A 72,089-nucleotide genomic window follows, 5' to 3' on the forward strand; every position below is an offset into this window, starting at 1 on the left:
ATTTTTCAAAAAAAAAACGAAAAAAATTTTTTTTTCCACGAACACATAATTTCATTCGGATTTCACATTAAATTCTGAAATTTCGTAAGAAATTATTCACTGTTCCAAAATCCACTCCAAAAAAATTCACAAACAATTTTTACATTTTGCATTTACGTTTTTTCCTTATGGCATCCAAATCAGAAAGAAATATTGACACATTGTAACTCACACTGTCAATTTGACAGTTCAGTTCCGCCCCCAGCGTTAAAAAAGTAAGCGACATTATGGCTGGTTCAAAAGAACGCTGTACCCGTTGCCAGTGCTCCGAATTGCAACCAAACTTTACGAAACCCATTTTCAATACTTACTTAACAATGTTCGTAAGTTTGATTTAATTCGGTGCAAAGACACGGCGGGTCCACGTTTTGACCTATATCTCGAGACCCGAGTCACAGAGCGGTATCAACAGTACTCTGAACTAAAGCATTCACCAACAGCTTCCATTTGATACCCATATTGTATATTACATACACGTCCGAAGGTTGCCCGGGTCCACGTTTTGACCTATATCTCGAGCCCTATTTCCAAAATAAAATATAATCCATGTTACTCGTGAATAATGTAGCTTTCGAATGGTGAAAGAATTTTTAAAATCGGTCCAGTAGTTTTTGAGCCTGTTCATTACAACCAAACAAACAAACAAAGTTTTCCTCTTTATAATATTAGTATAGATAAACTGAAAATCAGGAAAAAAGGAGATTGTTTTTAAATTTCAAACCAACGCATATGAATAACTAAGAAACAATCGTCTTTTTTCCTGATCATCCATGAATTTTTCGTTTCAATTTATATGTTTTATTAAGCATTGGAGCTTTTTTAACCAGTATCCATTAATATTTTTCAAAAAAAAAAACGAAAAAAAATTTTTTTTCCCACGAACACATAATTTCATTCGGATTTCACATTAAATTCTCAAATTTCGTAAGAAATTATTCACTGTTCCAAAATCCACTCCAAAAAAATTCACAAACAATTTTTACATGTTGCACTTACGTTTTTTCCTTATGGCATCCAAATCAGAAAGAAATATTGACACATTGTAATTCACACTGTCAATTTGACAGTTCAGTTCCGCCCCAAGCGTTAAAAAAGTAAGCGACATTATGGCTGGTTCAAAAGAACGCTGTACCCGTTGCCAGTGCTCCGAATTGCAACCAAACTTTACGAAACCCATTTTCAATACTTACTTAACAATGTGCGTAAGTTTGGTTTAATTCGGTGCAAAGACACGGCGGGTCCACGTTTTGATATATATTTCGAGACCCTAGTCATCAATAGGTATGAAAATTACCCAGTATTAAAGCACTTATCAACAGCTTTCATTTGATATCCACATTGTAAAAACACATTCTAGGGTCCACATATTGGTCTCCATCTCGAGACCCTAGTCACGGAGCGAATGGAAATACTCTGAACTAAAGCATTCACCAACAGCTTCCATTTGATACCCATATTGTACATACACATCCGAAGGTTACCCGGGTCCACGTTTTGACCTATATCTCGAGACCCTATCTACCAATAGGTATCCAAACTATACGGAAACCATCTTCAATACCTACTTAACAATGTGTGTAAGTTTGGTTTAATTCGACGCAAAGACACGGCGGGTCCACGTTTTGGCATATATTTCGATACCCTAGTTATCAATAGATATGAAAATTACCCCGTATTAAAGCACTTATCAACAGCTTCCATTTGATACCCATATTGTACATACACATCCGAAGGTTACCCGGGTCCACGTTTTGACCTATATCTCGAGACCCTATATACCAATAGGTATCCAAACTATACGGAAACCATCTTCAATACCTACTTAACAATGTGTGTAAGTTTGGTTTAATTCGGTTCAAAGACACGGCGGGTCCACGTTTTGGTATATATTTCGAGACCCTAGTCATCAATAGGTATGAAAATTACCCCGTATTAAAGCAATTATCAAAAGCTTTCATTTGATATCCATATTGTACAAACACATTCTAGGGTCCACGTTTTGGTCTCCATCTCGAGACCCTAGTCACGGAGCGGATGGAAATACTCTGAACTAAAGCATTCACCAACAGCTTCCATTTGATACCCATATTGTACATACACATCCGAAGGTTACCCGGGTACACATTTTGACCTATATTTCGAGACCCTATCTACCAATAGGTATTCAAACTATACGGAAATCATCTTCAACACCTACTTAACAATGTGTGTAAGTTTGGTTTAATTCGGTGCAAAGACACGGCGGGTCCACGTTTTGGCATATATTTCGAGACCCTAGTCATCAATAGGTATGAAAATTACCCCGTATTAAAGCAATTATCAAAAGCTTTCATTTGATATCCACATTGTAAAAACACATTCTAGGGTCCACATATTGGTCTCCATCTCGAGACCCTAGTCACGGAGCGAATGGAAATACTCTGAACTAAAGCATTCACCAACAGCTTCCATTTGATACCCATATTGTACATACACATCCGAAGGTTACCCGGGTCCACGTTTTGACCTATATCTCGAGACCCTATCTACCAATAGGTATCCAAACTATACGGAAACCATCTTCAATACCTACTTAACAATGTGTGTAAGTTTGGTTTAATTCGGTTCAAAGACACGGCGGGTCCACGTTTTGGTATATATTTCCAGACCCTAGTCATCAATAGGTATGAAAATTACCCCGTATTAAAGCACTTACCAACAGCTTTCATTTGATACCCATATTGTACATACTCAACCAAAGGTTACCCGGGTCCACGTGTTGGTCTCCATCTCGAGACCCCAGTAACGGAGCGGCTTGAAAAATACTCTATACTAAAGCATTCACCAACAGCTTCCATTTGATACCCATATTGTACATACACGTCCGAAGGTTACCCGGGTCCACGTTTTGACCTATATCTCGAGACCCTATCTACCAATAGGTATCCAAACTATACGGAAACCATCTTCAATACCTCCTTAACAATGTGTGTAAGTTGGGTTTAATTCGGTTTAAAGACACGGCGGGTCCACGTTTTGGCATATATTTCGAGACCCTAGTCATCAATAGATATGAGAATTACCCCGTATTAAAGCACTTATCAACAGCTTTCATTTGATATCCATATTGTACAAACACATTCTAGGGTCCACGTTTTGGTCTCCATCTCGAGACCCTAGTCACGGAGCGGATGGAAATACTCTGAACTAAAGCATTCACCAACAGCTTCCATTTGATACCCATATTGTACATACACATCCGAAGGTTACCCGGGTCCACGTTTTGAACTATATCTCGAGACCCTATCTACCAATAGGTATCCAAACTATACGGAAACCATCTTCAATACCTACTTAACAATGTGTGTAAGTTTGGTTTAATTCGGTGCAAAGACACGGCGGGTCCACGTTTTGGCATATATTTCCAGACCCTAGTCATCTATAGGTATGAAAATTACCCCGTATTAAAGCACTTATCAACAGCTTTCATTTGATACCCATATTGTACATACACAACCAAAGGTTACCCGCGTCCACGTTTTGACCTATATCTCGAGACCCCAGTCACGGAGCGGCATGAAAAATACTCTGTACTAAAGCATTCACCAACAGCTTCAATTTGATATCCATATTGTACAAGCTCATTCTAGGGTCCACGTTTTGGTCTCTACCTCGAGACCCTAGTCACAGAGCGGCATGAAAAACACTCTGAACTAAAGCATTCACCAACAGCTTCCATTTGATATCCATATTGTACATACTCAACCAAAGGTTACCCGCGTCCACGTTTTGACCTATATCTCGAGCCCTATTTCCAAAATAAAATATAATCCATGTTACTCGTGGATAATGTAGCTTTCGAATGGTGAAAGAATTTTTAGAATCGGTCCAGTAGTTTTTGAGCCTGTTCATTACAACCAAACAAACAAACAAAGTTTTCCTCTTTATAATATTAGTATAGATAAACTGAAAATCAGGAAAAAAGGAGATTGTTTTTAAATTTCAAACCAACGCATATGAATAACTAAGAAACAATCGTCTTTTTTCCTGATCATCCATGAATTTTTCGTTTCAATTTATATGTTTTATTAAGCATTGGAGCTTTTTTAACCAGTATCCATTAATATTTTTCAAAAAAAAAACGAAAAAAATTTTTTTTTCCACGAACACATAATTTCATTCGGATTTCACATTAAATTCTGAAATTTCGTAAGAAATTATTCACTGTTCCAAAATCCACTCCAAAAAAATTCACAAACAATTTTTACATTTTGCATTTACGTTTTTTCCTTATGGCATCCAAATCAGAAAGAAATATTGACACATTGTAACTCACACTGTCAATTTGACAGTTCAGTTCCGCCCCCAGCGTTAAAAAAGTAAGCGACATTATGGCTGGTTCAAAAGAACGCTGTACCCGTTGCCAGTGCTCCGAATTGCAACCAAACTTTACGAAACCCATTTTCAATACTTACTTAACAATGTTCGTAAGTTTGATTTAATTCGGTGCAAAGACACGGCGGGTCCACGTTTTGACCTATATCTCGAGACCCGAGTCACAGAGCGGTATCAACAGTACTCTGAACTAAAGCATTCACCAACAGCTTCCATTTGATACCCATATTGTATATTACATACACGTCCGAAGGTTGCCCGGGTCCACGTTTTGACCTATATCTCGAGCCCTATTTCCAAAATAAAATATAATCCATGTTACTCGTGAATAATGTAGCTTTCGAATGGTGAAAGAATTTTTAAAATCGGTCCAGTAGTTTTTGAGCCTGTTCATTACAACCAAACAAACAAACAAAGTTTTCCTCTTTATAATATTAGTATAGATAAACTGAAAATCAGGAAAAAAGGAGATTGTTTTTAAATTTCAAACCAACGCATATGAATAACTAAGAAACAATCGTCTTTTTTCCTGATCATCCATGAATTTTTCGTTTCAATTTATATGTTTTATTAAGCATTGGAGCTTTTTTAACCAGTATCCATTAATATTTTTCAAAAAAAAAAACGAAAAAAAATTTTTTTTCCCACGAACACATAATTTCATTCGGATTTCACATTAAATTCTCAAATTTCGTAAGAAATTATTCACTGTTCCAAAATCCACTCCAAAAAAATTCACAAACAATTTTTACATGTTGCACTTACGTTTTTTCCTTATGGCATCCAAATCAGAAAGAAATATTGACACATTGTAATTCACACTGTCAATTTGACAGTTCAGTTCCGCCCCAAGCGTTAAAAAAGTAAGCGACATTATGGCTGGTTCAAAAGAACGCTGTACCCGTTGCCAGTGCTCCGAATTGCAACCAAACTTTACGAAACCCATTTTCAATACTTACTTAACAATGTGCGTAAGTTTGGTTTAATTCGGTGCAAAGACACGGCGGGTCCACGTTTTGATATATATTTCGAGACCCTAGTCATCAATAGGTATGAAAATTACCCAGTATTAAAGCACTTATCAACAGCTTTCATTTGATATCCACATTGTAAAAACACATTCTAGGGTCCACATATTGGTCTCCATCTCGAGACCCTAGTCACGGAGCGAATGGAAATACTCTGAACTAAAGCATTCACCAACAGCTTCCATTTGATACCCATATTGTACATACACATCCGAAGGTTACCCGGGTCCACGTTTTGACCTATATCTCGAGACCCTATCTACCAATAGGTATCCAAACTATACGGAAACCATCTTCAATACCTACTTAACAATGTGTGTAAGTTTGGTTTAATTCGACGCAAAGACACGGCGGGTCCACGTTTTGGCATATATTTCGATACCCTAGTTATCAATAGATATGAAAATTACCCCGTATTAAAGCACTTATCAACAGCTTCCATTTGATACCCATATTGTACATACACATCCGAAGGTTACCCGGGTCCACGTTTTGACCTATATCTCGAGACCCTATATACCAATAGGTATCCAAACTATACGGAAACCATCTTCAATACCTACTTAACAATGTGTGTAAGTTTGGTTTAATTCGGTTCAAAGACACGGCGGGTCCACGTTTTGGTATATATTTCGAGACCCTAGTCATCAATAGGTATGAAAATTACCCCGTATTAAAGCAATTATCAAAAGCTTTCGTTTGATATCCATATTGTACAAACACATTCTAGGGTCCACGTTTTGGTCTCCATCTCGAGACCCTAGTCACGGAGCGGATGGAAATACTCTGAACTAAAGCATTCACCAACAGCTTCCATTTGATACCCATATTGTACATACACATCCGAAGGTTACCCGGGTCCACATTTTGACCTATATTTCGAGACCCTATCTACCAATAGGTATTCAAACTATACGGAAATCATCTTCAACACCTACTTAACAATGTGTGTAAGTTTGGTTTAATTTGGTGCAAAGACACGGCGGGTCCACGTTTTGGCATATATTTCGAGACCCTAGTCATCAATAGGTATGAAAATTACCCCGTATTAAAGCAATTATCAAAAGCTTTCATTTGATATCCACATTGTAAAAACACATTCTAGGGTCCACATATTGGTCTCCATCTCGAGACCCTAGTCACGGAGCGAATGGAAATACTCTGAACTAAAGCATTCACCAACAGCTTCCATTTGATACCCATATTGTACATACACATCCGAAGGTTACCCGGGTCCACGTTTTGACCTATATCTCGAGACCCTATCTACCAATAGGTATCCAAACTATACGGAAACCATCTTCAATACCTACTTAACAATGTGTGTAAGTTTGGTTTAATTCGGTGCAAAGACACGGCGGGTCCACGTTTTGGCATATATTTCCAGACCCTAGTCATCTATAGGTATGAAAATTACCCCGTATTAAAGCACTTACCAACAGCTTTCATTTGATACCCATATTGTACATACTCAACCAAAGGTTACCCGGGTCCACGTGTTGGTCTCTATCTCGAGACCCCAGTAACGGAGCGGCTTGAAAAATACTCTATACTAAAGCATTCACCAACAGCTTCCATTTGATACCCATATTGTACATACACGTCCGAAGGTTACCCGGGTCCACGTTTTGACCTATATCTCGAGACCCTATCTACCAATAGGTATCCAAACTATACGGAAACCATCTTCAATACCTCCTTAACAATGTGTGTAAGTTTGGTTTAATTCGGTTTAAAGACACGGCGGGTCCACGTTTTGGCATATATTTCGAGACCCTAGTCATCAATAGATATGAGAATTACCCCGTATTAAAGCACTTATCAACAGCTTTCATTTGATATCCATATTGTACAAACACATTCTAGGGTCCACGTTTTGGTCTCCATCTCGAGACCCTAGTCACGGAGCGGATGGAAATACTCTGAACTAAAGCATTCACCAACAGCTTCCATTTGATACCCATATTGTACATACACATCCGAAGGTTACCCGGGTCCACGTTTTGAACTATATCTCGAGACCCTATCTACCAATAGGTATCCAAACTATACGGAAACCATCTTCAATACCTACTTAACAATGTGTGTAAGTTTGGTTTAATTCGGTGCAAAGACACGGCGGGTCCACGTTTTGGCATATATTTCCAGACCCTAGTCATCTATAGGTATGAAAATTACCCCGTATTAAAGCACTTATCAACAGCTTTCATTTGATACCCATATTGTACATACACAACCAAAGGTTACCCGCGTCCACGTTTTGACCTATATCTCGAGACCCCAGTCACGGAGCGGCATGAAAAATACTCTGTACGAAAGCATTCACCAACAGCTTCAATTTGATATCCATATTGTACAAGCTCATTCTAGGGTCCACGTTTTGGTCTCTACCTCGAGACCCTAGTCACAGAGCGGCATGAAAAATACTCTGAACTAAAGCATTCACCAACAGCTTCCATTTGATATCCATATTGTACATACACGTCCGAAGGTTACCCGGGTCCACGTTTTGAAGGATCTCAAATGCCTTCAAGCCGGTCAAGGTGTGAAGGCATCTAGTTGCATTGCGTCGCTCTCACCATTCATCGATAGTTGTGGATTGCTTCGTGTGGGTGGACGACTGAAAAATTCAGCGCTCGACTTCGAGGTGCAGCATCCAGTCATACTGCCGAGGCGTCATCCTGTCACTCAGGCAATCATTATGCATTTTCATAGGCGCAATTTGCACGCGGGTCCTCGTTCCCTACTAGCATACATTCGGCTGCAGTATTGGCCTATTGGCGGACGAAAAACTGTTTCGAACGTTGTAAGCAAATGCACTCTATGCTTCCGAGCTAAACCGCACTTAGCGGAACATATTATGGCTGATCTTCCGGAAGATAGGGTAAACTCATCTTATGCATTTATGGTCACAGGCGTCGATTATTGTGGACCATTCCATTATAAAAACGAAATACGCAACAAGCAACCCATAAAATGTTACATTTGCATATTCATATGCTTTGCCACGAAAGCTGTGCACCTGGAGCTCGTAGCAGACTTATCAACGAAGGCATTCTTAAATGCACTAAAGCGGTTCATCCTAACGCGTTGTCGCCCCACTCGTATATGGTCGGACAACGCAACCAACTTTGTCGGCGCTAAGAATGAGATGGCAGAATTAAAACGTTTATTCCTGAGCGATAATCATGTGCAAGCAGTTCATGAATTTTGTCTAGCTAATACCATAGAATGGCATTTCATTCCACCTCGCTCTCCACACTTTGGTGGGCTTTGGGAAGCGGCCGTTAAAACTGCGAAATATCATTTTCATCGCTCGGTGGGCTCGTCATTATTAAACTTCGATGAACTGCGCACACTTATTTGCCACATAGCGGCAATTATTAACTCAAGACCTTTGTTTCCACTTTCAGACAATCCGGCTGATTTAGACGTTCTAACTCCAGCTCACTTCATTGGCACTGCTCCTATCTCTACTTACGTTGAACCAGATGTCACGAAGATTAACTTTAATCGTTTGGATCAATGGCAGCGCGTATCATACTACCAGCAGATATTTTGGGCACGTTGGCATGAGGAGTACTTAACTACCTTGCAGCAGCGCTCAAAGTGGCGCACACAGAATTTCGAACTCTGCGTCAACGACATAGTTTTAGTAAAGGACGAAAATCTGCCTCCTCTCAAGTGGCCCCTAGCAAGAGTCACCGAACTAATATATGGATCAGATCGTGTGGCACGTGTCGCTGTACTAAAAACTGCAAATGGAGTCATCCGAAGAGCCATCCGAAAGCTATGCCCATTGCCAAGACAGGGAGGTTGAAAGCCCGGGTCTTCCAACGGGGGGAGGATGTTTGGTTATGCAGAAAGCAGCGCAGTCAGCGCAACCAACATAAACGATGCACTTGCCCTCTCTCATGCACTCTAACACCTGTATGTACATATATACAAACTTTTGTAAATTGCTCTGCGCAGCAATCAAAGCAAGTATATATCTACGCCCAACTGCAGGGCAAAGTCAGTCGCAATTGGATCGTATACCACGTCGCGCAGATTAATTCGAGGCGCCGTGCCGTAATTTTCTATTTACCTTAACTTCGAATATATGTATATACATGTGTATATAAAATAAATTGTATTTTTTCGGAATAGCGTGTTTTTCTTTTCGTTGAAAGAACAGTTAACGAAAATGCTCGTTGACTACACAAAACGATAGGGCCGATGAGACCGAGTGATTGAATCAACAGTCAGTCCAGAAAGCCGCAAGCGATTTTGGAACTTATATATGTAACCAAAAACATGCTGTAATTTTTCAAATGAATTTATGAATTTACACCTGAGTGTTATGTCAACGTACTTAGATGTCGCAAATAACACCCTTTTGCGCATTTCTGGGAGTTGACTGACTTGACTGCAAGGGTTTGGCCAATTGTTTTTATCTTGAGCTAAAAAATCCGGTCCATGCAACCATAGAGATGAGTTAATGAGGTCGTTAGAGGTTGCACCTCTGGATAAAATATCAGCTGGGTTAAACTTCGTAGGCACGTAGCGCCATTCCATACCCGCAGTCAACTCCTGTATAGTGGCTATGCGATTAGCTGTAAAGATTTGAAATCTTGAAGGTTCGTCGCGGATCCAGGATAACACCACCGCCGAATCAGACCAACAATAATATCGACACGAGAAAAGTTTCATTTGAGCTATTTCATGCATGAGTTGCGCCAACAGGGAGGCACCGCACAACTCCAGCCTTGAAACCGTAAGAGTTTTTAAGGGCGCTACACGAGATTTTGAACATAGCAGTTGCGCCTGGTTTCTTCCTTGACTGACTGACACGACGTAAAGACAAGCTCCGTATGCTTCGATGCTGGCGTCACTAAAATCATGAATTTCATAGGCGCCATTCTGCTGTATTGACAACCGGGGAAACTTTATTTGCGGTATGCGGCCAAAATCTGTACACAAACTAAGCCACGATGAATGTAGTGATGAAGGCAAACTTTCATCCCAGTCAAGCCTTTCTTTCCAGATTTGTTGAAGAAAGATTTTAGCCTTCGAAATAATAGGGCCGATGAGACCGAGTGGGTCATAAAAACGAGCAATAGTTGACAAAATGGACCGCTTGCAATGTTTTGATGAAGGCTGCATTGGTGAGAACGCGAACAATAGGCAATCTGATGCAGGATCCCAAGTTAAACCGAGTGTTTTAGTTATATCGCTTCCATCGTCGAACTTAAGTAGTGTTTCTCGATCATCAGGTGGTATCGTCTGCAACAATTCAGGATTACTGGAGCACCACTTTCTCAACTGGAATCCTCCTTTTTCCAGCAGCTTTGTAGTTTGACTCATAATTTCCTTGACTTCTTGAATGGACTCACCGCCTGTAATAAGATCATCGACATAAAAATCGCACTTTAATATTTTTGAGCCTATGGGGTAGACAATTTGTTCATCAATGGCTACCTGATGCATCGAACGAATTGAGAGGAATGAAGCTGGTCTTGTACCATAAGTGACTGTGTCAAGTTTAAAGACGTTGACCGGCTGTTGTGGGGAGTCACGCCACAAGATGCACTGCAGATAACTATCGGGCTCTGAGACTCGTACACAACGATACATCTTACATATGTCACCCGTCAAAGCGATTGGAAAGGTTCTAAACCGAAGCAATGTGTTGAACAGCTTAGGTTGTATGGTGGGTCCTGTCATAAGCAAGTCGTTCAACGAGTATCCAGAAGATGAAACCGCAGAGCCATCGAATACAACGCGGAGTTTTGTAGTTGTGCTCTCTTCCTTCAAAACACAGTGATGCGGCAGAAAGTATTTGCAATACCGCAGATTGTTCTTAGTAACCAGTGACATATGTCCTAGATTCAAATACTCCCGTATGAATGCTGCATATTGGGCCTTCCGCTGTGGGTGGCGGTCCAATTTTCGCTCTAGATTAAGAAAACGACGAAACGCTTGTTGATAAGAGTCGCCCAAGAGATCAATATTAACTTTTGCTGGTAGCCGGACCGAATAGTTCCCTGTAGACAAACGCAAATAATTGGCCTTAAAATGCGCCTCGCAGTCAAGCTCTTCCTTGGAGTATGTGGCGACAGATTCACAGCAACTTTCAACCTCCCAAAATCTACGTACTAGTTGATCGATTTGAACATTGGATTCGTAACCTATGTCAAGTGATGACTGTGCGGCCAATATCGCTCCCCTTTGCCGCTGCGATTCACCACCTGTTACAACCCATCCTAACCTAGTTTTCTGTAGGCACGGTAGACCGTGAGCTAACTTTATTTGTCCAATGCATAAGAGATCATAGAAGAGGCTGGCTCCAATAAGCATGTCTATTCGTTGCGACTTGAAAAATCCTCGATCTGCTAAACAAATGTTCGACGGTATTTTCCAATGAGAAATATCCAAAGTAAAAGAGGGTTGATTGTCCGTTATGTTAGGAGCAACCAACGCTGTAATGCAGGTAGAGTACTCCGAGTTTTGAGACTGAATAGTAATATTGACAGTCAAACCATCAGAGGCGAAGTTTGCATTACCAAGACCCGATACGTAGGTGGATGACTTGGTTTTTCGCAACTGCAGTTGATGAGCAAGACGAGACGTTATAATATGCAACTGCGACCCTGAGTCGAGCAGTGCACGACATGGCACCCATGTACCTGCGCTGTTCTTAACATTGATGACAGCAGTGGCTAGAAGCACAACATCAGGACTGAGATTCTGAGCAGATGTGACAATTGACTTTGTTTGTGAGATTGCAGCCAAGGTGTGGTGTGCGACTGAAGTTGAAACAAGCTTAGAGGTGTTTGGAGGTGCTAATTGGGAGGATGCTTGCACTGAAGATGCAGGACCTTGTGACGACATTGGTGAAGAAGAGGAGTCGATATGTAGCAGACTGTGGTGCTTGGATCCACACGTACGACATAGACCAGCATTGCACGTTCGAAGCTGATGGCCTTTTCTGAGGCAGTTTAAACACAAAGCAAGCCTTTTGACCTCCTTAAGACGGAGTTGTGGAGATAAATTTAAAAAACGGGTGCATGAATATACAGCATGGTCTGTCTCGCAAAAAACACAGCCATTGGTTGAATTGTTTGTATTGTTAGTAGCAATAAATGATTTTCTACCATGGTTAATAGTTCTACTATTTTTTCCCACCTGTGAGCCACGAGTATACGCTGCCATGGAATGTTCTACATTCTCCAGCCTTTGACAACGCTTCTCCAGGAAATTTGTAAACTGCTCCCATGAGGGTATGAGATCTAACGGCGCAGCTTCCTCCCAATTTGCCTGCGTGATACTGTCGACTTTTTGCAGAAGAGTGTGTACGATTATACACCCCGCTATTTGCTCCGAATTCCCCATGGTGCGTAGAGCGCGCAGGTTTGCATTTACCTTGTCGGATAATTCACGAAGCTTCACCGCTGAAGAAGTGTCCACCTTTTTGATGCCCATAATCTCAGTGATGTGTGCCTGAAAAATAAGACGCTTATTGTTAAATCTTTTGTTAAGCAAATCTAGAGCCACAGAGTAGTTGTTGCCACTCATCTCCAACGAACGAATTGCATCCAGAGCTGGACCCTTCAGATATGAACGTAGGTGCTGCAACTTCTCGACATCCGTGAGGTCCGGATCCTTGTCTATAACGGTTGAAAACAAGGAAAAGAAATCTGTGTATTCCGTATATCCTCCACTGAATATAGGCAGTCTGAGCTCAGGCAAACGTGGTCGACTTTGCAAAACAACTGTTTGCCCTTCCAAAACCGGATCGTGCCGCATGGTTGAGCAGGATGGCATTTGAGATTGACGTTTATGAATTTCACGCCGTATACGACACCGAAGTAAAAGGAGTAGCTCTTCAAAATTTGAACGCAGTGCTCCGCCGATTTCGTCAAAATTGAGCTCCTCTAAGCTGTCATGAGCCAAGTTAAACGTGCTGGAAATATGTTCGAGGCACTCCAACCGTACCTTTAAATCTACTTCGGTGAATGGATTAATTTTTTCACCTTCGATTGCCCGTTCAATCGATTGCGCTTGTGCATAAATTGATTGCGCCTTACGTTTGTAAAAAATCACCATATCCTCAGGTGACAACCGAGAAGCTTCGTTTGTTGCCATCATACAAAATATTAAAAATGTATTAACGAACAATAATATATATATATATATTAAAATTGTATGCACGGGTTGAAGTTAGCAGTTTATACCGTTTGAAGTTAGCGGTATGAGCAGGTTGAAGTTAGCGGGATATACCGTTGGAAGATAAAACTACCGGAATACCGTATGAAGTTAGTGTTTTTATTGTTTTTTTTAAGTTCGTACATATGCTACTTTAGTTATGTACGTGTGCTTCTGTACTTCACTTCAACTGTATTTTGTCTTATTTATTTCAACTGCTTTTTGTTTTATTTGTTTCAACTGTATTTTGTTTTATTTGTTTCAACTGTATTTTGTTTTATTTATTTCAACTATTTTTATTTTATTTATTTCAACAATTTTTTATTTTATTTATTTCAACAATTTTTTATTTTATTTATTTCAATAGATATATTCCACGAGAATTTAAATAGGATTATATTAATCGCGATCACGTCGGGGTCACCAAAATGTGTAGTCAACGAGCATTTTCGTTAACTGTTCTTTCAACGAAAAGAAAAACACGCTATTCTGAAAAAATACAATTTATTTTATATACACATGTATATACATATATTCGAAGTTAAGGTAAATAGAAAATTACGGCACGGCGCCTCGAATTAATGTGCGCGACGTGGTATACGATCCAATTGCGACTGACTTTGCCCTGCAGTTGGGCGTAGATATATACTTGCTAACATGCGCAGAGTTTTGGTGACCCCGACGTGATCGCGATTAATATAATCCTATTTAAATTCTCGTGGAATATATCTATTGAAATAAATAAAATAAAAAATTGTTGAAATAAATAAAATAAAAAATAGTTGAAATAAATAAAACAAAATACAGTTGAAGTGAAGTACAGAAGCACACGTACATAACTAAAGTAGCATATGTACGAACTTAAAAAAAAACAATAAAAACACTAACTTCAAACGGTATATCCCGCTAACTTCAACCTGCTCATACCGCTAACTTCAAACGGTATAAACTGCTAACTTTAACCCGTGCATACAATTTTAATATATATATATATATATTATTGTTCGTTAATACATTTTTAATATTTTGTATGATGGCAACAAACGAAGCTTCTCGGTTGTCACCTGAGGATATGGTGATTTTTTACAAACGTAAGGCGCAATCAATTTATGCACAAGCACAATCGATTGAACGGGCAATCGAAGGCGAAAAAATTAATCCATTCACCGAAGTAGATTTAAAGGTACGGTTGGAGTGCCTCGAACATATTTCCAGCACGTTTAACTTGGCTCATGACAGCTTAGAGGAGCTCAATTTTGACGAAATCGGCGGAGCACTGCGTTCAAATTTTGAAGAGCTACTCCTTTTACTTCGGTGTCGTATACGGCGTGAGATTCATAAACGTCAATCTCAAATGCCATCCTGCTCAACCATGCGGCACGATCCGGTTTTGGAAGGGCAAACAGTTGTTTTGCAAAGTCGACCACGTTTGCCTGAGCTCAGACTGCCTACATTCAGTGGAGGACATACGGAATACACAGATTTCCTTTCCTTGTTTTCAACCGTTATAGACAAGGATCCGGACCTCACGGATGTCGAGAAGTTGCAGCACCTACGTTCATATCTGAAGGGTCCAGCTCTGGATGCAATTCGTTCGTTGGAGATGAGTGGCAACAACTACTCTGTGGCTCTAGATTTGCTTAACAAAAGATTTAACAATAAGCGTCTTATTTTTCAGGCACACATCACTGAGATTATGGGCATCAAAAAGGTGGACACTTCTTCAGCGGTGAAGCTTCGCGAATTATCCGACAAGGTAAATGCAAACCTGCGCGCTCTACGCACCATGGGGAATTCGGAGCAAATAGCGGGGTGTATAATCGTACACACTCTTCTGCAAAAAGTCGACAGTATCACGCAGGCAAATTGGGAGGAAGCTGCGCCGTTAGATCTCATACCCTCATGGGAGCAGTTTACAAATTTCCTGGAGAAGCGTTGTCAAAGGCTGGAGAATGTAGAACATTCCATGGCAGCGTATACTCGTGGCTCACAGGTGGGAAAAAATAGTAGAACTATTAACCATGGTAGAAAATCATTTATTGCTACTAACAATACAAACAATTCAACCAATGGCTGTGTTTTTTGCGACAACACAGACCATGCTGTATATTCATGCACCCGTTTTTTAAATTTATCTCCACAACTCCGTTTTAAGGAGGTCAAAAGGCTTGCTTTGTGTTTAAACTGCCTCAGAAAAGGCCATCAGCTTCGAACGTGCAATGCTGGTCTATGTCGTACGTGTGGATCCAAGCACCACAGTCTGCTACATATCGACTCCTCTTCTTCACCAATGTCGTCACAAGGTCCTGCATCTTCAGTGCAAGCATCCTCCCAATTAGCACCTCCAAACACCTCTAAGCTTGTTTCAACTTCAGTCGCACACCACACCTTGGCTGCAATCTCACAAACAACGTCAATTGTCACATCTGCTCAGAATCTCAGTCCTGATGTTGTGCTTCTAGCCACTGCTGTCATCAATGTTAAGAACAGCGCAGGTACATGGGTGCCATGTCGTGCACTGCTCGACTCAGGGTCGCAGTTGCATATTATAACGTCTCGTCTTGCTCATCAACTGCAGTTGCGAAAAACCAAGTCATCCACCTACGTATCGGGTCTTGGTAATGCAAACTTCGCCTCTGATGGTTTGACTGTCAATATTACTATTCAGTCTCAAAACTCGGAGTACTCTACCTGCATTACAGCGTTGGTTGCTCCTAACATAACGGACAATCAACCCTCTTTTACTTTGGATATTTCTCATTGGAAAATACCGTCGAACATTTGTTTAGCAGATCGAGGTTTTTTCAAGTCGCAACGAATAGACATGCTTATTGGAGCCAGCCTCTTCTATGATCTCTTATGCATTGGACAAATAAAGTTAGCTCACGGTCTACCGTGCCTACAGAAAACTAGGTTAGGATGGGTTGTAACAGGTGGTGAATCGCAGCGGCAAAGGGGAGCGATATTGGCCGCACAGTCATCACTTGACATAGGTTACGAATCCAATGTTCAAATCGATCAACTAGTACGTAGATTTTGGGAGGTTGAAAGTTGCTGTGAATCTGTCGCCACATACTCCAAGGAAGAGCTTGACTGCGAGGCGCATTTTAAGGCCAATTATTTGCGTTTGTCTACAGGGAACTATTCGGTCCGGCTACCAGCAAAAGTTAGTATTGATCTCTTGGGCGACTCTTATCAACAAGCGTTTCGTCGTTTTCTTAATCTAGAGCGAAAATTGGACCGCCACCCACAGCGGAAGGCCCAATATGCAGCATTCATACGGGAATATTTGAATCTAGGACATATGTCACTGGTTACTAAGAACAATCTGCGGTATTGCAAATACTTTCTGCCGCATCACTGTGTTTTGAAGGAAGAGAGCACAACTACAAAACTCCGCGTTGTATTCGATGGCTCTGCGGTTTCATCTTCTGGATACTCGTTGAACGACTTGCTTATGACAGGACCCACCATACAACCTAAGCTGTTCAACACATTGCTTCGGTTTAGAACCTTTCCAATCGCTTTGACGGGTGACATATGTAAGATGTATCGTTGTGTACGAGTCTCAGAGCCCGATAGTTATCTGCAGTGCATCTTGTGGCGTGACTCCCCACAGCAGCCGGTCAACGTCTTTAAACTTGACACAGTCACTTATGGTACAAGACCAGCTTCATTCCTCTCAATTCGTTCGATGCACCAGTTAGCCATTGATGAACAAACTGTCTACCCCATAGGCTCAAAAATATTAAAGTGCGATTTTTATGTCGATGATCTTATTACAGGCGGTGAGTCCATTCAAGAAGTCAAGGAAATTATGAGTCAAACTACAAAGCTGCTGGAAAAAGGAGGATTCAAGTTGAGAAAGTGGTGCTCCAGTAATCCTGAATTGTTGCAGACGATACCACCTGATGATCGAGAAACACTACTTAAGTTCGACGATGGAAGCGATATAACTAAAACACTCGGTTTAACTTGGGATCCTGCATCAGATTGCCTATTGTTCGCGTTCTCACCAATGCAGCCTTCATCAAAACATTGCAAGCGGTCCATTTTGTCAACTATTGCTCGTTTTTATGACCCACTCGGTCTCATCGGCCCTATTATTTCGAAGGCTAAAATCTTTCTTCAACAAATCTGGAAAGAAAGGCTTGACTGGGATGAAAGTTTGCCTTCATCACTACATTCATCGTGGCTTAGTTTGTGTGCAGATTTTGGCCGCATACCGCAAATAAAGTTTCCCCGTTTGTCAATCCAGCAGAATGGCGCCTATGAAATTCATGGTTTTAGTGACGCCAGCATCGAAGCATACGGAGCTTGTCTTTACGTCGTGTCAGTCAGTCAAGGAAGAAACCAGGCGCAACTGCTATGTTCAAAATCTCGTGTAGCGCCCTTAAAAACTCTTACGGTTCCAAGGCTGGAGTTGTGCGGTGCCTCCCTGTTGGCGCAACTCATGCATGAAATAGCTCAAATGAAACTTTTCTCGTGTCGATATTATTGTTGGTCTGATTCGGCGGTGGTGTTATCCTGGATCCGCGACGAACCTTCAAGATTTCAAATCTTTACAGCTAATCGCATAGCCACTATACAGGAGTTGACTGCGGGTATGGAATGGCGCTACGTGCCTACGAAGTTTAACCCAGCTGATATTTTATCCAGAGGTGCAACCTCTAACGACCTCATTAACTCATCTCTATGGCTGCATGGACCGGATTTTTTAGCTCAAGATAAAAACAATTGGCCAAACCCTTGCAGTCAAGTCAGTCAACTCCCAGAAATGCGCAAACGGGTGTTATTTGCGACATCTGAGTACGTTGACATAACACTCAGGTGTAAATTCATAAATTCATTTGAAAAATTACAGCATGTTTTTGGTTACATTTATAAGTTCCAAAATCGCTTGCGGCTTTCTGGACTGACTGTTGATTGCATACGCCGTGGCACAAAACTACTCCTGCGCACCATCCAAAGGCTTCACTTCAAAGAGGATCTCAAATGCCTTCAAGCCGGTCAAGGTGTGAAGGCATCTAGTTGCATTGCGTCGCTCTCACCATTCATCGATAGTTGTGGATTGCTTCGTGTGGGTGGACGACTGAAAAATTCAGCGCTCGACTTCGAGGCGCAGCATCCAGTCATACTGCCGAGGCGTCATCCTGTCACTCAAGCAATCATTATGCATTTTCATAGGCGCAATTTGCACGCGGGTCCTCGTTCCCTACTAGCATACATTCGGCTGCAGTATTGGCCTATTGGCGGACGAAAAACTGTTTCGAACGTTGTAAGCAAATGCACTCTATGCTTCCGAGCTAAACCGCACTTAGCGGAACATATTATGGCTGATCTTCCGGAAGATAGGGTAAACTCATCTTATGCATTTATGGTCACAGGCGTCGATTATTGTGGACCATTCCAATATAAAAACGAAATACGCAACAAGCAACCCATAAAATGTTACATTTGCATATTCATATGTTTTGCCACGAAAGCTGTGCACCTGGAGCTCGTAGCAGACTTATCAACGAAGGCATTCTTAAATGCACTAAAGCGGTTCATCCTAACGCGTTGTCGCCCCACTCGTATATGGTCGGACAACGCAACCAACTTTGTTGGCGCTAAGAATGAGATGGCAGAACTAAAACGTTTATTCCTGAGCGAGAAACATGTGCAAGCAGTTCATGAATTTTGTCTAGCCAATACCATAGATTGGCATTTCATTCCACCTCGCTCTCCACACTTTGGTGGGCTTTGGGAAGCGGCCGTTAAAACTGCGAAATATCATTTTCATCGCTCGGTGGGCTCGTCATTATTAAACTTCGATGAACTGCGCACACTTATTTGCCACATAGCGGCAATTATTAACTCAAGACCTTTGTTTCCACTTTCAGAGAATCCGGCTGATTTAGACGTTCTAACTCCAGCTCACTTCATTGGCACTGCTCCTATCTCCACTTATGTTGAACCAGATGTCACGAAGATTAACTTTAATCGTTTGGATCAATGGCAGCGCGTATCATACTACCAGCAGATATTTTGGGCACGTTGGCGTGAGGAGTACTTAACTACCTTGCAGCAGCGCTCAAAGTGGCGCATACAGAATTTCGAACTCTGCGTCAACGACATAGTTTTAGTAAAGGACGAAAATCTGCCTCCTCTCAAGTGGCCCCTAGCAAGAGTCACCGAACTAATATATGGATCAGATCGTGTGGCACGTGTCGCTGTACTAAAAACTGCAAATGGAGTCATCCGAAGAGCCATCCGAAAGCTATGCCCATTGCCAAGACAGGATGAGGTTGAAAGCCCGAGTCTTCCAACGGGGGGAGGATGTTTGGCTATGCAGAAAGCAGCGCAGTCAGCGCAACCAACATAAACGATGCACTTGCCCTCTCTCATGCACTCTAACACCTGTATGTACATATATACAAACTTTTGTAAATTGCTCTGCGCAGCAATCAAAGCAAGTATATATCTACGCCCAACTGCAGGGCAAAGTCAGTCGCAATTGGATCGTATACCACGTCGCGCAGATTAATTCGAGGCGCCGTGCCGTAATTTTCTATTTACCTTAACTTCGAATATATATATATACATGTGTATATAAAATAAATTGTATTTTTTCGGAATAGCGTGTTTTTCTTTTCGTTGAAAGAACAGTTAACGAAAATGCTCGTTGACTACCTTGGAGTATGTGGCGACAGATTCACAGCAACTTTCAACCTCCCAAAATCTACGTACTAGTTGATCGATTTGAACATTGGATTCGTAACCTATGTCAAGTGATGACTGTGCGGCCAATATCGCTCCCCTTTGCCGCTGCGATTCACCACCTGTTACAACCCATCCTAACCTAGTTTTCTGTAGGCACGGTAGACCGTGAGCTAACTTTATTTGCAACTGCGACCCTGAGTCGAGCAGTGCACGACATGGCACCCATGTACCTGCGCTGTTCTTAACATTGATGACAGCAGTGGCTAGAAGCACAACATCAGGACTGAGATTCTGAGCAGATGTGACAATTGACGTTGTTTGTGAGATTGCAGCCAAGGTGTGGTGTGCGACTGAAGTTGAAACAAGCTTAGAGGTGTTTGGAGGTGCTAATTGGGAGGATGCTTGCACTGAAGATGCAGGACCTTGTGACGACATTGGTGAAGAAGAGGACTCGATATGTAGCAGACTGTGGTGCTTGGATCCACACGTACGACATAGACCAGCATTGCACGTTCGAAGCTGATGGCCTTTTCTAAGGCAGTTTAAACACAAAGCAAGCCTTTTGACCTCCTTAAGACGGAGTTGTGGAGATAAATTTAAAAAACGGGTGCATGAATATACAGCATGGTCTGTGTTGTCGCAAAAAACACAGCCATTGGTTGAATTGTTTGTATTGTTAGTAGCAATAAATGATTTTCTACCATGGTTAATAGTTCTACTATTTTTTCCCACCTGTGAGCCACGAGTATACGCTGCCATGGAATGTTCTACATTCTCCAGTCTTTGACAACGCTTCTCCAGGAAACTTGTAAACTGCTCCCATGAGGGTATGAGATCTAACGGCGCAGCTTCCTCCCAATTTGCCTGCGTGATACTGTCGACTTTTTGCAGAAGAGTGTGTACGATTATCGTCGATGTCGTCACAAGGTCCTGCATCTTCAAGGCAAGCATCCTCCCAATTAGCACCTCCAAACACCTCTAAGCTTGTTTCAACTTCAGTCGCACACCACACCTTGGCTGCAATCTCACAAACAACGTCAATTGTCACATCTGCTCAGAATCTCAGTCCTGATGTTGTGCTTCTAGCCACTGCTGTCATCAATGTTAAGAACAGCGCAGGTACATGGGTGCCATGTCGTGCACTGCTCGACTCAGGGTCGCAGTTGCATATTATAACGTCTCGTCTTGCTCATCAACTGCAGTTGCGAAAAACCAAGTCATCCACCTACGTATCAGGTCTTGGTAATGCAAACTTCGCCTCTGATGGTTTGACTGTCAATATTACTATTCAGTCTCAAAACTCGGAGTACTCTACCTGCATTACAGCGTTGGTTGCTCCTAACATAACGGACAATCAACCCTCTTTTACTTTGGATATTTCTCATTGGAAAATACCGTCGAACATTTGTTTAGCAGATCGAGGTTTTTTCAAGTCGCAACGAATAGACATGCTTATTGGAGCCAGCCTCTTCTATGATCTCTTATGCATTGGACAAATAAAGTTAGCTCACGGTCTACCGTGCCTACAGAAAACTAGGTTAGGATGGGTTGTAACAGGTGGTGAATCGCAGCGGCAAAGGGGAGCGATATTGGCCGCACAGTCATCACTTGACATAGGTTACGAATCCAATGTTCAAATCGATCAACTAGTACGTAGATTTTGGGAGGTTGAAAGTTGCTGTGAATCTGTCGCCACATACTCCAAAGAAGAGCTTGACTGCGAGGCGCATTTTAAGGCCAATTATTTGCGTTTGTCTACAGGGAACTATTCGGTCCGGCTACCAGCAAAAGTTAATATTGATCTCTTGGGCGGCTCTTATCAACAAGCGTTTCGTCGTTTTCTTAATCTAGAGCGAAAATTGGACCGCCACCCACAGCGGAAGGCCCAATATGCAGCATTCATACGGGAATATTTGAATCTAGGACATATGTCACTGGTTACTAAGAACAATCTGCGGTATTGCAAATACTTTCTGCCGCATCACTGTGTTTTGAAGGAAGAGAGCACAACTACAAAACTCCGCGTTGTATTCGATGGATCTGCGGTTTCATCTTCTGGATACTCGTTGAACGACTTGCTTATGACAGGACCCACCATACAACCTAAGCTGTTCAACACATTGCTTCGGTTTAGAACCTTTCCAATCGCTTTGACGGGTGACATATGTAAGATGTATCGTTGTGTACGAGTCTCAGAGCCCGATAGTTATCTGCAGTGCATCTTGTGGCGTGACTCCCCACAGCAGCCGGTCAACGTCTTTAAACTTGACACAGCCACTTATGGTACAAGACCAGCTTCATTCCTCTCAATTCGTTCGATGCACCAGTTAGCCATTGATGAACAAACTGTCTACCCCATAGGCTCAAAAATGTTAAAGCGCGATTTTTATGTCGATGATCTTATTACAGGCGGTGAGTCCATTCAAGAAGTCAAGGAAATTATGAGTCAAACTACAAAGCTGCTGGAAAAAGGAGGATTCAAGTTGAGAAAGTGGTGCTCCAGTAATCCTGAATTGTTGCAGACGATACCACCTGATGATCGAGAAACTCTACTTAAGTTCGACGATGGAAGCGATATAGCTAAAACACTCGGTTTAACTTGGGATCCTGCATCAGATTGCCTATTGTTCGCGTTCTCACCAATGCAGCCTTCATCAAAACATTGCAAGCGGTCCATTTTGTCAACTATTGCTCGTTTTTATGACCCACTCGGTCTCATCGGCCCTATTATTTCGAAGGCTAAAATCTTTCTTCAACAAATCTGGAAAGAAAGGCTTGACTGGGATGAAAGTTTGCCTTCATCACTACATTCATCGTGGCTTAGTTTGTGTGCAGATTTTGGCCGCATACCGCAAATAAAGTTTCCCCGTTTGTCAATACAGCAGAATGGCGCCTATGAAATTCATGGTTTTAGTGACGCCAGCATCGAAGCATACGGAGCTTGTCTTTACGTCGTGTCAGTCAGTCAAGGAAGAAACCAGGCGCAACTGCTATGTTCAAAATCTCGTGTAGCGCCCTTAAAAACTCTTACGGTTCCAAGGCTGGAGTTGTGCGGTGCCTCCCTGTTGGCGCAACTCATGCATGAAATAGCTCAAATACAACTTTTCTCGTGTCGATATTATTGTTGGTCTGATTCGGCGGTAGTGTTATCCTGGATCCGCGACGAACCTTCAAGATTTCAAATCTTTACAGCTAATCGCATAGCCACTATACAGGAGTTGACTGCGGGTATGGAATGGCGCTACGTGCCTACGAAGTTTAACCCAGCTGATATTTTATCCAGAGGTGCAACCTCTAACGACCTCATTAACTCATCTCTATGGCTGCATGGACCGGATTTTTTAGCTCAAGATAAAAACAATTGGCCAAACCCTTGCAGTCAAGTCAGTCAACTCCCAGAAATGCGCAAAAGGGTGTTATTTGCGACATCTGAGTACGTTGACATAACACTCAGGTGTAAATTCATAAATTCTTTTGAAAAATTACAGCATGTTTTTGGTTACATTTATAAGTTCCAAAATCGCTTGCGGCTTTCTGGACTGACTGTTGATTGCATACGGCGTGGCACAAAACTACTCCTGCGCACCATCCAAAGGCTTCACTTCAAAGAGGATCTCAAATGCCTTCAAGCCGGTCAAGGTGTGAAGGCATCTAGTTGCATTGCGTCGCTCTCACCATTCATCGATAGTTGTGGATTGCTTCGTGTGGGTGGACGACTGAAAAATTCAGCGCTCGACTTCGAGGCGCAGCATCCAGTCATACTGCCGAGGCGTCATCCTGTCACTCAAGCAATCATTATGCATTTTCATAGGCGCAATTTGCACGCGGGTCCTCGTTCCCTACTAGCATACATTCGGCTGCAGTATTGGCCTATTGGCGGACGAAAAACTGTTTCGAACGTTGTAAGCAAATGCACTCTATGCTTCCGAGCTAAACCGCACTTAGCGGAACATATTATGGCTGACCTTCCGGAAGATAGGGTAAACTCATCTTATGCATTTATGGTCACAGGCGTCGATTATTGTGGACCATTCCATTATAAAAACGAAATACGCAACAAGCAACCCATAAAATGTTACATTTGCATATTCATATGCTTTGCCACGAAAGCTGTGCACCTGGAGCTCGTAGCAGACTTATCAACGAAGGCATTCTTAAATGCACTAAAGCGGTTCATCCTAACGCGTTGTCGCCCCACTCGTATATGGTCGGACAACGCAACCAACTTTGTCGGCGCTAAGAATGAGATGGCAGAATTAAAACGTTTATTCCTGAGCGATAATCATGTGCAAGCAGTTCATGAATTTTGTCTAGCTAATACCATAGAATGGCATTTCATTCCACCTCGCTCTCCACACTTTGGTGGGCTTTGGGAAGCGGCCGTTAAAACTGTGAAATATCATTTTCATCGCTCGGTGGGCTCGTCATTATTAAACTTCGATGAACTGCGCACACTTATTTGCCACATAGCGGCAATTATTAACTCAAGACCTTTGTTTCCACTTTCAGACAATCCGGCTTATTTAGACGTTCTAACTCCAGCTCACTTCATTGGCACTGCTCCTATCTCTACTTATGTTGAACCAGATGTCACGAAGATTAACTTTAATCGTTTGGATCAATGGCAGCGCGTATCATACTACCAACAGATATTTTGGACACGTTGGCGTGAGGAGTACTTAACTACCTTGCAGCAGCGCTCAAAGTGGCGCACACAGAATTTCGAACTCTGCGTCAACGACATAGTTTTAGTAAAGGACGAAAATCTGCCTCCTCTCAAGTGGCCCCTAGCAAGAGTCACCGAACTAATATATGGATCAGATCGTGTGGCACGTGTCGCTGTACTAAAAACTGCAAATGGAGTCATCCGAAGAGCCATCCGAAAGCTATGCCCATTGCCAAGACAGGATGAGGTTGAAAGCCCGAGTCTTCCAACGGGGGGAGGATGTTTGGTTATGCAGAAAGCAGCGCAGTCAGCGCAACCAACATAAACGATGCACTTGCCCTCTCTCATGCACTCTAACACCTGTATGTACATATATACAAACTTTTGTAAATTGCTCTGCGCAGCAATCAAAGCAAGTATATATCTACGCCCAACTGCAGGGCAAAGTCAGTCGCAATTGGATCGTTTACCACGTCGCGCAGATTAATTCGAGGCGCCGTGCCGTAATTTTCTATTTACCTTAACTTCGAATATATGTATATACATGTGTATATAAAATAAATTGTATTTTTTCGGAATAGCGTGTTTTTCTTTTCGTTGAAAGAACAGTTAACGAAAATGCTCGTTGACTACACATTTGTGTATTGAATTGTTGCAGACGATACCACCTGATGATCGAGAAACACTACTTAAGTTCGACGATGGAAGCGATATAACTAAAACACTCGGTTTAACTTGGGATCCTCCATCAGATTGCCTATTGTTCGCGTTCTCACCAATGCAGCCTTCATCAAAACATTGCAAGCGGTCCATTTTGTCAACTATTGCTCGTTTTTATGACCCACTCGGTCTCATCGGCCCTATTATTTCGAAGGCTAAAATCTTTCTTCAACAAATCTGGAAAGAAAGGCTTGACTGGGATGAAAGTTTGCCTTCATCACTACATTCATCTTGGCTTAGTTTGTGTGCAGATTTTGGCCGCATACCGCAAATAAAGTTTCCCCGTTTGTCAATCCAGCAGAATGGCGCCTATGAAATTCATGGTTTTAGTGACGCCAGCATCGAAGCATACGGAGCTTGTCTTTACGTCGTGTCAGTCAGTCAAGGAAGAAACCAGGCGCAACTGCTATGTTCAAAATCTCGTGTAGCGCCCTTAAAAACTCTTACGGTTCCAAGGCTGGAGTTGTGCGGTGCCTCCCTGTTGGCGCAACTCATGCATGAAATAGCTCAAATACAACTTTTCTCGTGTCGATATTATTGTTGGTCTGATTCGGCGGTGGTGTTATCCTGGATCCGCGACGAATCTTCAAGATTTCAAATCTTTACAGCTAATCGCATAGCCACTATACAGGAGTTGACTGCGGGTATGGAATGGCGCTACGTGCCTACGAAGTTTAACCCAGCTGATATTTTATCCAGAGGGGCAACCTCTAACGACCTCATTAACTCATCTCTATGGCTGCATGGACCGGATTTTTTAGCTCAAGATAAAAACAATTGGCCAAACCCTTGCAGTCAAGTCAGTCAACTCCCAGAAATGCGCAAAAGGGTGTTATTTGCGACATCTAAGTACGTTGACATAACACTCAGGTGTAAATTCATAAATTCATTTGAAAAATTACAGCATGTTTTTGGTTACATTTATAAGTTCCAAAATCGCTTGCGGCTTTCTGGACTGACTGTTGATTGCATACGCCGTGGCACAAAACTACTCCTGCGCACCATCCAAAGGCTTCACTTCAAAGAGGATCTCAAATGCCTTCAAGCCGGTCAAGGTGTGAAGGCATCTAGTTGCATTGCGTCGCTCTCACCATTCATCGATAGTTGTGGATTGCTTCGTGTGGGTGGACGACTGAAAAATTCAGCGCTCGACTTCGAGGCGCAGCATCCAGTCATACTGCCGAGGCGTCATCCTGTCACTCAGGCAATCATTATGCATTTTCATAGGCGCAATTTGCACGCGGGTCCTCGTTCCCTACTAGCATACATTCGGCTGCAGTATTGGCCTATTGGCGGACGAAAAACTGTTTCGAACGTTGTAAGCAAATGCACTCTATGCTTCCGAGCTAAACCGCACTTAGCGGAACATATTATGGCTGATCTTCCGGAAGATAGGGTAAACTCATCTTATGCATTTATGGTCACAGGCGTCGATTATTGTGGACCATTCCATTATAAAAACGAAATACGCAACAAGCAACCCATAAAATGTTACATTTGCATATTCATATGCTTTGCCACGAAAGCTGTGCACCTGGAGCTCGTAGCAGACTTATCAACGAAGGCATTCTTAAATGCACTAAAGCGGTTCATCCTAACGCGTTGTCGCCCCACTCGTATATGGTCGGACAACGCAACCAACTTTGTCGGCGCTAAGAATGAGATGGCAGAATTAAAACGTTTATTCCTGAGCGATAATCATGTGCAAGCAGTTCATGAATTTTGTCTAGCTAATACCATAGAATGGCATTTCATTCCACCTCGCTCTCCACACTTTGGTGGGCTTTGGGAAGCGGCCGTTAAAACTGCGAAACATCATTTTCATCGCTCGGTGGGCTCGTCATTATTAAACTTCGATGAACTGCGCACACTTATTTGCCACATAGCGGCAATTATTAACTCAAGACCTTTGTTTCCACTTTCAGACAATCCGGCTGATTTAGACGTTCTAACTCCAGCTCACTTCATTGGCACTGCTCCTATCTCTACTTACGTTGAACCAGATGTCACGAAGATTAACTTTAATCGTTTGGATCAATGGCAGCGCGTATCATACTACCAGCAGATATTTTGGGCACGTTGGCATGAGGAGTACTTAACTACCTTGCAGCAGCGCTCAAAGTGGCGCACACAGAATTTCGAACTCTGCGTCAACGACATAGTTTTAGTAAAGGACGAAAATCTGCCTCCTCTCAAGTGGCCCCTAGCAAGAGTCACCGAACTAATATATGGATCAGATCGTGTGGCACGTGTCGCTGTACTAAAAACTGCAAATGGAGTCATACGAAGAGCCATCCGAAAGCTATGCCCATTGCCAAGACAGGATGAGGTTGAAAGCCCGGGTCTTCCAACGGGGGGAGGATGTTTGGTTATGCAGAAAGCAGCGCAGTCAGCGCAACCAACATAAACGATGCACTTGCCCTCTCTCATGCACTCTAACACCTGTATGTACATATATACAAACTTTTGTAAATTGCTCTGCGCAGCAATCAAAGCAAGTATATATCTACGCCCAACTGCAGGGCAAAGTCAGTCGCAATTGGATCGTATACCACGTCGCGCAGATTAATTCGAGGCGCCGTGCCGTAATTTTCCATTTACCTTAACTTCGAATATATGTATATACATGTGTATATAAAATAAATTGTATTTTTTCGGAATAGCGTGTTTTTCTTTTCGTTGAAAGAACAGTTAACGAAAATGCTCGTTGACTACACATTTTGGTGTGTGTAGTCATCGAAGTCGCAAAATGTGTAGTCAACGAGCATTTTCGTTAACTGTTCTTTCAACGAAAAGAAAAACACGCTATTCCGAAAAAATACAATTTATTTTATATACACATGTATATATATATATTCGAAGTTAAGGTAAATAGAAAATTACGGCACGGCGCCTCGAATTAATCTGCGCGACGTGGTATACGATCCAATTGCGACAAGAGATCAATATTAACTTTTGCTGGTAGCCGGACCGAATAGTTCCCTGTAGACAAACGCAAATAATTGGCCTTAAAATGCGCCTCGCAGTCAAGCTCTTCCTTGGAGTATGTGGCGACAGATTCACAGCAACTTTCAACCTCCCAAAATCTACGTACTAGTTGATCGATTTGAACATTGGATTCGTAACCTATGTCAAGTGATGACTGTGCGGCCAATATCGCTCCCCTTTGCCGCTGCGATTCACCACCTGTTACAACCCATCCTAACCTAGTTTTCTGTAGGCACGGTAGACCGTGAGCTAACTTTATTTGTCCAATGCATAAGAGATCATAGAAGAGGCTGGCTCCAATAAGCATGTCTATTCGTTGCGACTTGAAAAATCCTCGATCTGCTAAACAAATGTTCGACGGTATTTTCCAATGAGAAATATCCAAAGTAAAAGAGGGTTGATTGTCCGTTATGTTAGGAGCAACCAACACTGTAATGCAGGTAGAGTACTTCGAGTTTTGAGACTGAATAGTAATATTGACAGTCAAACCATCAGAGGCGAAGTTTGCATTACCAAGACCCGATACGTAGGTGGATGACTTGGTTTTTCGCAACTGCAGTTGATGAGCAAGACGAGACGTTATAATATGCAACTGCGACCCTGAGTCGAGCAGTGCACGACATGGCACCCATGTACCTGCGCTGTTCTTAACATTGATGACAGCAGTGGCTAGAAGCACAACATCATGACTGAGATTCTGAGCAGATGTGACAATTGATGTTGTTTGTGAGATTGCAGCCAAGGTGTGGTGTGCGACTGAAGTTGAAACAAGCTTAGAGGTGTTTGGAGGTGCTAATTGGGAGGATGCTTGCACTGAAGATGCAGGACCTTGTGACGACATTGGTGAAGAAGAGGAGTCGATATGTAGCAGACTGTGGTGCTTGGATCCACACGTACGACATAGACCAGCATTGCACGTTCGAAGCTGATGGCCTTTTCTATGGCAGTTTAAACACAAAGCAAGCCTTTTGACCTCCTTAAGACGGAGTTGTGGAGATAAATTTAAAAAACGGGTGCATGAATATACAGCATGGTCTGTGTTGTCGCAAAAAACACAGCCATTGGTTGAATTGTTTGTATTGTTAGTAGCAATAAATGATTTTCTACCATGGTTAATAGTTCTACTATTTTTTCCCACCTGTGAGCCACGAGTATACGCTGCCATGGAATGTTCTACATTCTCCAGCCTTTGACAACGCTTCTCCAGGAAATTTGTAAACTGCTCCCATGAGGGTATGAGATCTAACGGCGCAGCTTCCTCCCAATTTGCCTGCGTGATACTGTCGACTTTTTGCAGAAGAGTGTGTACGATTATACACCCCGCTATTTGCTCCGAATTCCCCATGGTGCGTAGAGCGCGCAGGTTTGCATTTACCTTGTCGGATAATTCACGAAGCTTCACCGCTGAAGAAGTGTCCACCTTTTTGATGCCCATAATCTCAGTGATGTGTGCCTGAAAAATAAGACGCTTATTGTTAAATCTTTTGTTAAGCAAATCTAGAGCCACAGAGTAGTTGTTGCCACTCATCTCCAACGAACGAATTGCATCCAGAGCTGGACCCTTCAGATATGAACGTAGGTGCTGCAACTTCTCGACATCCGTGAGGTCCGGATCCTTGTCTATAACGGTTGAAAACAAGGAAAAGAAATCTGTGTATTCCGTATATCCTCCACTGAATATAGGCAGTCTGAGCTCAGGCAAACGTGGTCGACTTTGCAAAACAACTGTTTGCCCTTCCAAAACCGGATCGTGCCGCATGGTTGAGCAGGATGGCATTTGAGATTGACGTTTATGAATTTCACGCCGTATACGACACCGAAGTAAAAGGAGTAGCTCTTCAAAATTTGAACGCAGTGCTCCGCCGATTTCGTCAAAATTGAGCTCCTCTAAGCTGTCATGAGCCAAGTTAAACGTGCTGGAAATATGTTCGAGGCACTCCAACCGTACCTTTAAATCTACTTCGGTGAATGGATTAATTTTTTCACCTTCGATTGCCCGTTCAATCGATTGCGCTTGTGCATAAATTGATTGCGCCTTACGTTTGTAAAAAATCACCATATCCTCAGGTGACAACCGAGAAGCTTCGTTTGTTGCCATCATACAAAATATTAAAAATGTATTAACGAACAATAATATATATATATATATTAAAATTGTATGCACGGGTTGAAGTTAGCAGTTTATACCGTTTGAAGTTAGCGGTATGAGCAGGTTGAAGTTAGCGGGATATACCGTTTGAAGTTAGCGGTATGAGCAGGTTGAAGTTAGCGGGATATACCGTTGGAAGATAAAACTACCGGAATACCGTATGAAGTTAGTGTTTTTATTGTTTTTTTTAAGTTCGTACATATGCTACTTTAGTTATGTACGTGTGCTTCTGTACTTCACTTCAACTGTATTTTGTCTTATTTATTTCAACTGCTTTTTGTTTTATTTGTTTCAACTGTATTTTGTTTTATTTGTTTCAACTATATTTTATGTATTTATGGGTTGCTTGTTGCGTATTTCGTTTTTATAATGACCATAAATGCATAAGATGAGTTTACCCTATCTTCCGGAAGATCAGCCATAATATGTTCCGCTAAGTGCGGTTTAGCTCGGAAGCATAGAGTGCATTTGCTTACAACGTTCGAAACAGTTTTTCGTCCGCCAATAGGCCAATACTGCAGCCGAATGTATGCTAGTAGGGAACGAGGACCCGCGTGCAAATTGCGCCTATGAAAATGCATAATGATTGCCTGAGTGACAGGATGACGTCTCGGCAGTATGACTGGATGCTGCGCCTCGAAGTCGAGCGCTGAATTTTTCAGTCGTCCACCCACACGAAGCAATCCACAACTATCGATGAATGGTGAGAGCGACGCAATGCAACTAGATGCCTTCACACCTTGACCGGCTTGAAGGCATTTGAGATCCTCTTTGAAGTGAAGCCTTTGGATGGTGCGCAGGAGTAGTTTTGTGCCACGGCGTATGCAATCAACAGTCAGTCCAGAAAGCCGCAAGCGATTTTGGAACTTATAAATGTAACCAAAAACATGCTGTAATTTTTCAAATGAATTTATGAATTTACACCTGAGTGTTATGTCAACGTACTTAGATGTCGCAAATAACACCCTTTTGCGCATTTCTGGGAGTTGACTGACTTGACTGCAAGGGTTTGGCCAATTGTTTTTATCTTGAGCTAAAAAATCCGGTCCATGCAGCCATAGAGATGAGTTAATGAGGTCGTTAGAGGTTGCACCTCTGGATAAAATATCAGCTGGGTTAAACTTCGTAGGCACGTAGCGCCATTCCATACCCGCAGTCAACTCCTGTATAGTGGCTATGCGATTAGCTGTAAAGATTTGAAATCTTGAAGGTTCGTCGCGGATCCAGGATAACACCACCGCCGAATCAGACCAACAATAATATCGACACGAGAAAAGTTTCATTTGAGCTATTTCATGCATGAGTTGCGCCAACAGGGAGGCACCGCACAACTCCAGCCTTGGAACCGTAAGAGTTTTTAAGGGCGCTACACGAGATTTTGAACATAGCAGTTGCGCCTGGTTTCTTCCTTGACTGACTGACACGACGTAAAGACAAGCTCCGTATGCTTCGATGCTGGCGTCACTAAAACCATGAATTTCATAGGCGCCATTCTGCTGTATTGACAAACGGGGAAACTTTATTTGCGGTATGCAGCCAAAATCTGCACACAAACTAAGCCACGATGAATGTAGTGATGAAGGCAAACTTTCATCCCAGTCAAGCCTTTCTTTCCAGATTTGTTGAAGAAAGATTTTAGCCTTCGAAATAATAGGGCCGATGAGACCGAGTGGGTCATAAAAACGAGCAATAGTTGACAAAATGGACCGCTTGCAATGTTTTGATGAAGGCTGCATTGGTGAGAACGCGAACAATAGGCAATCTGATGCAGGATCCCAAGTTAAACCGAGTGTTTTAGTTATATCGCTTCCATCGTCGAACTTAAGTCGTGTTTCTCGATCATCAGGTGGTATCGTCTGCAACAATTCAGGATTACTGGAGCACCACTTTCTCAACTTGAATCCTCCTTTTTCCAGCAGCTTTGTAGTTTGACTCATAATTTCCTTGACTTCTTGAATGGACTCACCGCCTGTAATAAGATCATCGACATAAAAATCGCGCTTTAATATTTTTGAGCCTATGGGGTAGACAGTTTGTTCATCAATGGCTAACTGGTGCATCGAACGAATTGAGAGGAATGAAGCTGGTCTTGTACCATAAGTGACTGTGTCAAGTTTAAAGACGTTGACCGGCTGCTGTGGGGAGTCACGCCACAAGATGCACTGCAGATAACTATCGGGCGAACCATACAACCTAAGCTGTTCAACACATTGCTTCGGTTTAGAACCTTTCCAATCGCTTTGACGGGTGACATATGTAAGATGTATCGTTGTGTACGAGTCTCACAGCCCGATAGTTATCTGCAGTGCATCTTGTGGCGTGACTCCCCACAACAGCCGTTCAACGTCTTTAAACTTGACACAATCACTTATGGTACAAGACCAGCTTCATTCCTCTCAATTCGTTCGATGCACCAGTTAGCCATTGAGGAAACTTGTAAACTGCTCCCATGAGGGTATGAGATCTAACGGCGCAGCTTCCTCCCAATTTGCCTGCGTGATACTGTCGACTTTTTGCAGAAGAGTGTGTACGATTATACACCCCGCTATTTGCTCCGAATTCCCCATGGTGCGTAGGGCGCGCAGGTTTGCATTTACCTTGTCGGATAATTCACGAAGCTTCACCGCTGATGAAGTGTCCACCCTTTTGATGCCCATAATCTCAGTGATGTGTGCCTGAAAAATAAGACGCTTATTATTAAATCTTTTGTTAAGCAAGTCTAGAGCCACAGAGTAGTTGTTGCCACTCATCTCCAACGAACGAATTGCATCCAGAGCTGGACCCTTCAGATATGAACGTAGGTGCTGCAACTTCTCGACATCCGTGAGGTCCGGATCCTTGTCTATAACGGTTGAAAACAAGGAAAAGAAATCTGTGTATTCCGTATATCCTCCACTGAATATAGGCAGTCTGAGCTCAGGCAAACGTGGTCGACTTTGCAAAACAACTGTTTGCCCTTCCAAAACCGGATCGTGCCGCATGGTTGAGCAGGATGGCATTTGAGATTGACGTTTATGAATCTCACGCCGTATACGACACCGAAGTAAAAGGAGTAGCTCTTCAAAATTTGAACGCAGTGCTCCGCCGATTTCGTCAAAATTGAGCTCCTCTAAGCTGTCATGAGCCAAGTTAAACGTGCTGGAAATATGTTCGAGGCACTCCAACCGTACCTTTAAATCTACTTCGGTGAATGGATTAATTTTTTCACCTTCGATTGCCCGTTCAATCGATTGCGCTTGTGCATAAATTGATTGCGCCTTACGTTTGTAAAAAATCACCATATCCTCAGGTGACAACCGAGAAGCTTCGTTTGTTGCCATCATACAAAATATTAAAAATGTATTAACGAACAATAATATATATATATATTAAAATTGTATGCACGGGTTGAAGTTAGCAGTTTATACCGTTTGAAGTTAGCGGTATGAGCAGGTTGAAGTTAGCGGGATATACCGTTTGAAGTTAGCGGTATGAGCAGGTTGAAGTTAGCGGGATATACCGTTGGAAGATAAAACTACCGGAATACCGTATGAAGTTAGTGTTTTTATTGTTTTTTTTTTAAGTTCGTACATATGCTACTTTAGTTATGTACGTGTGCTTCTGTACTTCACTTCAACTGTATTTTGTCTTATTTATTTCAACTGCTTTTTGTTTTATTTGTTTCAACTGTACTTTGTTTTATTTGTTTCAACTGTATTTTGTTTTATTTATTTCAACTATTTTTATTTTATTTATTTCAACAATTTTTTATTTTATTTATTTCAACAATTTTTTATTTTATTTATTTCAACAATTTTTTATTTTATTTACCAACTATTTTTTGTTTTATTTATTTCAATAGATATATTCCACGAGAATTTAAATAGGATTATATTAATCGCGATCACGTCGGGGTCACCAAAACGATGGTGTGACTCCCCACAGCAGCCGGTCAACGTCTTTAAACTTGACACAGCCACTTATGGTACAAGACCAGCTTCATTCCTCTCAATTCGTTCGATGCACCAGTTAGCCATTGATGAACAAACTGTCTACCCCATAGGCTCAAAAATATTAAAGCGCGATTTTTATGTCGATGATCTTATTACAGGCGGTGAGTCCATTCAAGAAGTCAAGGAAATTATGAGTCAAACTACAAAGCTGCTGGAAAAAGGAGGATTCAAGTTGAGAAAGTGGTGCTCCAGTAATCCTGAATTGTTGCAGACGATACCACCTGATGATCGAGAAACTCTACTTAAGTTCGACGATGGAAGCGATATAGCTAAAACACTCGGTTTAACTTGGGATCCTGCATCAGATTGCCTATTGTTCGCGTTCTCACCAATGCAGCCTTCATCAAAACATTGCAAGCGGTCCATTTTGTCAACTATTGCTCGTTTTTATGACCCACTCGGTCTCATCGGCCCTATTATTTCGAAGGCTAAAATCTTTCTTCAACAAATCTGGAAAGAAAGGCTTGACTGGGATGAAAGTTTGCCTTCATCACTACATTCATCGTGGCTTAGTTTGTGTGCAGATTTTGGCTGCATACCGCAAATAAAGTTTCCCCGTTTGTCAATACAGCAGAATGGCGCCTATGAAATTCATGGTTTTAGTGACGCCAGCATCGAAGCATACGGAGCTTGTCTTTACGTCGTGTCAGTCAGTCAAGGAAGAAACCAGGCGCAACTGCTATGTTCAAAATCTCGTGTAGCGCCCTTAAAAACTCTTACGGTTCCAAGGCTGGAGTTGTGCGGTGCCTCCCTGTTGGCGCAACTCATGCATGAAATAGCTCAAATGAAACTTTTCTCGTGTCGATATTATTGTTGGTCTGATTCGGCGGTGGTGTTATCCTGGATCCGCGACGAACCTTCAAGATTTCAAATCTTTACAGCTAATCGCATAGCCACTATACAGGAGTTGACTGCGGGTATGGAATGGCGCTACGTGCCTACGAAGTTTAACCCAGCTGATATTTTATCCAGAGGTGCAACCTCTAACGACCTCATTAACTCATCTCTATGGCTGCATGGACCGGATTTTTTAGCTCAAGATAAAAACAATTGGCCAAACCCTTGCAGTCAAGTCAGTCAACTCCCAGAAATGCGCAAAAGGGTGTTATTTGCGACATCTGAGTACGTTGACATAACACTCAGGTGTAAATTCATAAATTCTTTTGAAAAATTACAGCATGTTTTTGGTTACATTTATAAGTTCCAAAATCGCTTGCGGCTTTCTGGACTGACTGTTGATTGCATACGCCGAGGCACAAAACTACTCCTGCGCACTATCCAAAGGCTTCACTTCAAAGAGGATCTCAAATGCCTTCAAGCCGGTCAAGGAGTGAAGGCATCTAGTTGCATTGCGTCGCTCTCACCATTCATCGATAGTTGTGGATTGCTTCGTGTGGGTGGACGACTGAAAAATTCAGCGCTCGACTTCGAGGCGCAGCATCCAGTCATACTGCCGAGGCGTCATCCTGTCACTCAGGCAATCATTATGCATTTTCATAGGCGCAATTTGCACGCGGGTCCTCGTTCCCTACTAGCATACATTCGGCTGCAGTATTGGCCTATTGGCGGACGAAAAACTGTTTCGAACGTTGTAAGCAAATGCACTCTATGCTTCCGAGCTAAACCGCACTTAGCGGAACATATTATGGCTGATCTTCCGGAAGATAGGGTAAACTCATCTTATGCATTTATGGTCACAGGCGTCGATTATTGTGGACCATTCCATTATAAAAACGAAATACGCAACAAGCAACCCATAAAATGTTACATTTGCATATTCATATGCTTTGCCACGAAAGCTGTGCACCTGGAGCTCGTAGCAGACTTATCAACGAAGGCATTCTTAAATGCACTAAAGCGGTTCATCCTAACGCGTTGTCGCCCCACTCGTATATGGTCGGACAACGCAACCAACTTTGTCGGCGCTAAGAATGAGATGGCAGAATTAAAACGTTTATTCCTGAGCGATAATCATGTGCAAGCAGTTCATGAATTTTGTCTAGCTAATACCATAGAATGGCATTTCATTCCACCTCGCTCTCCACACTTTGGTGGGCTTTGGGAAGCGGCCGTTAAAACTGCGAAATATCATTTTCATCGCTCGGTGGGCTCGTCATTATTAAACTTCGATGAACTGCGCACACTTATTTGCCACATAGCGGCAATTATTAACTCAAGACCTTTGTTTCCACTTTCAGACAATCCGGCTGATTTAGACGTTCTAACTCCAGCTCACTTCATTGGCACTGCTCCTATCTCTACTTACGTTGAACCAGATGTCACGAATATTAACTTTAATCGTTTGGATCAATGGCAGCGCGTATCATACTACCAGCAGATATTTTGGGCACGTTGGCATGAGGAGTACTTAACTACCTTGCAGCAGCGCTCAAAGTGGCGCACACAGAATTTCGAACTCTGCGTCAACGACATAGTTTTAGTAAAGGACGAAAATCTGCCTCCTCTCAAGTGGCCCCTAGCAAGAGTCACCGAACTAATATATGGATCAGATCGTGTGGCACGTGTCGCTGTACTAAAGACTGCAAATGGAGTCATCCGAAGAGCCATCCGAAAGCTATGCCCATTGCCAAGACAGGATGAGGTTGAAAGCCAGAGTCTTCCAACGGGGGGAGGATGTTTGGTTATGCAGAAAGCAGCGCAGTCAGCGCAACCAACATAAACGATGCACTTGCCCTCTCTCATGCACTTTAACACCTGTATGTACATATATACAAACTTTTGTAAATTGCTCTGCGCAGCAATCAAAGCAAGTATATGTATATCTACGCCAAACTGCAGAGCAATGTCAGTCGCAATTGGATCGTATACCACGTCGCGCAAATTAATTCGAGGCGCCGTGCCGTAATTTTCTATTTACCTTAACTTCGAATATATATATATAAATGTGTATATAAAATAAATTGTATTTTTTCGGAATAGCGTGTTTTTCTTTTCGTTGAAAGAACAGTTAACGAAAATGCTCGTTGACTACACATTTTGATCCATATATCTAGCATACATTCGGCTGCAGTATTGGCCTATTGGCGGACGAAAAACTGTTTCGAACGTTGTAAGCAAATGCACTCTATGCTTCCGAGCTAAACCGCACTTAGCGGAACATATTATGGCTGATCTTCCGGAAGATAGGGTAAACTCATCTTATGCATTTATGGTCACAGGCGTCGATTATTGTGGACCATTCCATTATAAAAACGAAATACGCAACAAGCAACCCATAAAATGTTACATTTGCATATTCATATGTTTTGCCACGAAAGCTGTGCAGTTGGAGCTCGTAGCAGACTTATCAACGAAGGCATTCATAAATGCACTAAAGCGGTTCATCCTAACGCGTTGTCGCCCCACTCGTATATGGTCGGACAACGCAACCAACTTTGTTGGCGTTAAGAATGAGATGGCAGAATTAAAACGTTTATTCCTGAGCGAGACACATGTGCAAGCAGTTCATGAATTTTGTCTAGCCAATACCATAGATTGGCATTTCATTCCACCTCGCTCTCCACACTTTGGTGGGCTTTGAGAAGCGGCCGTTAAAACTGCGAAATATCATTTTCATCGCTCGGTGGGCTCGTCATTATTAAACTTCGATGAACTGCGCACACTTATTTGCCACATAGCGGCAATTATTAACTCAAGACCTTTGTTTCCACTTTCAGACAATCCGGCTTATTTAGACGTTCTAACTCCAGCTCACTTCATTGGCACTGCTCCTATCTCTACTTATGTTGAACCAGATGTCACGAAGATTAACTTTAATCGTTTGGATCAATGGCAGCGCGTATCATACTACCAGCAGATATTTTGGGCACGTTGGCGTGAGGAGTACTTAACTACCTTGCAGCAGCGCTCAAAGTGGCGCACACAGAATTTCGAACTCTGCGTCAACGACATAGTTTTAGTAAAGGACGAAAATCTGCCTCCTCTCAAGTGGCCCCTAGCAAGAGTCACCGAACTAATATATGGATCAGATCGTGTGGCACGTGTCGCTGTACTAAAGACTGCAAATGGAGTCATCCGAAGAGCCATCCGAAAGCTATGCCCATTGCCAAGACAGGATGAGGTTGAAAGCCAGAGTCTTCCAACGGGGGGAGGATGTTTGGTTATGCAGAAAGCAGCGCAGTCAGCGCAACCAACATAAACGATGCACTTGCCCTCTCTCATGCACTCTAACACCTGTATGTACATATATACAAACTTTTGTAAATTGCTCTGCGCAGCAATCAAAGCAAGTATATATCTACGCCCAACTGCAGGGCAAAGTCAGTCGCAATTGGATCGTATACCACGTCGCGCAGATTAATTCGAGGCACCGTGCCGTAATTTTCTATTTACCTTAACTTCGAATATATGTATATACATGTGTATATAAAATAAATTGTATTTTTTCGGACTAGCGTGTTTTTCTTTTCGTTGAAAGAACAGTTAACGAAAATGCTCGTTGACTACACATTTTTAATCGTACACACTCTTCTGCAAAAAGTCGACAGTATCACGCAGGCAAATTGGGAGGAAGCTGCGCCGTTAGATCTCATGCCCTCATGGGAGCAGTTTACAAATTTCCTGGAGAAGCGTTGTCAAAGGCTGGAGAATGTAGAACATTCCATGGCAGCGTATACTCGTGGCTCACAGGTGGGAAAAAATAGTAGAACTATTAACCATGGTAGAAAATCATTTATTGCTACTAACAATACAAACAATTCAACCAATGGCTGTGTTTTTTGCGACAACACAGACCATGCTGTATATTCATGCACCCGTTTTTTAAATTTATCTACACAACTCCGTCTTAAGGAGGTCAAAAGGCTTGCTTTGTGTTTAAACTGCCTCAGAAAAGGCCATCAGCTTCGAACGTGCAATGCTGGTCTATGTCGTACGTGTGGATCCAAGCACCATAGTCTGCTACATATCGACTCCTCTTCTTCACCAATGTCGTCACAAGGTCCTGCATCTTCAGTGCAAGCATCCTCCCAATTAGCACCTCCAAACACCTCTAAGCTTGTTTCAACTTCAGTCGCACACCACACCTTGGCTGCAATCTCACAAACAACGTCAATTGTCACATCTGCTCAGAATCTCAGTCCTGTGCTTCTAGCCACTGCTGTCATCAATGTTAAGAACAGCGCAGGTACATGGGTGCCATGTCGTGCACTGCTCGACTCAGGGTCGCAGTTGCATATTATAACGTCTCGTCTTGCTCATCAACTGCAGTTGCGAAAAACCAAGTCATCCACCTACGTATCGGGTCTTGGTAATGCAAACTTCGCCTCTGATGGTTTGACTGTCAATATTACTATTCAGTCTCAAAACTCGGAGTACTCTACCTGCATTACAGCGTTGGTTGCTCCTAACATAACGGACAATCAACCCTCTTTTACTTTGGATATTTCTCATTGGAAAATACCGTCGAACATTTGTTTAGCAGTTCGAGGTTTTTTCAAGTCGCAACGAATAGACATGCTTATTGGAGCCAGCCTCTTCTATGATCTCTTATGCATTGGACAAATAAAGTTAGCTCACGGTCTACCGTGCCTACAGAAAACTAGGTTAGGATGGGTTGTAACAGGTGGTGAATCGCAGCGGCAAAGGGGAGCGATATTGGCCGCACAGTCATCACTTGACATAGGTTACGAATCCAATGTTCAAATCGATCAACTAGTACGTAGATTTTGGGAGGTTGAAAGTTGCTGTGAATCTGTCGCCACATACTCCAAGGAAGAGCTTGACTGCGAGGCGCATTTTAAGGCCAATTATTTGCGTTTGTCTACAGGGAACTATTCGGTCCGGCTACCAGCAAAAGTTAATATTGATCTCTTGGGCGACTCTTATCAACAAGCGTTTCGTCGTTTTCTTAATCTAGAGCGAAAATTGGACCGCCACCCACAGCGGAAGGCCCAATATGCAGCATTCATACGGGAGTATTTGAATCTAGGACATATGCCACTGGTTACTAAGAACAATCTGCGGTATTGCAAATACTTTCTGCCGCATCACTGTGTTTTGAAGGAAGAGAGCACAACTACAAAACTCCGCGTTGTATTCGATGGCTCTGCGGTTTCATCTTCTGGATACTCGTTGAACGACTTGCTTATGACAGGACCCACCATACAACCTAAGCTGTTCAACACATTGCTTCGGTTTAGAACCTTTCCAATCGCTTTGACGGGTGACATATGTAAGATGTATCGTTGTGTACGAGTCTCAGAGCCCGATAGTTATCTGCAGTGCATCTTGTGGCGTGACTCCCCACAGCAGCCGGTCAACGTCTTTAAACTTGACACAGTCTCTTATGGTACAAGACCAGCTTCATTCCTCTCAATTCGTTCGATGCACCAGTTAGCCATTGATGAACAAACTGTCTACCCCATAGGCTCAAAAATATTAAAGCGCGATTTTTATGTCGATGATCTTATTACAGGCGGTGAGTCCATTCAAGAAGTCAAGGAAATTATGAGTCAAACTACAAAGCTGCTGGAAAAAGGAGGATTCAAGTTGAGAAAGTGGTGCTCCAGTAATCCTGAATTGTTGCAGACGATACCACCTGATGATCGAGAAACACGACTTAAGTTCGACGATGGAAGCGATATAACTAAAACACTCGGTTTAACTTGGGATCCTGCATCAGATTGCCTATTGTTCGCGTTCTCACCAATGCAGCCTTCATCAAAACATTGCAAGCGGTCCATTTTGTCAACTATTGCTCGTTTTTATGACCCACTCGGTCTCATCGGCCCTATTATTTCGAAGGCTAAAATCTTTCTTCAACAAATCTGGAAAGAAAGGCTTGACTGGGATGAAAGTTTGCCTTCATCACTACATTCATCGTGGCTTAGTTTGTGTGCAGATTTTGGCCGCATACCGCAAATAAAGTTTCCCCGTTTGTCAATACAGCAGAATGGCGCCTATGAAATTCATGGTTTTAGTGACGCCAGCATCGAAGCATACGGAGCTTGTCTTTACGTCGTGTCAGTCAGTCAAGGAAGAAACCAGGGGCAACTGCTATGTTCAAAATCTCGTGTAGCGCCCTTAAAAACTCTTACGGTTCCAAGGCTGGAGTTGTGCGGTGCCTCCCTGTTGGCGCAACTCATGCATGAAATAGCTCAAATGAAACTTTTCTTGTGTCGATATTATTGTTGGTCTGATTCGACGGTGGTGTTATCCTGGATCCGCGACGAACCTTCAAGATTTCAAATCTTTACAGCTAATCGCATAGCCACTATACAGGAGTTGACTGCGGGTATGGAATGGCGCTACGTGCCTACGAAGTTTAACCCAGCTGATATTTTATCCAGAGGTGCAACCTCTAACGACCTCATTAACTCATCTCTATGGCTGCATGGACCGGATTTTTTAGCTCAAGATAAAAACAATTGGCCAAACCCTTGCAGTCAAGTCAGTCAACTCCCAGAAATGCGCAAAAGGGTGTTATTTGCGACATCTGAGTACGTTGACATAACACTCAGGTGTAAATTCATAAATTCATTTGAAAAATTACAGCATGTTTTTGGTTACATTTATAAGTTCCAAAATCGCTTGCGGCTTTCTGGACTGACTGTTGATTGCATACGCCGAGGCACAAAACTACTCCTGCGCACTATCCAAAGGCTTCACTTCAAAGAGGATCTCAAATGCCTTCAAGCCGGTCAAGGTGTGAAGGCATCTAGTTGCATTGCGTCGCTCTCACCATTCATCGATAGTTGTGGATTGCTTCGTGTGGGTGGACGACTGAAAAATTCAGCGCTCGACTTCGAGGCGCAGCATCCAGTCATACTGCCGAGGCGTCATCCTGTCACTCAGGCAATCATTATGCATTTTCATAGGCGCAATTTGCACGCGGGTCCTCGTTCCCTACTAGCATACATTCGGCTGCAGTATTGGCCTATTGGCGGACGAAAAACTGTTTCGAACGTTGTAAGCAAATGCACTCTATGCTTCCGAGCTAAACCGCACTTAGCGGAACATATTATGGCTGATCTTCCGGAAGATAGGGTAAACTCATCTTATGCATTTATGGTCACAGGCGTCGATTATTGTGGACCATTCCATTATAAAAACGAAATACGCAACAAGCAACCCATAAAATGTTACATTTGCATATTCATATGCTTTGCCACGAAAGCTGTGCACCTGGAGCTCGTAGCAGACTTATCAACGAAGGCATTCTTAAATGCACTAAAGCGGTTCATCCTAACGCGTTGTCGCCCCACTCGTATATGGTCGGACAACGCAACCAACTTTGTCGGCGCTAAGAATGAGATGGCAGAATTAAAACGTTTATTCCTGAGCGATAATCATGTGCAAGCAGTTCATGAATTTTGTCTAGCTAATACCATAGAATGGCATTTCATTCCACCTCGCTCTCCACACTTTGGTGGGCTTTGGGAAGCGGCCGTTAAAACTGCGAAATATCATTTTCATCGCTCGGTGGGCTCGTCATTATTAAACTTCGATGAACTGCGCACACTTATTTGCCACATAGCGGCAATTATTAACTCAAGACCTTTGTTTCCACTTTCAGACAATCCGGCTGATTTAGACGTTCTAACTCCAGCTCACTTCATTGGCACTGCTCCTATCTCTACTTACGTTGAACCAGATGTCACGAATATTAACTTTAATCGTTTGGATCAATGGCAGCGCGTATCATACTACCAGCAGATATTTTGGGCACGTTGGCATGAGGAGTACTTAACTACCTTGCAGCAGCGCTCAAAGTGGCGCACACAGAATTTCGAACTCTGCGTCAACGACATAGTTTTAGTAAAGGACGAAAATCTGCCTCCTCTCAAGTGGCCCCTAGCAAGAGTCACCGAACTAATATATGGATCAGATCGTGTGGCACGTGTCGCTGTACTAAAGACTGCAAATGGAGTCATCCGAAGAGCCATCCGAAAGCTATGCCCATTGCCAAGACAGGATGAGGTTGAAAGCCAGAGTCTTCCAACGGGGGGAGGATGTTTGGTTATGCAGAAAGCAGCGCAGTCAGCGCAACCAACATAAACGATGCACTTGCCCTCTCTCATGCACTTTAACACCTGTATGTACATATATACAAACTTTTGTAAATTGCTCTGCGCAGCAATCAAAGCAAGTATATGTATATCTACGCCAAACTGCAGAGCAATGTCAGTCGCAATTGGATCGTATACCACGTCGCGCAAATTAATTCGAGGCGCCGTGCCGTAATTTTCTATTTACCTTAACTTCGAATATATATATATAAATGTGTATATAAAATAAATTGTATTTTTTCGGAATAGCGTGTTTTTCTTTTCGTTGAAAGAACAGTTAACGAAAATGCTCGTTGACTACACATTTTGATCCATATATCTAGCATACATTCGGCTGCAGTATTGGCCTATTGGCGGACGAAAAACTGTTTCGAACGTTGTAAGCAAATGCACTCTATGCTTCCGAGCTAAACCGCACTTAGCGGAACATATTATGGCTGATCTTCCGGAAGATAGGGTAAACTCATCTTATGCATTTATGGTCACAGGCGTCGATTATTGTGGACCATTCCATTATAAAAACGAAATACGCAACAAGCAACCCATAAAATGTTACATTTGCATATTCATATGCTTTGCCACGAAAGCTGTGCACCTGGAGCTCGTAGCAGACTTATCAACGAAGGCATTCTTAAATGCACTAAAGCGGTTCATCCTAACGCGTTGTCGCCCCACTCGTATATGGTCGGACAACGCAACCAACTTTGTCGGCGCTAAGAATGAGATGGCAGAATTAAAACGTTTATTCCTGAGCGATAATCATGTGCAAGCAGTTCATGAATTTTGTCTAGCTAATACCATAGAATGGCATTTCATTCCACCTCGCTCTCCACACTTTGGTGGGCTTTGGGAAGCGGCCGTTAAAACTGCGAAATATCATTTTCATCGCTCGGTGGGCTCGTCATTATTAAACTTCGATGAACTGCGCACACTTATTTGCCACATAGCGGCAATTATTAACTCAAGACCTTTGTTTCCACTTTCAGACAATCCGGCTGATTTAGACGTTCTAACTCCAGCTCACTTCATTGGCACTGCTCCTATCTCTACTTACGTTGAACCAGATGTCACGAAGATTAACTTTAATCGTTTGGATCAATGGCAGCGCGTATCATACTACCAGCAGATATTTTGGGCACGTTGGCATGAGGAGTACTTAACTACCTTGCAGCAGCGCTCAAAGTGGCGCACACAGAATTTCGAACTCTGCGTCAACGACATAGTTTTAGTAAAGGACGAAAATCTGCCTCCTCTCAAGTGGCCCCTAGCAAGAGTCACCGAACTAATATATGGATCAGATCGTGTGGCACGTGTCGCTGTACTAAAGACTGCAAATGGAGTCATCCGAAGAGCCATCCGAAAGCTATGCCCATTGCCAAGACAGGATGAGGTTGAAAGCCAGAGTCTTCCAACGGGGGGAGGATGTTTGGTTATGCAGAAAGCAGCGCAGTCAGCGCAACCAACATAAACGATGCACTTGCCCTCTCTCATGCACTTTAACACCTGTATGTACATATATACAAACTTTTGTAAATTGCTCTGCGCAGCAATCAAAGCAAGTATATATCTACGCCCAACTGCAGGGCAAAGTCAGTCGCAATTGGATCGTATACCACGTCGCGCAGATTAATTCGAGGCGCCGTGCCGTAATTTTCTATTTACCTTAACTTCGAATATATATATATACATGTGTATATAAAATAAATTGTATTTTTTCGGAATAGCGTGTTTTTCTTTTCGTTGAAAGAACAGTTAACGAAAATGCCCGTTGACTACACATTTTGGTGACCCCGACGTGATCGCGATTAATATAATCCTATTTAAATTCTCGTGGAATATATCTATTGAAATAAATAAAATAAAAAATTGTTGAAATAAATAAAATAAAAAATAGTTGAAATAAATAAAACAAAATACAGTTGAAGTGAAGTACAGAAGCACACGTACATAACTAAAGTAGCATATGTACGAACTTAAAAAAAAACAATAAAAACACTAACTTCAAACGGTATATCCCGCTAACTTCAACCTGCTCATACCGCTAACTTCAAACGGTATAAACTGCTAACTTTAACCCGTGCATACAATTTTAATATATATATATATATTATTGTTCGTTAATACATTTTTAATATTTTGTATGATGGCAACAAACGAAGCTTCTCGGTTGTCACCTGAGGATATGGTGATTTTTTACAAACGTAAGGCGCAATCAATTTATGCACAAGCACAATCGATTGAACGGGCAATCGAAGGCGAAAAAATTAATCCATTCACCGAAGTAGATTTAAAGGTACGGTTGGAGTGCCTCGAACATATTTCCAGCACGTTTAACTTGGCTCATGACAGCTTAGAGGAGCTCAATTTTGACGAAATCGGCGGAGCACTGCGTTCAAATTTTGAAGAGCTACTCCTTTTACTTCGGTGTCGTATACGGCGTGAGATTCATAAACGTCAATCTCAAATGCCATCCTGCTCAACCATGCGGCACGATCCGGTTTTGGAAGGGCAAACAGTTGTTTTGCAAAGTCGACCACGTTTGCCTGAGCTCAGACTGCCTACATTCAGTGGAGGACATACGGAATACACAGATTTCTTTTCCTTGTTTTCAACCGTTATAGACAAGGATCCGGACCTCACGGATGTCGAGAAGTTGCAGCACCTACGTTCATATCTGAAGGGTCCAGCTCTGGATGCAATTCGTTCGTTGGAGATGAGTGGCAACAACTACTCTGTGGCTCTAGATTTGCTTAACAAAAGATTTAACAATAAGCGTCTTATTTTTCAGGCACACATCACTGAGATTATGGGCATCAAAAAGGTGGACACTTCTTCAGCGGTGAAGCTTCGCGAATTATCCGACAAGGTAAATGCAAACCTGCGCGCTCTACGCACCATGGGGAATTCGGAGCAAATAGCGGGGTGTATAATCGTACACACTCTTCTGCAAAAAATCGACAGTATCACGCAGGCAAATTGGGAGGAAGCTGCGCCGTTAGATCTCATACCCTCATGGGAGGGATGCTGGCGTCACTAAAACCATGAATTTCATAGGCGCCATTCTGCTGGATTGACAAACGGGGAAACTTTATTTGCGGTATGCGGCCAAAATCTGCACACAAACTAAGCCACGATGAATGTAGTGATGAAGGCAAACTTTCATCCCAGTCAAGCCTTTCTTTCCAGATTTGTTGAAGAAAGATTTTAGCCTTTAATAGGGCCGATGAGACCGAGTGGGTCATAAAAACGAGCAATAGTTGACAAAATGGACCGCTTGCAATGTTTTGATGAAGGCTGCATTGGTGAGAACGCGAACAATAGGCAATCTGATGCAGGATCCCAAGTTAAACCGAGTGTTTTAGTTATATCGCTTCCATCGTCGAACTTAAGTCGTGTTTCTCGATCATCAGGTGGTATCGTCTGCAACAATTCAGGATTACTGGAGCACCACTTTCTCAACTTGAATCCTCCTTTTTCCAGCAGCTTTGTAGTTTGACTCATAATTTCCTTGACTTCTTGAATGGACTCACCGCCTGTAATAAGATCATCGACATAAAAATCGCGCTTTAATATTTTTGAGCCTATGGGGTAGACAGTTTGTTCATCAATGGCTAACTGGTGCATCGAACGAATTGAGCGGAATGAAGCTGGTCTTGTACCATAAGTGACTGTGTCAAGTTTAAAGACGTTGACCGGCTGCTGTGGGGAGTCACGCCACAAGATGCACTGCAGATAACTATCGGGCTCTGAGACTCGTACACAACGATACATCTTACATATGTCACCCGTCAAAGCGATTGGAAAGGTTCTAAACCGAAGCAATGTGTTGAACAGCTTAGGTTGTATGGTGGGTCCTGTCATAAGCAAGTCGTTCAACGAGTATCCAGAAGATGAAACCGCAGAGCCATCGAATACAACGCGGAGTTTTGTAGTTGTGCTCTCTTCCTTCAAAACACAGTGATGCGGCAGAAAGTATTTGCAATACCGCAGATTGTTCTTAGTAACCAGTGACATATGTCCTAGATTCAAATATTCCCGTATGAATGCTGCATATTGGGCCTTCCGCTGTGGGTGGCGGTCCAATTTTCGCTCTAGATTAAGAAAACGACGAAACGCTTGTTGATAAGAGCCGCCCAAGAGATCAATATTAACTTTTGCTGGTAGCCGGACCGAATAGTTCCCTGTAGACAAACGCAAATAATTGGCCTTAAAATGCGCCTCGCAGTCAAGCTCTTCTTTGGAGTATGTGGCGACAGATTCACAGCAACTTTCAACCTCCCAAAATCTACGTACTAGTTGATCGATTTGAACATTGGATTCGTAACCTATGTCAAGTGATGACTGTGCGGCCAATATCGCTCCCCTTTGCCGCTGCGATTCACCACCTGTTACAACCCATCTCGATTACTCGTGGATAACGTAGCTTTCGAATGGTGAAAGAATTTTTAAAATCGGTCCAGTAGTTTTTGAGCCTGTTCATTACAACCAAACAAACAAACAAAGTTTTCCTCTTTATAATATTAGTATAGATAAACTGAAAATCAGGAAAAAAGGAGATTGTTTTTAAATTTCAAACCAACGCATATGAATAACTAAGAAACAATCGTCTTTTTTCCTGATCATCCATGAATTTTTCGTTTCAATTTATATGTTTTATTAAGCATTGGAGCTTTTTTACCCAGTATCCATTAATATTTTTCAAAAAAAAAACTAAAAAAATTTTTTTTTCCACGAACACGTAATTTCATTTGGATTTCACATTAAATTCTCAAATTTCGTAAGAAATTATTCACTGTTCCAAAATCCACTCCAAACAAATTCACAAACAATTTTTACATGTTGCACTTACGTTTTTTCCTTATGGCATCCAAATCAGAAAGAAATATTGACACATTGTAACTCACACTGTCAATTTGACAGTTCAGTTCCGCCCCAAGCGTTAAAAAAGTAAGCGACATTATGGCTGGTTCAAAAGAACGCTGTACCCGTTGCCAGTGCTCCGAATTGCAACCAAACTTTACGAAACCCATTTTCAATACTTACTTAACAATGTGCGTAAGTCTGGTTAAATTCGGTGCAAAGCCACGGCGGGTCCACGTTTTGGCATATATTTCGAGACCCTAGTCATCAATAGGTGTGGAAATTACCCCGTATTAAAACACTTATCAACAGCTTTCATTTGATATCCATATTGTACAAACACATTCTAGGGTCCACGTTTTGGTCTCTATCTCGAGACCCCATTCACGGAGCGGCATGAAAAATACTCTGAGCTAAAGCATTCACCAACAGCTTCCATTTGATACCCATATTGTACATACACGTTCGAAGGTTACCCGGGTCCACGTTTTGACTTATATCTCGAGACCCTATCTACCAATAGGTATTCCAACTATACGGAAATCATCTTCAATACCTACTTAACAATGTGTGTAAGTTCGGTTTAATTCGGTGCAAAGACACGGCGGGTCCACGTTTTGGCATATATTTCGAGACCCTAGTCATCAATAGGTGTGGAAATTACCCCGTATTAAAACACTTATCAACAGCTTTCATTTGATATCCATATTGTACAAACGCATTCTAGGGTCCACGTTTTGGTCTCTATCTCGAGACCCCATTCACGGAGCGGCATGAAAAATACTCTGAGCTCAAGCATTCACCAACAGCTTCCATTTGATACCCATATTGTACATACACGTTCGAAGGTTACCCGGGTCCACGTTTTGACTTATATCTCGAGACCCTATCTACCAATAGGTATTCCAACTATACGGAAATCATCTTCAATACCTACCTAACAATGTGTGTAAGTTTGGTTTAATTCGGTTTAAAGACACGGCGGGTCCACGTTTTGGCATATATTTCGAGACCCTAGTCATCAATAGATATGAGAATTACCCCGTATTAAAGCACTTATCAACAGCTTTCATTTGATATCCATATTGTACAAACACATTCTAGGGTCCACGTTTTGGTCTCTATCTCGAGACCCCATTCACGGAGCGGCATGAAAAATACTCTGAGCTAAAGCATTCACCAACAGCTTCCATTTGATACCCATATTGTACATACACGTTCGAAGGTTACCCGGGCCCACGTTTTGACCTATATCTCGAGACCCTATCTACCAATAGGTATCCAAACTATACGGAAACCGTCTTCAATACCTCCTAAAGTTTGGTTTAATTCGGTTTAAGGACACGGCGGGTCCACGTTTTGGCATATATTTCGATACCCTAGTTATCAATAGATATGAAAATTACCCCGTATTAAAGCACTTATCAACAGCTTTCATTTGATACCCATATTGTACATACTCAACCAAAGGTTACCCGGGTCCACGTTTTGACCTATATCTCGAGACCCCAGTAACGGAGCAGCATGAAAAATACTCTATACTAAAGCATTCACCAACAGCTTCCATTTGATACCCATATTGTACATACACATCCGAAGGTTACCCGGGTCCACGTTTTGACCTATATCTCGAGACCCTATCTACCAATAGGTATTCCAACTATACGGAAACCATCTTCAATACCTCCTTAACAATGTGTGTAAGTTTGGTTTAATTCGGTTCAAAGACACGGCGGGTCCACGTTTTGGCATATATTTCGAGACCCTAGTCATCAATAGGTGTGGAAATTACCCCGTATTAAAACACTTATCAACAGCTTTCATTTGATATCCATATTGTACAAACACATTCTAGGGTCCACGTTTTGGTCTCTATCTCGAGACCCCATTCACGGAGCGGCATGAAAAATACTCTGAGCTAAAGCATTCACCAACAGCTTCCATTTGATACCCATATTGTACATACACGTAAGAAGGTTACCCGGGTCCACGTTTTGACCTATATCTCGAGACCCTATCTACCAATAGGTATTCAAACTATACGGAAATCATCTTCAATACCTACTTAACAATGTGTGTAAGTTTGGTTTAATTCGGTGCAAAGACACGGCGGGTCCACGTTTTGGCATATATTTCGAGACCCTAGTCATCAATAGGTGTGGAAATTACCCCGTATTAAAACACTTATCAACAGCTTTCATTTGATATCCATATTGTACAAACACATTCTAGGGTCCACGTTTTGGTCTCTATCTCGAGACCCCATTCACGGAGCGGCATGAAAAATACTCTGAGCTAAAGCATTCACCAACAGCTTCCATTTGATACCCATATTGTACATACACGTAAGAAGGTTACCCGGGTCCACGTTTTGACCTATATCTCGAGACCCTATCTACCAATAGGTATTCAAACTATACGGAAATCATCTTCAATACCTACTTAACAATGTGTGTAAGTTTGGTTTAATTCGGTGCAAAGACACGGCGGGTCCACGTTTTGGCATATATTTCGAGACCCTAGTCATCAATAGGTGTGGAAATTACCCCGTATTAAAACACTTATCAACAGCTTTCATTTGATATCCATATTGTACAAACACATTCTAGGGTCCACGTTTTGGTCTCCATCTCGAGACCCTATCTACCAATAGGTATCCAAACTATACGGAAACCATCTTCAATACCTACTTAACAATGTGTGTAAGTTTGGTTTAATTCGGCGCAAAGACACGGCGGGTCAACGTTTTGGGATATATTTCGATACCCTAGTTATCAATAGATATGAAAATTACCCCGTATTAAAGCACTTATCAACAGCTTTCATTTGATTCCCATATTGTACATACTCAACCAAAGGTTACCCGGGTCCACGTTTTGACCTATATCTCGAGCCCTATTTCCAAAATAAAATATAATCCATGTCACTCGTGGATAATGTAGCTTTCGAATGGTGAAAGAATTTTTAAAATCGGTCCAGTAGTTTTTGAGCCTATTCATTACAACCAAACAAACAAACAAAGTTTTCCTCTTATAATATTAGTATGTATAGATAAATTGAAAATCAGGAAAAAAGGAGATTGTTTTTAAATTTCAAACCAACGCATATGAATAACTAAGAAACAATCGTCTTTTTCCTGATCATCCATGAATTTTTCGTTTCAATTTATATGTTTTATTAAGCATTGGAGCTTTTTTAACCATTATCCATTAATATTTTTCAAAAAAAAAAAGAAAAAAAATTTTTTTCCCACGAACACATAATTTCATTCGTATTTCGCATTAAATTCTCAAATTTCGTAAGAAATTATTCACTGTTCCAAAATCCACTCCAAACAAATTCACAAACAATTTTTACATGTTGCACTTACGTTTTTTCCTTATGGCATCCAAATCAGAAAGAAATATTGACACATTGTAATTCAGACTGTCAATTTGAGAGTTCAGTTCCGCCCCAAGCGTTAAAAAAGTAAGCGACATTATGGCTGGTTCAAAAGAACGCTGTACCCGTTGCCAGTGCTCCGAATTGCAACCAAACTTTACGAAACCCATTTTCAATACTTACTTAACAATGTTCGTAAGTTTGGTTTAATTCGGTGCAAAGACACGGCGGGTCCACGTTTTGGCATATATATCGAGACCCTAGTCATCAATAGGTATGAAAATTACCCCGTATTAAAGCACTTATCAACAGCTTTCATTTGATTCCCATATTGTACATACTCAACCAAAGGTTACCCGGGTCCACGTTTTGACCTATATCTCGAGCCCTATTTCCAAAATAAAATATAATCCATGTTACTCGTGGATAATGTAGCTTTCGAATGGTGAAAGAATTTTTAAATTCGGTCCAGTAGTTTTTGAGCCTATTCATTACAACCAAACAAACAAACAAAGTTTTCCTCTTATAATATTAGTATGTATAAATAAATTGAAAATCAGGAAAAAAGGAGATTGTTTTTAAATTTCAAATCAACGCATATGAATAACTAAGAACCAATCGTCTTTTTTCCTGATCATCCATGAATTTTTCGTTTCAATTTATATGTTTTATTAAGCATTGGAGCTTTTTTAACCATTATCCATTTATATTTTTCAAAAAAAAAACGAAAAAATTTTTTTTTTCCACAAACACATAATTTCATTCGAATTTCACATTAAATTCTGAAATTTCGTAAGAAGTTATTCACTGTTCCAAAATTCACTCCAAAAAAATTCACAAACAATTTTTATATGTTGCACTTACGTTTTTTCCTTATGGCATCCAAATCAGAAAGAAATATTGACCCATTGTAACTCACACTGTCAATTTGACAGTTCAGTTCCGCCCCAAGCGTTAAAAAAGTAAGCGATATTATGGCTGGTTCAAAAGAACGCTGTACCCGTTGCCAGTGGTCCGAATTACAACCAAACTTTACGAAACCCATTTTCAATACTTACTTAACAATGTGCGTAAGTTTGTTTTAAGGGCGGGGGGGGTAAGGGATAAACGCTAAAAAAAACACTTTTTTCATGAATTTATTGTAGCGAAACGGTTCAAGTCAGTTTATTAAAAGTTGTTGCATATTATAAAGTAACATTTCAAGAATATTTGATAAAATGTTCATGTAAAAATATTGCAAAATGAGCGAATGAGAGCACATTTACGTAGACGTCTTTTCAAAAATACATTTTGCAGTAGTCAGCACATCTCAGTGTAGAATCATCTGAAATCAAAAAAATCGAATAATTTAGTTAAAGTATGAGTTAAACTTCCCCCCAACGTTTATTTTGACGATTTATTTTAATTTTCAGCCATTTGGTAGTCGGTTGAAGTAAAAAGTGATTTTTGACGAAAAAATGGCGCCATTTTGTAGGTGTAAAACCACCTTAATATAAAAAAAAAATGGCTAAAAAAAACGTTGGGGGAGGTTTTTTATATGTAAAATATGTGTGCACAATTTCAAAAGGATCGGTTGTGTAGTTTTCAAATGCCAATGACTACGCACTTTAAAAAAAAAGGTTCGAGAAAACCGCGTTTAAAGTTTTAACGGACTATGCGCGCAACTGCTAAGTCTCGGCAGATGTTTGAGGCGGCTCGGCTTTATGCTCTATAACTTAAAAAGTTCTGCTCGGATTGACTTAAAATTTTAACACGGTATTTTTGAAATGTTTTACTACAATAACATGCAAAAAAAAAAATCGATTTTTATCCCTTACCCCCCCCCCCCCCCCCTTAATTCAGTGCAAAGACACGGCGGGTCCACGTTTTGGCATATATTTCGAGACCCTAGTCATCAATAGGTATCCAAACTATACGGAAACCATCTTCAATACCTCCTTAAGTTTGGTTTAATTCGGTTTAAAGACACGGCGGGTCCACGTTTTGGCATATATTTCAAGACCCTAGTCATCAATAGATATTAAAATTACCCCGTATTAAAGCACTTATTAACAGCTTCCATTTGATACCCATATTGCACATACACAACCAAAGTTTACCCGCGTCCACGTTTTGACCTATATCTCGAGACCCGAGTCACAGAGCGGTATCAAAAGTACTCTGAACTAAAGCATTCACCAACAGCTTCCATTTGATACCCATATTGTACATACACGTCCGAAGGTTGCCCGGGTCCACGTTTTGACCTATATCTCGAGCCCTATTTCAAAAATAAAATATAATCCATGTTACTCGTGAATAATGTAGCTTTCGAATGGTGAAAGAATTTTTAAAATCGGTCCAGTAGTTTTTGAGCCTGTTCATTACAACCAAACAAACAAACAAAGTTTTCCTCTTTATAATATTAGTATAGATAAACTGAAAATCAGGAAAAAAGGAGATTGTTTTTAAATTTCAAACCAACGCATATGAATAACTAAGAAACAATCGTCTTTTTTCCTGATCATCCATGAATTTTTCGTTTCAATTTATATGTTTTATTAAGCATGGGAGCTTTTTTAACCAGTATCCATTAATATTTTTCAAAAAAAAAAACGAAAAAAAATTTTTTTTCCCACGAACACATAATTTCATTCGGATTTCACATTAAATTCTCAAATTTCGTAAGAAATTATTCACTGTTCCAAAATCCACTCCAAAAAAATTCACAAACAATTTTTACATGTTGCACTTACGTTTTTTCCTTATGGCATCCAAATCAGAAAGAAATATTGACACATTGTAACTCACACTGTCAATTTGACAGTTCAGTTCCGCCCCAAGCGTTAAAAAAGTAAGCGACATTATGGCTGGTTCAAAAGAACGCTGTACCCGTTGCCAGTGCTCCGAATTGCAACCAAACTTTACGAAACCCATTTTCAATACTTACTTAACAATGTTCGTAAGTTTGGTTTAATTCGGTGCAAAGACACGGCGGGTCCACGTTTTGATATATATTTCGAGACCCTAGTCATCAATAGGTATGAAAATTACCCAGTATTAAAGCAATTATCAACAGCTTTCATTTGATATCCACATTGTAAAAACACATTCTAGGGTCCACATATTGGTCTCCATCTCGAGACCCTAGTCACGGAGCGAATGGAAATACTCTGAACTAAAGCATTCACCAACAGCTTCCATTTGATACCCATATTGTACATACACATCCGAAGGTTACCCGGGTCCACGTTTTGACCTATATCTCGAGACCCTATCTACCAATAGGTATCCAAACTATACGGAAACCATCTTCAATACCTACTTAACAATGTGTGTAAGTTTGGTTTAATTCGACGCAAAGAAACGGCGGGTCCACGTTTTGGCATATATTTCGATACCCTAGTTATCAATAGATATGAAAATTACCCCGTATTAAAGCACTTATCAACAGCTTCCATTTGATACCCATATTGTACATACACATCCGAAGGTTACCCGGGTCCACGTTTTGACCTATATCTCGAGACCCTATCTACCAATAGGTATCCAAACTATACGGAAACCATCTTCAACACCTACTTAACAATGTGTGTAAGTTTGGTTTAATTCGGTGCAAAGACACGGCGGGTCCACGTTTTGGCATATATTTCGAGACCCTAGTCATCAATAGGTATGAAAATTACCCCGTATTAAAGCACTTACCAACAGCTTTCATTTGATACCCATATTGTACATACTCAACCAAAGGTTACCCGGGTCCACGTTTTGACCTATATCTCGAGACCCCAGTAACGGAGCGGCATGAAAAATACTCTATACTAAAGCATTCACCAACAGCTTCCATTTGATACCCATATTGTACATACACGTCCGAAGGTTACCCGGGTCCACGTTTTGACCTATATCTCGAGACCCTATCTACCAATAGGTATCCAAACTATACGGAAACCATCTTCAATACCTCCTTAACAATGTGTGTAAGTTTGGTTTAATTCGGTTTAAAGACACGGCGGGTCCACGTTTTGGCATATATTTCGAGACCCTAGTCATCAATAGATATGAGAATTACCCCGTATTAAAGCACTTATCAACAGCTTTCATTTGATATCCATATTGTACAAACACATTCTAGGGTCCACGTTTTGGTCTCCATCTCGAGACCCTAGTCACGGAGCGGATGGAAATACTCTGAACTAAAGCATTCACCAACAGCTTCCATTTGATACCCATATTGTACATACACGTCCGAAGGTTACCCGGGTCCACGTTTTGACCTATATCTCGAGACCCTATCTACCAATAGGTATCCAAACTATACGGAAACCATCTTCAATACCTCCTTAACAATGTGTGTAAGTTTGGTTTAATTCGGTTTAAAGACACGGCGGGTCCACGTTTTGGCATATATTTCCAGACCCTAGTCATCTATAGGTATGAAAATTACCCCGTATTAAAGCACTTATCAACAGCTTTCATTTGATACCCATATTGTACATACACAACCAAAGGTTACCCGCGTCCACGTTTTGACCTATATCTCGAGACCCCAGTCACGGAGCGGCATGAAAAATACTCTGTACTAAAGCATTCACCAACAGCTTCAATTTGATATCCATATTGTACAAGCTCATTCTAGGGTCCACGTTTTGGTCTCTACCTCGAGACCCTAGTCACAGAGCGGCATGAAAAATACTCTGAACTAAAGCATTCACCAACAGCTTCCATTTGATATCCATATTGTACATACACGTCCGAAGGTTACCCGGGTCCACGTTTTGACCGAGATATAGCCCTATTTCCAAAATAAAATATAATCCATGTTACTCGTGGATAACGTAGCTTTCGAATGGTGAAAGAATTTTTAAAATCGGTCAAGTAGTTTTTGAGCCTGTTCATTACAACCAAACAAACAAACAAAGTTTTCCTCTTTATAATATTAGTATATATAAACTGAAAATCAGGAAAAAAGGAAATTGTTTTTAAATTTCAAACCAACGCATATGAATAACTAAGAAACAATCGCCTTTTTTCCTGATCATCCATGAATTTTTCGTTTCAATTTATATGTTTTATTAAGCATTGGAGCTTTTTTACCCAGTATCCATTAATATTTTTCAAAAAAAAAAACGAAAAAAATTTTTTTTTCCACGAACACGTAATTTCATTCGGATTTCACATTAAATTCTCAAATTTCGTAAGAAATTATTCACTGTTCCAAAATCCACTCCAAACAAATTCACAAACAATTTTTACATGTTGCACTTACGTTTTTTCCTTATGGCATCCAAATCAGAAAGAAATATTGACACATTGCAACTCACACTGTCAATTTGACAGTTCAGTTCCGCCCCCAGCTTTAAAAAAGTAAGCGACATTATGGCTGGTTCAAAAGAACGCTGTACCCGTTGCCAGTGCTCCGAATTACAACCAAACTTTACGAAACCCATTTTCAATACTTACTTAACAATGTGCGTAAGTTTGGTTAAATTCGGTGCAAAGCCACGGCGGGTCCACGTTTTGGCATATATTTCGAGACCCTAGTCATCAATAGGTATGAAAATTACCCAGTATTAAAGCACTTATCAACAGCTTTCATTTGATATCCATATTGTACAAACACATTCTAGGCTCCACGTTTTGGTCTCCATCTCGAGACCCTAGTCACGGAGCGGATGGAAATATTCTGAACTAAAGCATTCAAGAAACAGTTTCGATTTGATCCCCATATTGTACATACACATCCGAAGGTTACCCGGGTCCACGTTTTGACCTATATTTCGAGACCCTATCTACCAATAGGTATCCAAACTATACGGAAACCATCTTCAATACCTACTTAACAATGTGTGTAAGTTTGGTTTAATTTGGTTCAAAGACACGGCGGGTCCATGTTTTGGGATACATTTCCAGACCCTAGTCATCAATAGGTATGAAAATTACCCCGTATTAAAACACTTATCAACAGCTTTCATTTGATACCCATATTGTACATACACAACCAAAGGTTACCCGGGTCCACGTTTTGACCTATATCTCGAGACCCCATTCACGAAGCGGCATGAAAAATACTCTGTAATAAAGCATTCACCAACAGCTTTCATTTGATACCCATATTGTACATACACATCCGAAGGTTACCCGGGTCCACGTTTTGACCTATATCTCGAGACCAATAGGTATTCAAACTATACGGAAATCATCTTCAATACCTACTTAACAATGTGCGTAAGTTTGGTTTAATTCGGTGCAAAGACACGGCGGGTCCACGTTTTGGTATATATTTCGAGACCCTAGTCATCAATAGGTATGAAAATTACCCCGTATTAAAGCACTTATCAACAGCTTTCATTTGATATCCATATTGTACAAACACATTCTAGGGTCCACGTGTTGGTCTCCATCTCGAGACCCCAGTCACGGAGCGGATGGAAATACTCTGAACTAAAGCATTCACCAACAGCTTCCATTTGATACCCATATTGTACATACACATCCGAAGGTTACCCGGGTCCACGTTTTGACCTATATCTCGGGACCCTATCTACCAATAGGTATCCAAACTATACGGAAACCATCTTCAATACCTCCTAAAGTTTGGTTTAATTCGGTTTAAGGACACGGCGGGTCCACGTTTTGGCATATATTTCGATACCCTAGTTATCAATAGATATGAAAATTACCCCGTATTAAAGCACTTATCAACAGCTTCCATTTGATACCCATATTGTACATACACGTCCGAAGGTTACCCGGGTCCACGTTTTGACCTATATCGCGAGCCCTATTTCCAAAATAAAATATAATCCATGTTACTCGTGGATAATGTAGCTTTCGAATGGTGAAAGAATTTTTAAACTCGGTCCAGTAGTTTTTGAGCCTATTCATTACAACCAAACAAACAAACAAAGTTTTCCTCTAAGGAAAAAAGAAGATTGTTTTTAAATTTCAAATCAACGCATATGAATAACTAAGAAACAATCGTCTTTTTTCCTGATCATCCATGAATTTTTCGTTTCAATTTATATGTTTTATTAAGCATTGGAGCTTTTTTAACCAGTATCCATTAATATTTTTCAAAAACAAAAAGAAAAAAAATTTTTTTCCCACGAACACATGATTTCATTCGGATTTCACATTAAATTCTCAAATTTCGTAAGAAATTATTCACTGTTCCAAAATCCACTACAAACAAATTCACAAACAATTTGTACATGTTGCACTTATTTTTTTTCCTTATGGCATCCAAATCAGAAAGAAATATTGACACATTGTAATTCACACTGTCAATTTGACAGTTCAGTTCCGCCCCAAGCGTTAAAAAAGTAAGCGACATTATGGCTGGTTCAAAAGATCGCTGTACCCGTTGCCAGTGCTCCGAATTGCAACCAAACTTTACGAAACCCATTTTCAATACTTACTTAACAATGTTCGTAAGTTTGGTTTAATTCGGTGCAAAGACACGGCGGGTCCACGTTTTGGCATGTATTTCGAGACCCTAGTCATCAATAGGTATGAAAATTACCCAGTATTAAAGCACTTATCAACAGCTTTCATTTGATATCCACGTTGTAAAAACACATTCTAGGGTCCACGTATTGGTCTCCATCTCGAGACCCTAGTCACGGAGCGAATGGAAATACTCTGAACTAAAGCATTCACCAACAGCTTCCATTTGATACCCATATTGTACATACACATCCGAAGGTTACCCGGGTCCACGTTTTGACCTATATCTCGAGACCCTATCTACCAATAGGTATTCAAACTATACGGAAATCATCTTCAATACCTCCTTAACAATGTGTGTAAGTTTGGTTTAATTCGGTGCAAAAACACGGCGGGTCCACGTTTTGGTATATATTTCGAGACCCTAGTCATCAATAGGTATGAAAATTACCCCGTATTAAAGCACTTATCAACAGCTTTCATTTGATACCCATATTGTACATACTCAACCAAAGGTTACCCGGGTCCACGTTTTGACCTATATCTCGAGACCCCAGTAACGGAGCGGCATGAAAAATACTCTATACTAAAGCATTCACCAACGGCTTCCATTTGATACCCATATTGTACATACACATCCGAAGGTTACCCGGGCCCACGTTTTGACCTATATCTCGAGACCCTATCTACCAATAGGTATTCCAACTATACGGAAACCATCTTCAATACCTCCTTAACAATGTGTGTAAGTTTGGTTTAATTCGGTTCAAAGACACGGCGAGTCCACGTTTTGGCATATATTTCGAGACCCTAGTCATCAATAGGTATGAAAATTACCCCGTATTAAAGCACTTATCAACAGCTTCCATTTGATACCCATATTGTACATACACAACCAAAGGTTACCCGGGTCCACGTTTTGACCTATATCTCGAGACCCCAGTCACGGATCGGCATGAAAAATACTCTGTAATAAAGCATTCACCAACAGCTTTCATTTGATACCCATATTGTACATACACATCCGAAGGTTACCCGGGTCCACGTTTTGACCTATATCTCGAGACCCTATCTACCAATAGGTATTCAAACTATACGGAAATCATCTTCAATACCTACTTAACAATGTGTGTAAGTTTGGTTTAATTCGGTGCAAAGACACGGCAAGTCCAGGTTTTGGCATATATTTCGGGACCCTAGTCATCAATAGGTATGAAAATTAACCCGTAGTAAAGCACTTATCCACAGCTTCCATTTGGTACCAATATTGTACATACACAACCAAAGGTTACCCGGGTCCACGTTGGGACCTATATCTCGAGACGCCAGTCACGGAGCGGCATGAAAAATACTCTATACTAAAGCATTCACCAACAGCTTCCATTTGATACCCATATTTACATACACGTCCGAAGGTTACCCGGGTCCACATTTTGACCTATATCTCGAGCCCTATTTCCAAAATAAAATATAATCCATGTTACTCGTGGATAATGTAGCTTTCGAATGGTGAAAGAATTTTTAAAATCGGTCCAGTAGTTTTTGAGCCTATTCATTACAACCAAACGAACAAACAAAGTTTTCCTCTTATAATATTAGTACGTATAGATAAATTGAAAATCAGGAAAAAAGGAGATTGTTTTTAAATTTCAAATCAACGCATATGAATAACTAAGAACCAATCGTCTTTTTTCCTGATCATCCATGAATTTTTCGTTTCAATTTATATGTTTTATTAAGCATTGGAGCTTTTTTAACCATTATCCATTTATATTTTTCAAACAAAAAACGAAAAAATTTTTTTTTTCCACAAACACATAATTTCATTCGAATTTCACATTAAATTCTGAAATTTCGTAAGAAGTTATTCACTGTTCCAAAATCCACTCCAAAAAAATTCACAAACAATTTTTATATGTTGCACTTACGTTTTTTCCTTATGGCATCCAAATCAGAAAGAAATATTGACCCATTGTAACTCACACTGTCAATTTGACAGTTCAGTTCCGCCCCAAGCGTTAAAAAAGTAAGCGATATTATGGCTGGTTCAAAAGAACGCTGTACCCGTTGCCAGTGCTCCGAATTACAACCAAACTTTACGAAACCCATTTTCAATACTTACTTAACAATGTGCGTAAGTTTGGTTTAAGGGCGAGGGGGTAAGGGATAAACGCTAAAAAAAAACACTTTTTTCATGAATTTATTGTAGCGAAACGGTTCAAGTCAGTTTATTAAAAGTTGTTGCATATTATAAAGTAACATTTCAAGAATATTTGATAAAATTTTCATGTAAAAATATTGCAAAATGAGCGAATGAGAGCACATTTACGTAGACGTCTTTTCAAAAATACATTTTGCAGTAGTCAGCACATCTCAGCGTAGAATCATCTGAAATCAAAAAAATCGAATAATTTAGTTAAAGTATGAGTTAAACTTCCCCCCAACGTTTATTTTGACGATTTATTTTCATTTTCAGCCATTTGGTAGTCGGTTGAAGTAAAAAGTGATTTTTGACGAAAAAATGGCGCCATTTTGTAGGTGTAAAACCACCTTAATATAAAAAAAAAATGGCGAAAAAAAAACGTTGGGGGAGGTTTTTTATATGTAAAATATGTGTGCACAATTTCAAAAGGATCGGTTGTGTAGTTTTCAAATGCCAATGACTACGCACTTTAAAAAAAAAAAGGTTCGAGAAAACCGCGTTTAAAGTTTTAACGGACTATGCGCGCAACTGCTAAGTCTCGGCAGATGTTTGAGGCGGCTCGGCTTTATGCTCTATAACTTAAAAAGTTCTGCTCGGATTGACTTAAAATTTTAACACGGTATTTTTGAAATGTTTTACTACAATAACATGCAAAAAAAAAAAATCGAGTTTTATCCCTTACCCCCCCCTTAGTTCAGTGCAAAGACACGGCGGGTCCACGTTTTGGCATATATTTCGAGACCCTAGTCATCAATAGGTATCCAAACTATACGGAAACCATCTTCAATACCTCCTTAAGTTTGGTTTAATTCGGTTTAAGGACACGGCGGGTCCACGTTCTGGCATATATTTCGATACCCTAGTTATCAATAGATATGAAAATTACCCCGTATTAAAGCACTTATTAACAGCTTCCATTTGATACCCATATTGTACATACTCAACCAAAGGTTACCCGGGTCCACGTTTTGACCTATATCTCGAGACCCCAGTAACGGAGCAGCATGAAAAATACTCTATACTAAAGCATTCACCAACAGCTTCCATTTGATACCCATATTGTACATACACATCCGAAGGTTACCCGGGTCCACGTTTTGACCTATATCTCGAGACCCTATCTACCAATAGGTATTCCAACTATACGGAAACCATCTTCAATACCTCCTTAACAATGTGTGTAAGTTTGGTTTAATTCGGTTTAAAGACACGGCGGGTCCACGTTTTGGCATATATTTCGAGACCCTAGTCATCAATAGGTATGAAAATTACCCCGTATTAAAGCACTTATCAACAGCTTCCATTTGATACCCATATTGTACATACACAACCAAAGGTTACCCGGGTCCACGTTTTGACCTATATCTCGAGACCCTATCTACCAATAGGTATTCCAACTATACGGAAACCATCTTCAATACCTCCTTAACAATGTGTGTAAGTTTGGTTTAATTCGGTTTAAAGACACGGCGGGGCCACGTTTTGGCATATATTTCGAGACCCTAGTCATCAATAGGTGTGGAAATTACCCCGTATTAAAGCTATTATCAACAGCTTTCATTTGATATCCATATTGTACAAACACATTCTAGGGTCCACGTTTTTGTCTCTATCTCGAGACCCCATTCACGGAGCGGCATGAAAAATACTCTGAGCTAAAGCATTCACCAACAGCTTCCATTTGATACCCATATTGTACATACACGTCCGAAGGTTACCCGGGTCCACGTTTTGACTTATATCTCGAGACCCTATCTACCAATAGGTATTCCAACTATACGGAAACCATCTTCAATACCTCCTTAACAATGTGTGTAAGTTTGGTTTAATTCGGTTCAAAGACACGGCGGGTCCACGTTTTGGTACATATTTCCAGACCCTAGTCATCAATAGGTATGAAAATTACCCCGTATTAAAGCACTTATCAACGGCTTTCATTTGATACCCATATTGTACATACTCAACCAAAGGTTACCCGGGTCCACGTTTTGACCTATATCTCGAGACCCCAGTAACGGAGCAGCATGAAAAATACTCTATACTAAAGCATTCACCAACAGCTTCCATTTGATACCCATATTGTACATACACGTAAGAAGGTTACCTGGGTCCACGTTTTGACCTATATCTCGAGACCCTATCTACCAATAGGTATTCAAACTATACGGAAATCATCTTCAACAGCTACTTAACAATGTGTGTAAGTTTGGTTTAATTCGGTGCAAAGACACGGCGGGTCCACGTTTTGGCATATATTTCGAGACCCTAGTCATCAATAGGTATGAAAATTACCCCGTATTAAAGCAATTATCAAAGGCTTTCATTTGATATCCACATTGTAAAAACACATTCTAGGGTCCACGTATTGGTCTCCATCTCGAGACCCTAGTCACGGAGCGAATGGAAATACTCTGAACTAAAGCATTTACCAACAGCTTCCATTTGATACCCATATTGTACATACACGTTCGAAGGTTACCCGGGTACACGTTTTGAACTATATTTCGAGACCCTATCTACCCATAGGTATCCAAACTATACGGAAACCATCTTCAATACCTACTTAACAATGTGTGTAAGTTTGGTTTAATTCGGCGCAAAGACACGGCGGGTCCACGTTTTGGCATATATTTCGATACCCTAGTTATCAATAGATATGAAAATTACTCCGTATTAAAGCACTTATCAACAGTTTTCATTTGATACCCTTATTGTACATACACAACCAAAGGTTACCCGCGTCCACGTTTTGACCTATATCTCGAGACCCCAGTCACGGAGCGGCGTGAAAAATACTCTGTACTAAAGCATTCACCAACAGCTTCAATTTGATACCCATATTGTACATACACGTTCGAAGGTTACCCGGGTCCACGTTTTGACCTATATCTCGAGACCCTATCTACCAATAGGTATTCAAACTATACGGAAATCATCTTCAATACCTACTTAACAATGTGTGTAAGTTTGGTTTAATTCGGTGCAAAGACACGGCGGGTCCACGTTTTGGCATATATTTCCAGACCCTAGTCATCTATAGGTATGAAAATTACCCCGTATTAAAGCACTTATCAACAGCTTTCATTTGATACCCTTATTGTACATACACAACCAAAGGTTACCCGCGTCCACGTTTTGACCTATATCTCGAGACCCCAGTAATTGAGCGGCATGAAGAATACTCTGTACTAAAGCATTCACCAACAGCTTCAATTTGATATCCATATTGTACAAGCTCATTCTAGGGTCCACGTTTTGGTCTCTACCTCGAGACCCTAGTCACAGATCGGCATGAAAAATACTCTGAACTAAAGCATTCACCAACAGCTTCCATTTGATATCCATATTGTACATACACGTCCGAAGGTTACCCGGGTCCACGTTTTGACCTATATCTCGAGCCCTATTTCCAAAATAAAATATAATCCATGTTACTCGTGGATAATGTAGCTTTCGAATGGAGAAAGAATTTTTAAAATCGGTCCAGTAGTTTTTGAGCCTGTTCATTACAACCAAACAAACAAACAAAGTTTTCCTCTTTATAATATTAGTATAGATAAACTGAAAATCAGGAAAATAGGAGATTGTTTTTAAATTTCAAACCAACGCATATGAATAACTAAGAAACAATCGCCTTTTTTCCTGATCATCCATGAATTTTTCGTTTCAATTTATATGTTTTATTAAGCATTGGAGCTTTTTTACCCAGTATCCATTAATATTTTTCAAACAAAAAACGAAAAAAATTTTTTTTTCCACGAACACGTAATTTCATTCGGATTTCACATTAAATTCTCAAATTTCGTAAGAAATTATTCACTGTTCCAAAATCCACTCCAAACAAATTCACAAACAATTTTTACATGTTGCACTTACATTTTTTCCTTATGGCATCCAAATCAGAAAGAAATATTGACACATTGTAACTCACACTGTCAATTTAACAGTTCAGTTCCGCCCCAAGCGTTAAAAAAGTAAGCGACATTATGGCTGGTTCAAAAGAACGCTGTACCCGTTGCCAGTGCTCCGAATTACAACCAAACTTTACGAAACCCATTTTCAATACTTACTTAACAATGTGCGTAAGTTTGGTTAAATTCGGTGCAAAGCCACGGCGGGTCCACGTTTTGGCATATATTTCGAGACCCTAGTCATCAATAGGTATGAAAATTACCCAGTATTAAAGCACTTATCAACAGCTTTCATTTGATATCCATATTGTACAAACACATTCTAGGCTCCACGTTTTGGTCTCCATCTCGAGACCCTAGTCACGGAGCGGATGGAAATATTCTGAACTAAAGCATTCAAGAAACAGTTTCGATTTGATCCCCATATTGTACATACACATCCGAAGGTTACCCGGGTCCACGTTTTGACCTATATTTCGAGACCCTATCTACCAATAGGTATCCAAACTATACGGAAACCATCTTCAATACCTACTTAACAATGTGTGTAAGTTTGGTTTAATTTGGTTCAAAGACACGGCGGATCCATGTTTTGGGATACATTTCCAGACCCTAGTCATCAATAGGTATGAAAATTACCCCGTATTAAAGCACTTATCAACAGCTTTCATTTGATACCCATATTGTACATACACAACCAAAGGTTACCCGGGTCCACGTTTTGACCTATATCTCGAGACCCCATTCACGAAGCGGCATGAAAAATACTCTGTAATAAAGCATTCACCAACAGCTTTCATTTGATACCCATATTGTACATACACGTTCGAAGGTTACCCGGGTCCACGTTTTGACCTATATCTCGAGACCAATAGGTATTCAAACTATACGGAAATCATCTTCAATACCTACTTAACAATGTGCGTAAGTTTGGTTTAATTCGGCGCAAAGACACGGCGGGTCCACGTTTTGGCATATATTTCGAGACCCTAGTCATCAATAGGTATGAAAATTACCCCGTATTAAAGCACTTATCAACAGCTTTCATTTGATATCCATATTGTACAAACACATTCTAGGGTCCACGTGTTGGTCTCCATCTCGAGACCCCAGTCACGGAGCGGATGGAAATACTCTGAACTAAAGCATTCACCAACAGCTTCCATTTGATACCCATATTGTACATACACATCCGAAGGTTACCCGGGTCCACGTTTTGACCTATATCTCGGGACCCTATCTACCAATAGGTATCCAAACTATACGGAAACCATCTTCAATACCTCCTAAAGTTTGGTTTAATTCGGTTTAAGAACACGGCGGGTCCACGTTTTGGCATATATTTCGATACCCTAGTTATCAATAGATATGAAAATTACCCCGTATTAAAGCACTTATCAACCGCTTCCATTTGATACCCATATTGTACATACACGTCCGAAGGTTACCCAGGTCCACGTTTTGACCTATATCGCGAGCCCTATTTCCAAAATAAAATATAATCCATGTTACTCGTGGATAATGTAGCTTTCGAATGGTGAAAGAATTTTTAAACTCGGTCCAGTAGTTTTTGAGCCTATTCATTACAACCAAACAAACAAACAAAGTTTTCCTCTAAGGAAAAAAGAAGATTGTTTTTAAATTTCAAATCAACGCATATGAATAACTAAGAAACAATCGTCTTTTTTCCTGATCATCCATGAATTTTTCGTTTCAATTTATATGTTTTATTAAGCATTGCAGCTTTTTTAACCAGTATCCATTAATATTTTTCAAAAACAAAAAGAAAAAAAATTTTTTTCCCACGAACACATAATTTCATTCGGATTTCACATTAAATTCTCAAATTTCGTAAGAAATTATTCACTGTTCCAAAATCCACTCCAAACAAATTCACAAACAATTTTTACATGTTGCACTTATTTTTTTTCCTTATGGCATCCAAATCAGAAAGAAATATTGACACATTGTAATTCACACTGTCAATTTGACAGTTCAGTTCCGCCCCAAGCGTTAAAAAAGTAAGCGACATTATGGCTGGTTCAAAAGAACGCTGTACCCGTTGCCAGTGCTCCGAATTGCAACCAAACTTTACGAAACCCATTTTCAATACTTACTTAACAATGTTCGTAAGTTTGGTTTAATTCGGTGCAAAGACACGGCGGGTCCACGTTTTGGCATATATTTCGAGACCCTAGTCATCAATAGGTATGAAAATTACCCAGTATTAAAGCACTTATCAACAGCTTTCATTTGATATCCACATTGTAAAAACACATTCTAGGGTCCACGTATTGGTCTCCATCTCGAGACCCTAGTCACGGAGCGAATGGAAATACTCTGAACTAAAGCATTCACCAACAGCTTCCATTTGATACCCATATTGTACATACACATCCGAAGGTTACCCGGGTCCACGTTTTGACCTATATCTCGAGACCCTATCTACCAATAGGTATTCAAACTATACGGAAACCATCTTCAATACCTACTTAACAATGTGTGTAAGTTTGGTTTAATTCGGTGCAAAAACACGGCGGGTCCACATTTTGGTATATATTTCGAGACCCTAGTCATCAATAGGTATGAAAATTACCCCGCATTAAAGCACTTATCAACAGCTTCCATTTGATACCCATATTTACATACACGTCCGAAGGTTACCCGGGTCCACATTTTGACCTATATCTCGAGCCCTATTTCCAAAATAAAATATATCCATGTTACTCGTGGATAATGTAGCTTTCGAATGGTGAAAGAATTTTTAAAATCGGTCCAGTAGTTTTTGAGCCTATTCATTACAACCAAACAAACAAACAAAGTTTTCCTCTTATAATATTAGTATGTATAGATAAATTGAAAATCAGGAAAAAAGGAGATTGTTTTTAAATTTCAAATCAACGCATATGAATAACTAAGAACCAATCGTCTTTTTTCCTGATCATCCATGAATTTTTCGTTTCAATTTATATGTTTTATTAAGCATTGGAGCTTTTTTAACCATTATCCATTTATATTTTTCAAAAAAAAAACGAAAAAATTTTTTTTTTCCACAAACACATAATTTCATTCGAATTTCACATTAAATTCTGAAATTTCGTAAGAAGTTATTCACTGTTCCAAAATCCACTCCAAAAAAATTCACAAACAATTTTTATATGTTGCACTTACGTTTTTTCCTTATGGCATCCAAATCAGAAAGAAATATTGACCCATTGTAACTCACACTGTCAATTTGACAGTTCAGTTCCGCCCCAAGCGTTAAAAAAGTAAGCGATATTATGGCTGGTTCAAAAGAACGCTGTACCCGTTGCCAGTGCTCCGAATTACAACCAAACTTTACGAAACCCATTTTCAATACTTACTTAACAATGTGCGTAAGTTTGGTTTAAGGGCGGGGGGGGTAAGGGATAAACGCTAAAAAAAACACTTTTTTCATGAATTTATTGTAGCGAAACGGTTCAAGTCAGTTTATTAAAAGTTGTTGCATATTATAAAGTAACATTTCAAGAATATTTGATAAAATTTTCATGTAAAAATATTGCAAAATGAGCGAATGAGAGCACATTTACGTAGACGTCTTTTCAAAAATACATTTTGCAGTAGTCAGCACATCTCAGCGTAGAATCATCTGAAATCAAAAAAATCGAATAATTTAGTTAAAGTATGAGTTAAACTTCCCCCCAACGTTTATTTTGACGATTTATTTTCATTTTCAGCCATTTGGTAGTCGGTTGAAGTAAAAAGTGATTTTTGACGAAAAAATGGCGCCATTTTGTAGGTGTAAAACCACCTTAATATAAAAAAAAAAAAAAATGGCGAAAAAAAAACGTTGGGGGAGGTTTTTTATATGTAAAATATGTGTGCACAATTTCAAAAGGATCGGTTGTGTAGTTTTCAAATGCCAATGACTACGCACTTTAAAAAAAAAGGTTCGAGAAAACCGCGTTTAAAGTTTTAACGGACTATGCGCGCAACTGCTAAGTCTCGGCAGATGTTTGAGGCGGCTCGGCTTTATGCTCTATAACTTAAAAAGTTCTGCTCGGATTGACTTAAAATTTTAACACGGTATTTTTGAAATGTTTTACTACAATAACATGCAAACAAAAAAATCGAGTTTTATCCCTTACCCCCCCCTTAATTCAGTGCAAAGACACGGCGGGTCCACGTTTTGGCATATATTTCGAGACCCTAGTCATCAATAGGTATCCAAACTATACGGAAACCATCTTCAATACCTCCTTAAGTTTGGTTTAATTCGGTTTAAAGACACGGCGGGTCCACGTTTTGGCATATATTTCGATACCCTAGTTATCAATAGATATGAAAATTACCCCGTATTAAAGCACTTATTAACAGCTTCCATTTGATACCCATATTGTACATACTCAACCAAAGGTTACCCGGGTCCACGTTTTGACCTGTATCTCGAGACCCCAGTAACGGAGCAGCATGAAAAATACTCTATACTAAAGCATTCACCAACAGCTTCCATTTGATACCCATATTGTACATACACATCCGAAGGTTACCCGGGTCCACGTTTTGACCTATATCTCGAGACCCTATCTACCAATAGGTATTCCAACTATACGGAAACCATCTTCAATACCTCCTTAACAATGTGTGTAAGTTTGGTTTAATTCGGTTCAAAGACACGGCGGGTCCACGTTTTGGCATATATTTCGAGACCCTAGTCATCAATAGGTATGAAAATTACCCCGTATTAAAGCACTTATCAACAGCTTCCATTTGATACCCATATTGTACATACACATCCGAAGGTTACCCGGGTCCACGTTTTGACCTATATCTCGAGACCCTATCTACCAATAGGTATTCCAACTATACGGAAACCATCTTCAATACCTCCTTAACAATGTGTGTAAGTTTGGTTTAATTCGGTTCAAAGACACGGCGGGGCCACGTTTTGGCATATATTTCGAGACCCTAGTCATCAATAGGTGTGGAAATTACCCCGTATTAAAGCACTTATCAACAGCTTTCATTTGATATCCATATTGTACAAACACATTCTAGGGTCCACGTTTTGGTCTCTATCTCGAGACCCCATTCACGGAGCGGCATGAAAAATACTCTGAGCTAAAGCATTCACCAACAGCTTCCATTTGATACCCATATTGTACATACACGTCCGAAGGTTACCCGGGTCCACGTTTTGACTTATATCTCGAGACCCTATCTACCAATAGGTATTCCAACTATACGGAAACCATCTTCAATACCTCCTTAACAATGTGTGTAAGTTTGGTTTAATTCGGTTCAAAGACACGGCGGGTCCACGTTTTGGTACATATTTCCAGACCCTAGTCATCAATAGGTATGAAAATTACCCCGTATTAAAGCACTTATCAACGGCTTTCATTTGATACCCATATTGTACATACTCAACCAAAGGTTACCCGGGTCCACGTTTTGACCTATATCTCGAGACCCCAGTAACGGAGCAGCATGAAAAATACTCTATACTAAAGCATTCACCAACAGCTTCCATTTGATACCCATATTGTACATACACGTAAGAAGGTTACCTGGGTCCACGTTTTGACCTATATCTCGAGACCCTATCTACCAATAGGTATTCAAACTATACGGAAATCATCTTCAACAGCTACTTAACAATGTGTGTAAGTTTGGTTTAATTCGGTGCAAAGACACGGCGGGTCCACGTTTTGGCATATATTTCGAGACCCTAGTCATCAATAGGTATGAAAATTACCCCGTATTAAAGCAATTATCAAAGGCTTTCATTTGATATCCACATTGTAAAAACACATTCTAGGGTCCACGTATTGGTCTCCATCTCGAGACCCTAGTCACGGAGCGAATGGAAATACTCTGAACTAAAGCATTTACCAACAGCTTCCATTTGATACCCATATTGTACATACACGTTCGAAGGTTACCCGGGTACACGTTTTGAACTATATTTCGAGACCCTATCTACCCATAGGTATCCAAACTATACGGAAACCATCTTCAATACCTACTTAACAATGTGTGTAAGTTTGGTTTAATTCGGCGCAAAGACACGGCGGGTCCACGTTTTGGCATATATTTCGATACCCTAGTTATCAATAGATATGAAAATTACTCCGTATTAAAGCACTTATCAACAGTTTTCATTTGATACCCTTATTGTACATACACAACCAAAGGTTACCCGCGTCCACGTTTTGACCTATATCTCGAGACCCCAGTCACGGAGCGGCGTGAAAAATACTCTGTACTAAAGCATTCACCAACAGCTTCAATTTGATACCCATATTGTACATACACGTTCGAAGGTTACCCGGGTCCACGTTTTGACCTATATCTCGAGACCCTATCTACCAATAGGTATTCAAACTATACGGAAATCATCTTCAATACCTACTTAACAATGTGTGTAAGTTTGGTTTAATTCGG

The 72,089-nt window shown here is 40.9% G+C and overlaps 9 protein-coding genes across 9 annotated transcripts; 6 read left to right on the forward strand and 3 right to left on the reverse strand.

Annotated features, from left to right (window-relative positions):
- Window positions 1-8,301: 8,301 nt before the first annotated feature.
- Window positions 8,302-9,261, forward strand: LOC128870559 (uncharacterized). The gene has a single exon (XM_054113211.1). It carries the CDS (start codon window positions 8,302-8,304, stop codon window positions 9,259-9,261), a length of 960 nt encoding a protein of 319 aa, XP_053969186.1.
- Window positions 9,262-9,685: 424 nt separating this feature from the next.
- LOC128870560 (uncharacterized) lies at window positions 9,686-13,568 on the reverse strand. Its single transcript, XM_054113213.1, has 2 exons — window positions 9,796-13,568; window positions 9,686-9,740 (listed from the first exon to the last, which is right to left on the reverse strand). Exons 1-2 carry the CDS (start codon window positions 13,566-13,568, stop codon window positions 9,686-9,688), a joined length of 3,828 nt encoding a protein of 1,275 aa, XP_053969188.1.
- Window positions 13,569-14,661: 1,093 nt separating this feature from the next.
- Window positions 14,662-19,995, forward strand: LOC128870561 (uncharacterized). The gene is made up of 2 exons (XM_054113214.1): window positions 14,662-18,387; window positions 18,493-19,995. The coding sequence occupies exons 1-2, from the start codon at window positions 14,662-14,664 to the stop codon at window positions 19,993-19,995; spliced, it is 5,229 nt and encodes a 1,742-aa protein (XP_053969189.1).
- A 1,252-nt stretch (window positions 19,996-21,247) lies between these two features.
- On the forward strand, window positions 21,248-28,126 carry LOC128870562 (uncharacterized). The gene is made up of 3 exons (XM_054113215.1): window positions 21,248-23,716; window positions 23,822-25,174; window positions 26,624-28,126. Exons 1-3 carry the CDS (start codon window positions 21,248-21,250, stop codon window positions 28,124-28,126), a joined length of 5,325 nt encoding a protein of 1,774 aa, XP_053969190.1.
- A 492-nt stretch (window positions 28,127-28,618) lies between these two features.
- Window positions 28,619-30,805, reverse strand: LOC128870563 (uncharacterized). The gene has a single exon (XM_054113216.1). The coding sequence runs from the start codon at window positions 30,803-30,805 to the stop codon at window positions 28,619-28,621; it is 2,187 nt and encodes a 728-aa protein (XP_053969191.1).
- Window positions 30,806-31,191: 386 nt separating this feature from the next.
- LOC128870564 (uncharacterized) lies at window positions 31,192-32,916 on the reverse strand. The gene is made up of 2 exons (XM_054113217.1): window positions 31,852-32,916; window positions 31,192-31,746 (listed from the first exon to the last, which is right to left on the reverse strand). Exons 1-2 carry the CDS (start codon window positions 32,914-32,916, stop codon window positions 31,192-31,194), a joined length of 1,620 nt encoding a protein of 539 aa, XP_053969192.1.
- A 1,939-nt stretch (window positions 32,917-34,855) lies between these two features.
- On the forward strand, window positions 34,856-37,528 carry LOC128870565 (uncharacterized). The gene is made up of 2 exons (XM_054113218.1): window positions 34,856-35,920; window positions 36,026-37,528. The coding sequence occupies exons 1-2, from the start codon at window positions 34,856-34,858 to the stop codon at window positions 37,526-37,528; spliced, it is 2,568 nt and encodes an 855-aa protein (XP_053969193.1).
- A 2,267-nt stretch (window positions 37,529-39,795) lies between these two features.
- Window positions 39,796-43,866, forward strand: LOC128870566 (uncharacterized). The gene is made up of 2 exons (XM_054113219.1): window positions 39,796-42,258; window positions 42,364-43,866. The coding sequence occupies exons 1-2, from the start codon at window positions 39,796-39,798 to the stop codon at window positions 43,864-43,866; spliced, it is 3,966 nt and encodes a 1,321-aa protein (XP_053969194.1).
- Window positions 43,867-44,310: 444 nt separating this feature from the next.
- LOC128870568 (uncharacterized) lies at window positions 44,311-45,345 on the forward strand. Its single transcript, XM_054113220.1, has one exon. The coding sequence runs from the start codon at window positions 44,311-44,313 to the stop codon at window positions 45,343-45,345; it is 1,035 nt and encodes a 344-aa protein (XP_053969195.1).
- The last annotated feature ends 26,744 nt before the right edge of the window (window positions 45,346-72,089 follow it).

The sequence above is a fragment of the Anastrepha ludens genome, chromosome Y (genome assembly GCF_028408465.1).
Source record: "Anastrepha ludens isolate Willacy chromosome Y, idAnaLude1.1, whole genome shotgun sequence".
Classification (NCBI taxonomy): Eukaryota; Metazoa; Arthropoda; class Insecta; order Diptera; family Tephritidae; genus Anastrepha; species Anastrepha ludens.

What these genes read in the sequence shown, in the direction of transcription:
- LOC128870559 (XM_054113211.1), top strand. Translation starts at nt 8,302, where the DNA reads ATGGCTGATCTTCCGGAAGATAGGGTAAACTCATCTTATGCATTTATG.
- LOC128870560 (XM_054113213.1), bottom strand. Translation starts at nt 13,568, where the DNA reads ATGGCAACAAACGAAGCTTCTCGGTTGTCACCTGAGGATATGGTGATT. An exon ending in GTGTTATTTGCGACATCTAA is followed by an intron (nt 9,741 to 9,795) that starts GTACGTTGACAT and finishes GAAAAATTACAG; the next exon opens with CATGTTTTTGGTTACATATA.
- LOC128870561 (XM_054113214.1), top strand. Translation starts at nt 14,662, where the DNA reads ATGGCAACAAACGAAGCTTCTCGGTTGTCACCTGAGGATATGGTGATT. An exon ending in GGCCAAACCCTTGCAGTCAA is followed by an intron (nt 18,388 to 18,492) that starts GTCAGTCAACTC and finishes GAAAAATTACAG; the next exon opens with CATGTTTTTGGTTACATTTA.
- LOC128870562 (XM_054113215.1), top strand. Translation starts at nt 21,248, where the DNA reads ATGTCGTCACAAGGTCCTGCATCTTCAAGGCAAGCATCCTCCCAATTA. An exon ending in GGCCAAACCCTTGCAGTCAA is followed by an intron (nt 23,717 to 23,821) that starts GTCAGTCAACTC and finishes GAAAAATTACAG; the next exon opens with CATGTTTTTGGTTACATTTA. An exon ending in ATCGTGTGGCACGTGTCGCT is followed by an intron (nt 25,175 to 26,623) that starts GTACTAAAAACT and finishes GAAAAATTACAG; the next exon opens with CATGTTTTTGGTTACATTTA.
- LOC128870563 (XM_054113216.1), bottom strand. Translation starts at nt 30,805, where the DNA reads ATGGCAACAAACGAAGCTTCTCGGTTGTCACCTGAGGATATGGTGATT.
- LOC128870564 (XM_054113217.1), bottom strand. Translation starts at nt 32,916, where the DNA reads ATGCACCAGTTAGCCATTGATGAACAAACTGTCTACCCCATAGGCTCA. An exon ending in GGCCAAACCCTTGCAGTCAA is followed by an intron (nt 31,747 to 31,851) that starts GTCAGTCAACTC and finishes GAAAAATTACAG; the next exon opens with CATGTTTTTGGTTACATTTA.
- LOC128870565 (XM_054113218.1), top strand. Translation starts at nt 34,856, where the DNA reads ATGCACCAGTTAGCCATTGATGAACAAACTGTCTACCCCATAGGCTCA. An exon ending in GGCCAAACCCTTGCAGTCAA is followed by an intron (nt 35,921 to 36,025) that starts GTCAGTCAACTC and finishes GAAAAATTACAG; the next exon opens with CATGTTTTTGGTTACATTTA.
- LOC128870566 (XM_054113219.1), top strand. Translation starts at nt 39,796, where the DNA reads ATGTCGTCACAAGGTCCTGCATCTTCAGTGCAAGCATCCTCCCAATTA. An exon ending in GGCCAAACCCTTGCAGTCAA is followed by an intron (nt 42,259 to 42,363) that starts GTCAGTCAACTC and finishes GAAAAATTACAG; the next exon opens with CATGTTTTTGGTTACATTTA.
- LOC128870568 (XM_054113220.1), top strand. Translation starts at nt 44,311, where the DNA reads ATGGCTGATCTTCCGGAAGATAGGGTAAACTCATCTTATGCATTTATG.